This window comes from Protobothrops mucrosquamatus, unplaced genomic scaffold (genome assembly GCF_001527695.2).
Source record: "Protobothrops mucrosquamatus isolate PMUCROS unplaced genomic scaffold, P.Mucros_1.0 scaffold659, whole genome shotgun sequence".
In the NCBI taxonomy this organism is placed as follows: domain Eukaryota; kingdom Metazoa; phylum Chordata; class Lepidosauria; order Squamata; family Viperidae; genus Protobothrops; species Protobothrops mucrosquamatus.
Genome location: NW_015386948.1, coordinates 571,599 through 643,687, shown reverse-complemented (window position 1 = coordinate 643,687; position 72,089 = coordinate 571,599). Strand labels below are relative to the sequence as shown.

General features: G+C 38.9%; 1 protein-coding gene across 1 annotated transcript; it reads right to left on the bottom strand.

The window, feature by feature from the left end:
* Positions 1–24,423: 24,423 nt before the first annotated feature.
* Positions 24,424–50,846, bottom strand: LOC107289237 (phosphatidylethanolamine-binding protein 4-like). The gene is made up of 3 exons (XM_015817962.1): positions 50,803–50,846; positions 43,318–43,434; positions 24,424–25,149 (listed from the first exon to the last, which is right to left on the bottom strand). The coding sequence occupies exons 1-3, from the start codon at positions 50,822–50,824 to the stop codon at positions 25,058–25,060; spliced, it is 231 nt and encodes a 76-aa protein (XP_015673448.1). The 5' UTR covers positions 50,825–50,846; the 3' UTR covers positions 24,424–25,057.
* Between the last annotated feature and the right edge of the window lie 21,243 nt (positions 50,847–72,089).

Here is a 72,089-nt window from a genome sequence, read left to right as displayed (position 1 = left end):
ATTCAGAGACGGAAAAGAGTACTATATGTACTATAACAATTCATTTAGTGGCCATTCAAAGTTACTATGTCACGGGAAAAGTGACTTATGACCATTTTTCACAATTACGACCGTTGCAGCATCCCCACAGTCAGGTGATCAAAATTCAGACGCTTGGCAACTGGCATGTACTTATGCCTGTTGCAGTGTCCTGAGGTCACATGATCACTTTTGCAACCTTCTGATAAGAAAGGCAAGGGAAAAGCCCGAGTTACTTAACAACCTTGTTATTAACTTAACAACTGCAGAGATTCACTTAACCACTGTAGCAAGAAAAGTAGTTAAAATGGGGCAAAATTCACTTAACAACTGTCTCACTTAGCAACAGAAACTTTGGGCTCAATTGTGGTTGTAAGTCGAGGACTATCTGTATTTGACTTGGAGGGTCTAGATCAGGGGTAGGCAACCTTGGCTCTTTTATGACTCGTGGACTTCAACTCCCAGAATTCCTGAGCCAGCCATGCTGAGGGAAAAGGGAGAGGTTTCCAAGTTGAGCCATGCTGGCTCAGGAATTCTGGGAGTTGAAGTCCACGAGTCATGAAGGGGCCAAAGTTTCCCTCATGCTGGCTCAGGAATTCTGGGAGTTGAAGTCCACGAGTCATAAATGAGCCAAGGTTGCCTACCCCTGGTCTAGATGACTTACTTTGCAACTTTTTTTTTATTCATTGTGACTTGTATTTTGATCTGACCATTCTAGGTACAGCTGGAAGGTTCAGACCAGGTTTACTTTCAATACATGAGATGAGTTTGAGAATGATCCAAAATGAAACTTAGATTCAGACACAGAATAGGTTCACTGGACCTTACAGAGGGCTGCCCAGCAATTCTTCAAGTAGAAAGAAAATCGGCCAAAAATTATGATTCAGCTACGTGATGGAGGAACTGAGGGATGTTTATTGCTTGCGGTTAGCAACCATGCTAATTCACATTGCTCCCTTGTGTAGTGTACTGTGCCAATGGTAGAACTACACAGGTTATGGAAATCCCCCAACGACCCAGACATAAAAGATCAGGGGGTCATAGAAACGAAGCTTAAAGTTGCTGGTACAAAAGGGAAAAAAGAGTCAGATGGGTGCTGATCTGGAAAATCCACTGAATGAAAAGTTCCATCTGCAGCTAAAGAAATTCAGCCCTGAAGGGGGCAGCACCAGCAGAGACAACATTAACACACACACACACAGAAAGCACAACGGTGGAAAAAGTCATTCCAAGAAATATCTAGGTGACTTTTGAAAGTTGCCTCGATTCCAAACTCTGGGGAATGTTGTTCTCTTTCAGTTCTGCTTCTCTGATGGATCTATACTGGTTCTATGCCTTTGATTCTCCATTGTAAGGAGCGCTGACTACGTGGCATTCCAGCTGCTGCTCCAGGAGAAACGCTGATTCCCATTATTTTATTTTATTTATTAAATTTACACGCTGCCCATCTCACTATCAATTGACTCTGGGAGGCTTATTATGAACATTATTAAATGTTTCACTGCCAACTGCAGTGTATTTCTTATTGGAAACACATTACGTTATGATAATAGGAAGCGGTTTTTCATTGTTTCCAAACAAGAACATCAGTGTTGTGACAAGAGTATTTAGCAAGTGATCTGGGAATATTTTCTCGATGTGGAATGTCAGTATTCTAAAAAAGAACATAAGCATGTAGGTGTGCAAAGTGCCTGTGGAGGCTCTTAAAACTGTGTAAAGGAAATGAGCAAGGGAAGGAAGAGAAGTTGAGGGAGGCAGATCAAATATGTCAAAGTCAAACTAAACCTTGGGATCTGTCCACTGGGGTGGATAGGATATTTATTTCTATTGCAATAAAACAAGAGAAATAAATTGCCCAGATGCCGTGTTGCAGAAGAAACATGAATGAACTGGAAAAGCAAGAATGCAACAGGAAAGAGGAGGTTTGTCTGAATACAGCTGTCGAGTTATCCACAGAATCACGCAGACCCAATAATATAACAGGAAAACTCCGCGGGAAAGTATGTGGATATAATATACTAATGTGTGAAGCATCCTTTAAAATGTAGTGCTGGCTGGGGTAAAAAGCAACGTTGTTTTGAATTTCAAAGGATTCTAAAAGACTTCAGTGTCAAAAGTAGGACAAAATGGCCAAATATTCTATGTACAATGAGATAGTCCCCTGTCGTCGAGGTGTAACAGCACCACTTGGTGAAATACTTAGGTGTGCGCATTTATTTAGAACATTTCGAATAATAAGAGTTGAAAGAGACCTTGGCGGTCTTGTAATCCAACCCCCTGCTCAAGCAGGAAATCCTGTTCCATTTCAGATAAATGCTTGTCCAATCTCTTCTTAAAAAACTCCAGTTTTGGAGGTTTTTGTTTCGTTAGATGTACGTTCATTAGATGTACGTTGTACCTACCCATTAGGATCTCAGTGCATCATATACATCCCTGAGACTAGACCAGGGGTAGGCAACCTTGGTTCTTTTATGACTGGTGGACTTCAACTCCCAGAATTCCTGAGCCAGTCATGCTGAGGGGAAAGGGAGAGATTTCCAAGCTGAGCCATGCTGGCTCAGGAACTCTGGGAGTTGAAGTCCACGAGTCATGAAGGGGCCATAGTTCCCCCATGCTGGCTCAGGAATTCTGGGAGTTGAAGTCCACGAGTCATAAAAGAGCCAAGGTTGCCTACCCCTGGGCTACAATAACCCTGGGTGAAGATTCAGTGAGTGGACCAAAGACATTCAGGGTGGGATTTGACCCTACATGTCTTTGGTTGCAAACCAGTGCCTTCATCACTATGCCACACTGGCTGTCTTAATATTCAGTCCAGTCTTGGTGACATGGAATGGAGGTTAAAGGGATAACCATAATAGGATGCATTGGACCACTTGCCTATTTAATCCTCTGGGTGAGTTATTATATCTTTTATTGGATCCCACGTGAGATGATTGCAATTTTTTCCAATTTTGCTTGGCTTTGATGTATATCTTCATAGAAAAACAAACAACAAAGGATGAAGCAAATGGAAAGAAACAAACAGATATTCTAACTTCAGAATCTGATTTTTGAAGGGGAAAGAGTAGCCTTTACAGAGTAGCCTTCTGGACTTCCCCATCTCCGTCCCCATCAGCTTTGATGAGTGCGAGAAAAGCCACATAAACAGCCACGGGCAAAGGACCAATGGTCTAATTAAATCTGCTGTGTGAAAAGAGGAAGCCAAGAGGTAGCCAGAGGGGATGAGGTCTGATTCCACTTAAAATCTGGAGAAGATGTGGGCTGCCCCATGAAAGACATTTTGGTTAGATTGTAGTTTTTGATTGGTGTTGTTGAGAGGTTTATGTATTGGCCATAACAGGCTGATGTTTCTCCATCCCAGGCAATTTCCTCTCCCCCTTTTCGCAGACACGATGAGCGGCAATATTTCTCAGACGGAGAGCCATCTCCATAGTGGTAAAAACACGAATCTAGGGATTTTTCACTCATAGGTTTTCCAAAAGAATGACCAGGTAATACAGGTCATCTTCAAGTTATAACCATTCATTTGATGACTATACAAAGTTACAGCATTGCTGAATAAAAGGACTTGTGACTGTCACAGCATCCCCGCAGTCAAGTCAAGTGATCAAAATCGGGCATAATTCACTTAATGGCCGCATTGCTTAGTAATGAATATTCTGGTCCCAACTGTCGTCATAAGTCAAGGATTATCTGTATTCTGGGTCTTCTGCCACAATTTTAAAATCTATATTTTATTATCTAATTTCAACTTGGATGGCTTGCCATGAAAAAAAAAAGAAAAAAAAATACATGTAAAAAGAAGTCAGGGTTTACTGGAACAACAGTATAGCCAGCTATAAAACCAAGAGCTGTGTGTTAAATCTCCAAGATCCAGGAACACAGAAGTAGACTGGGAAGCCACACGGAGTCTCTGATTTGTAGGTTGTCCACCCCGGTGACAGGCAAAATGACCCAAAAGGGAGAGCAGGAATGCCTGCACATTTGATTTGTATGTGCAATACACATAAAATATGGGAAACGTTGATTGCACCACTGTGATGGCTACCGTGATGTTCTTGACTATATCTTCCGAGAACGAGGCAGAAATGATTGCGCAAAGCGTGCATAGCATGTAGTTTAACTTCAGGTAATCTGCCTGCAGATGTGCCACTTATCAGCTCTGCAAGAAGGTTGACTGGCTGAATTTTCCACTTGATACAACGGAGGCCGTTTTTAGAGGAGCCTTGAGAAGCCAAAGGTTTTGGCCTGCTCTTCTGGAAGTTTTTAAGTTTCAAGTTTCAAGTTTCAAGTTTATTGCATTTATATCCCGCCCTTCTCCTAGTGGACTCAGGGCGGCTTACAGCCAATTAAAAACAGAACAATCGATACAAATCTACAAAATTTAAGAAGAGACTGGATAGCCATTTGTCTGAAATGGTGTAGGGTTCCTGCCTGAGCAGGGGGTTGGACTCGATGACCTCCAAGGTCCCTTCCAAGTTTATTATTATTATTATTATTATTATTATTATTATTATTATTATTATTATTATTATTATTATTATTATTATTATTATTATTATTAATACTACTACTACTACTACTACTACTACTACTACTACTACTAAGATAAAAGATCTTTATGTGGATAGGTTTGTGGGAACAGCTTCTAGAGGGCTCCAGGACCTGCTAAACTGACATGTGTGGTGTTATAAATGCCTGCAGGAAACCAATTGGCGTCGTAGGACTGTATTTTCATTTTTAATGTGTTAATGGAAATGACCCAGAGAAAGACCAAAACTGCCTGTAGACCAAATTCAGGGGACTCCCGCCTAGTCTGTACTTTTAAAACCTTATTCTATCGCTTGCTTCCATCAACTGCTCCGATTTCCAATTTGTTTTCAGGCCTAGCAGTTCTTCTCAAAATACATTTTAATGGTTTAGGACCAGATCTCCGAAACATAATCCTGATAGAATTTTTAGATGGGTAGCAAACTTTTTCTCCCCCCAAAAGGGTCAACTTGTGTCCTATATTTTGAGTTCTTATTATCTATTTTGTTTTAATTACTTTTCTCCTTTTGCTACAGTGTCTGAACTTGTCTCGTTTTGAATTTATTGTAAACCACTTTGGGGGTCCTGACTTGTTTAAGATCAAGATGTAATTTAGAAGGGATTTTATAGAAAAAAAGGGGAGTAAATATTGAAAATGAAGTGCATCCGAGCGCCTGCCCTAGACAGTGGCTTTGGGGAAACATGGATGTACACTTCTGCTCTGAAAGCTAATTATAGTGATTATGAGATTCCCAGAGGCATTGAACCTCCATGTGCAAAAAGGCTGCCTGCCCAGCCAGTTCTTCTTCTTTGTGGCTGCTGCCCCATGGGCCACAGTTGGAGGTAAGTGATGTATCATCCCAGATTTTATCTATCGGCTGGATTATGCTCAGGGAACACGCAAACGTCTCCTTGTTTGTTTGTTGCACTCTTCTAAGCATAACACAATCTGAGCCCCGGTGGGCAGATTTCTTCACAAAGCTCTGAAAAAGAGGCGTTTAACTCCGTGCGCCGTAGAAAAAGATGAAGTGGATTCCAGTGGCAGAGTTGAAATAGTTGAAATAGTGCACCTAAAGAAGAACAGCAAAGCAGAACAACAAGAGGCCCACTTCAGCGTACGTTTCAGTACAGGATCTGTATGAGGTGCAGGGGGAGCTTTCTCTTAATATCTGTAATTGTCTCCCCTTCTCTCCTTTTAGAAAAGCCAGATACAGTAGTTACTAACAAACATTTGCTATGTATTTCACAGATATAAAGAAAGCATTTGTACGGACGTTCATGATCCAAGCCCTCTCCATTTGTCAAGGCTCTGCTTTACTTCTATACGGTGAATTCCTTTATATATATATATTGCCTGTTCTGAAAAGTAATAGACAACGTCTGCTTTGTTTGCAGAGGGCTGGGTTCAATCCTAGCATTTCCATTTATAAAAAATAAAATCAGTTGGGTAATAGTGATGGACCAGGCTCTCTCTAACAGGAGGCATTTCAAGCACAGAAGTTGATTAGATAACCTGGTGTGGAAGGCAGCAGGTCTCCATTAGGGCCAAGATTAATCCACCCAACATGCCCCTGTCTAAACTCAGAGATTTAACATTTACATTAGCCATCTTGGAGTACAAATTTGCAATTGGAAGACTGGAAATCCAAGAAGCTACATACCTGAAAGCAAGGATCCTAACACAAAAAAAGTGGGACACCCTGTTTAAGAAGCGATTCAGTAGGGATGAGAAATTGGGGACTGTTGTTGATAAGTAGAATGAGGTTGAGCAAGGGCAGGCTACCAACTAAAGCCACTAGCTCTGTTAGAATTCTAGAAGTGCAGTAGATCATGAGCATGCAGAGAAATATTTAGGATCTGCGTAGTCTCAAAAGCTTTGTGAAGGATGATCAGAAACAATCTTTTACTAGAAAGCAAAAAATAAGGTTGTTCCCTGCTACTCTGTTTAAACTCCCGGGAGGGTCTCTTCTAATCCACTTGACCTTCCTTCATCCCGTCCCCGGAAGAGGGAACTGGGGGAAAAATTCACAAAGAAGCATGAGGCTTCAGCCACACTAAGTATCATTATTGGTTTCGGAAGAGTGCTTCTGGAGTTCAGTAGCATGCTTGAAAATAAAGATGATGCTAGAGGCAAGCAGTTCAATTTGCATCATGCTGGCTTACCATTTATTAACATTTTTAATTAAAATAATTTAAATTTAAGTTAGGTGGAACAGGGAGCCTGATGGGCATTTACGGAGGCATCTGCAGGGACATTATTTGCCTTGTATCTGGATTCATTCTAGCACGGAATATGTTAGCCTATGATATGACATGCCATGTCATGTCTTAAAATAAATAAGCTATGTTTGATCCTAGATTCTTGTGCTACCCCCTGGAGCAGCAAGGAGATAGATAGATAGATAGATAGATAGATAGATAGATAGATAGATAGATAGATAGATAGATAGAGATAGATAGATAGATAGATAGATAGATAGATAGATAGATAGATAGATAGATAGATAGATAGATAGATAGATAGATAGATAGATAGATAGATATTAGAGTTGAGCTTCAGTCTGTCCCTCCCCAATCAGGCCCCAAGGCCTCCAAACACTGAGACAACATTTTAACTGCACTCTTGGTTGAACTGGGTTGAGATATAAACTGGAAAGCCAGTTTGGTCTAGTGCAGGGGTAGGCCACCTTGGCTCTTTTATGACTCGTGGACTTCAACTCCCAGAATTCCTGAGCCAGCCATGCTGAGGGGAAAGAGGTTCCAAGCTGAGCCATGCTGGCTCAGGAATTCTGGGAGTTGAAGTCCACGAGTCATAAAAGAGCCAAGGTTGCCTACCCCTGGTCTAGTGGTTAAGTCACCAGGCTAAAAAGTCCCACCTCAGCCATGAAAGCCAGCTGAGTGACTTCAGGCCAGTCACTATCTCAGCCCAACCCACCTCACAGGGTTGGTGGTGTGAGGAAAATAGAGGAGGAAAATGTGTTAGGTATGTTCTCCGCCTTAAGTTATTTGCAAAACTACAAATACATAAATCCAAAACACATGATGGAGTATCATCAACATACTGAGAGCCATGTCAGCAAACCAGATCCAATGGCGCTTAGATGAGGTTTCAGAAAGGTTCCACACACACACCCCCGAAATAAACCCACCGATTGGTACTAATCGTAAATAAAGAAGAACCTCCACGAGGTTTCATGAGGACAGACCTATAAACAAGAACCTTCTTAGGTAAGTCATCGTACAAGGAGTCACGCACAGATGGGTCTAGCAGAGGAAGATATTGTGCCTAAATTGCCTAAATAACCTCAAGCACTTTCTTCAGATTTTCACGATAGCAATTATTTCAATAATTGTTAAAATAGATAATTATTAGTCTACTGATTTAGACATCCCATTTACACAGGCTCCCCTGAATGAGAACCAGTTTTAGAATGAAATGCCTCCAAGGAAAGGCCTTCAACTACACGACAAACACACCTCATACTTTCTTCACCTCTGGTATATTTTGAAAAGAATGCAACAAATGGTACTATAACATGTTGATTCTCTAGCGTTATTTTTATTTAAACAAAATCATTAGAAGATGACATGGATGACGGGGAGGAAGTGCTCAACACTTGCCCCTGAATCCTTGCTGGACCTCTACACTACACGTGAGAAACTTATTAAAATTTATTTCCAGCTCAGCCATAGAAGCTGTAAGCAAAAGTTAGCAAGTCTAACTTTTTCATTTGAAAAATGAAGAGATGGTTTTTTTCCCCTCAGCTGTAGTGGTACAATGAAAGGCAACCATTTCATTGCTCGCTATTATTTAAGTTTTGATCAGAGCGGAGCCTTCTTGTCATAGAAATGATGGCAATTTCCCCCCCTTCAAATCACAACAAACCCAACATAAAAGAGTGGTAGGGCCATTAAAATGGTGACCTATTCTTTGTCTAGAACAGTGTTTCTCAACCTTGGCCATTTTAAGATGTGTGGACTTCAACTCCCCAAATTCCCCAGCCAGCATGGCTGGCTAGGGAATTCTGGGAGTTGAAGTCCACTTATCTTAAAATGGCCAAGGTTGAGAAACACTGGTCTAGAACAGGGGTAGGCAACCTTGGCTCTTTTTATGACTCGTGGACTTCAACTCCCAGAATTCCTGAGCCAGCCATGCTGAGGGGAAAGGGAGAGGTTTCCAAGCTGAGTCATGCTGGCTCAGGAATTCTGGGAGTTGAAGTCCACGAGTCATAAAAGAGCCAAGGTTGCCAACCCCTGGTCTAGAAGGACATTAACTTGCTATTTTCAGATTGGTGGTAATAAAGAGACCATGGACCACTTGGAAAGAGCTGGGAGGATTTGGGGAATGGCAATGTGAAAATAATTGATGTTCTGGTATTAGCTCGATCAACAAGATCAAAGGATGATCTTGCCAACTCAGTGGTCTTACCATTACCCAATATGTATGTAGCAGATACTGTAGGCCAGAGGTCCTCAACCTTGGCAACTTTAAGACTTGTGGGCTTCAACTCCCAGAATTCCTCAGCTGGCTGAGGAATTCTGGGAGTTGAAGTCCATTAGTCTTAAAGTTGCCAAGGTTGAGGACCCTTACTGAAGGCAGTTATGAAATAAGGGATCATAGCTGTCCTATAAGGAGATATTCAAGATTCATGTAAATCTCCCATTTGGCATGTAAAGTTATGCAGCATTATCACAGTATTCGCTACACGATACTATATTATTGCTGAATATAAAAATGAGCCTTACTGAGTCTCGGCACCATTCTTTTAAAAGAAGATCAGCAACATCCGTTTCATTCAGACTAAGGAGAGATATCTGAGAAACGCTTTCTAAATTCTTATAGGTTAATTTATCTATCAGATTTCACACTTGACGGAATGTTTTGATATACCTATCTGCAGATAAAATATATATATTAGAGGAAGTCCCTAATTTATTCTTACAAAGTGTATTTAACTGCATATCTTGACAGGATTTGTTTTTTTTTTTTAAAAAAGCCTGATCGAATAAAAGCAAAATGAAAACAGCTAATAGGGTACAGATAGAAAATCACCTTATTTTTTATCCATACTAATCAAGAAAGTTCTGCATCAAACCCCCACAAACAAAAATCTACAAAACAAAATAAAAATGCCTTTATAACCTGAATCCTGCAACTTAAGTCAGGCAAAGGTTTCTCTTTTATTTTTGACAACTCCGTTCGGTTGCATCATTTATTCAGGTTTTGCTATGGATGGGGGAAAGCAAGGAGCAGCAGGAATCAGGGATCCTCAGTCTCCAGGCACTCTCTGGTATCCAGCTGGCGTGGCCACTTTCAAGCACTCAGACATATGGGTAAGGCTTGCACTTGAAAACAAACAGCAAAGAAAGTCTGAGCTTCTCCAGATAACCGAACGGTCTGCCCAGCATTATGCCCCGTGCCTCTTCTGATGGCTCGGTGACATATGGAGATGCCTGCCAGCTCTGCATGGCTTAGTTGAAGCGTTTGCATATATTTCACTAAATGCAATATTTTGTCCAACACATGCATTAGGCAGAGTGTGCTGTTCCCACTTTTGCCTTCTTGCTTATGGCAATCTGGACTCTATTGGAATCTGCCCATGGAGAATGTTACTTTGGGACGTGGATTGGTCCAGATGGCAATTCAGCACCCCAGGAGTCTTGCAATCTTTACAGTCATTTTCACAGATCCTGTAAAATCTGCTGTCTGGAATTAGAAACACGGGCAGTTCTTCTTGCAAGTGTATAAGACTTTCTACTGGTATAGGAAAATAAAGTGGGAAGTCTACCTCTTAACTAAATATAGCTGTGTGATTGTCAGTGGGATGCTGTCCTTAAAGTGTCTTGACAGACACCAGAAAGGTCTTTATGGCAGACTGGGTGCCGACACAGGGCATAAATAAATGCAGTTGTTTGCATGCTGCAGTAACATTGAACTTGTAGGTGGCCCATTTCCCTCTTTGCAGGATTTCCTGCTTGACTCTGCCTCCTGTCCCTGGGATGTTTTTGCATACAACCGGTCACATGCGTACAAAGTGAACCCAGGAATTTTACAGAGGGAGAAGAGACGATGGCAAATAATAATTATTTTTTTCTCTCTTTTGCATGGAGTGAGAATGACAGATTTGCAGTCACATGGCAGGGGACCAGATTTTTTACTTTGCAGTGCTCAGAGTTTCAAGGCTGGCAGATTTGAAAAGGACCATGGATGATTTTCAAACTGTTCTGGAGAGAAATGGGAAGTGGAAGGGTTGAGAGGCAATGTTGGAGAAGAGAAGCATAGCAGACTAGGGACTTTTCTCTTTTCTTCTCCTACAGCAAGCACCGCTCCTGAGCAATGCCCTGAAGAAAGTGCTTACCAGCCACTTCCTGGAGTCACTTCCTTGTTCTTATAGTTGGTTTAATTTTTCTTTCCTTTCAAATGAGGGCGATTTTGTTCTAAATTTCATTGCAAAGGCGCTCAGAACTGAAACGAGGAAAGGGCAGAACTACAGTGGGTGAAAAGCAAATACTTCCGGCTCACAGCATGGCGTGAAGGCCTCCAATGTACAGGTAGTCCTTGATTTACAACAATTCGTTTAGTGGCCGTTCAGAGCTACGACGGCACTGTAAAAAGCGACTTATGACCGTTTTCCACACTGAAGCAATTCTGGCATCCCCCTGGTTATGTGATCAAAATTGAGAGGGGCTGGGCAACCGACTCATATTTATGACACGGGGTCACCTTTTGCAACTGCCCGATTCACTTCAAAACGGTGTCACTAATTTAACTGCAGTGATTCATTTAACCACTGTGGCAAGAAAAGTCATAAAACAGGGCAAAGCGTCCTTAATGACTGTCTTGCCTAGCAACAGAAATTTGGGGCTCAGTTGTGGCCATAAGTCAAGGACTACCTGTAGGCACTAACCAAATCAAGGACTCCATGGGAAACCACCTGAAACCCTGCTCGCTACCTTGAGTTCTGCAGAAAAAAAAAGGAAGGATAATAAATGCAAAATGTAAACATGCGGGAATAATCATCCTTCCTTTAGAGCAGGGGTCTTCAAACTTGGCCCTTTTATGACTTGTGGACTTCAACTCCCAGAATTCCTCAGCCAGGCACGCGTGCCTGGCTGAGGAATTCTGGGAGTTGAAGTCCACAAGTCATAAAAGGGCCAAGTTTGAAGACCCCTGCTTTAGAGAATCTCACTCTTCTGGAGCCCAATGTTTTTAAATGGTCAGCTAACAGATGTGGGGATAAATTATTTTGATGCTATGGGTGGGATTCAGATCACTAGAAATGAATAGCTCCAGGTTACAGCATTAGCCATTGAATGAACAATAAGGCATGTAAAGATTGTCCGGGGGAAGATGATTCTGGTGAGTTATGGAGTTGTTAGTGAGTAACCTGACAGTGTCGGCATTATGAAACCATGACTCAAAAGGGTTGGCCAGTTCATCCAGATACGCTATCACGATGTGCAAGTTGCCTCTGAAGGAAATTTGATGTCATAATGCATGTTATGCTCATTGATGGTAATCAGGCTGGCAAAGGGAAGGGAGCAGTGCGATATTTATGTGTTAGATTTATATCCTGTCTTTTCCCAAGGATCTCCAAGCCGCTTATGGAGCATTTCCTTTTCAACATTCTCCCTCAGAACGGTGGCTATGTGAGAAAGATCGGGCTTAGGAGATAGTAATTAGCCACAGGGCTCATCCTCACACACCCTGATCCTGGCACAAATGCCTCCCGTTTATATGGCAGGACCTCAGCCTGTGTCTCGTCTCCAACCCAACTGAAGCAGCTTAGAATTATGTTTAGCTGCTCCTGTTTTAAAGTAGCATTTCCCTTCTTCTTCAAACACCTTTCTGCTGTGGACACAGTCTAGAACAGGGATCCCCAACCTGTGGGCCGCGGCCTGCTGACTAGCGGGCCGCAAAACAGGCTGGCCAGTGTGTGCATGTGTGTGCATGTGGTCGCCCCCACTTGCACTAGTGCTACAGCTGTTACACAAATGGGGCGCCGTGTGGCGAAAACGGGGCAGCATGCGGTGAAAACGGGGCAGTGCTAGCGAGTGTCGCGTGGGTGCTAGCACCGCCCCGTTTGCGTTGCGCATGCTCGCGGCCCCATTTGTGTGTGTGTGCGCATGCGTGCATGCGTAAAATGCTTTTCCCCTCCATTTCCTTTCGGTCCGCCAATCGAGAAAGGTTGGAGACCTCTGGTCTAGAATGTCCATTAGTGATAGGGTTTCTGATGTGGTCAGAGGCTGGGATCTGCCCTCTTGGCTGTTGTGGACCACATCCCTTCCCTTCAGCCGCTGAGAGAGGCTCTCTAGGACCAGTTGGGCTTAGCGCTTTTTGAAAAAGCAGAGATGTTTCATGGAAACTGCTGCTGCACAAAATGTCAATTTAAAGCAGGAAAGAGGAGCAGATTCTGCCAGCTGGATCTTGGTTCTGAGGCCAATCTGCACATGAATATATCATCAAGCAAGGAGTTTTGTGTGATCATAATTGTTATTATTTTAATTACTTCAATGAGAGGAGGCTTACTCCATATACTGTTTTGCTTCCTCCATGGGTTACTGGCCACAGCCACTCCATTACTCTCTTGGAACATTAGTTGGTGACGGCACTACCTGATAGCTGATTGTGCATTCCCAGTTAATACTGCACTTCTCCTTCATGCCTATTAACCTGTCTGCCAGGTCACAGGTGTAAAGGAAGGGTATGAAGGATGAAGGCGTGGTGTCACAGTGGAGAGCTCCTTTCTGCGTTTCCTCACCCTTACAGTCTGTCAGCTGGGCTAATTTTGGTTCTTTCCAAGAACCCTAGACCTATGTTCATAAATCTCTTGGCTAATAGGTTGTAGGCATGGTGCACCTCTACACCAGTGGCCTGTTAGTTGAACAACTTGATCGGTAGTTAAATCTGCTATTCAAAATGTCCATCTTTTACCCCCCCAATTGTGTCCCACCATAGGTAAAATATTGTTGGCTGGTTTCCTGTTGGCAGGTAATATTCAGTGAGAAGAGGAATTAAGCCAAGGGAATCCACTAATCAATTTCCTTGCATTGTCCTACATATTAAAAGGCTATGGACAACTTTATTCAGTGACCTCGTCTTAGAGTTCATTATTGGAATAACATAATTTACAACAGTCATACTTTTCTGTTGGAACAAGGCTCGGTAAGACAGCGCTCAAACCACACTGAACTATGTCACTTGGTTAGATTCTATAGATGAGGTTGATTTGTACCTGGCCTTAGATGTCTCCCTCCCTCCCTCCCTTCCTATCCATCTGTCTACATGTGTCATTAATTTTGCTATATATTTTACAGCCAGTCTCTGAGTAAATGTAATATAAACCAGAGCTATTTTGTGGTCTCAAGGGTTGTAGAATTAATAGGAAGCTAGAGGGGCTAATCCAAGGCATTTCAACATTAGAAGAGCAACAAGGACTTTCAAGATCTTCAAGACAAGTTGTGAACAGTGGTGGGATTCAAACACGTGAACAACCGGTTCTCTGTGTGGGTGCCGCTTCCGGAAGTCCATTCTGGGCCTGGGCAATAAAAAATTAGCTACCGGTTCTGCCGAAGTGGTGCAAACTGGCTGAATCCCACCACTGGTTGTAAAGCATTTCATACTGATCAAGCTATTTTTGCTGGCTGGATGAAAAAGCTTGATGTAAACAAGGTGAAGTGTGTGAGAAAGGAAGCCATGTATTTACAGTAGATGGGGGTGGCAAAAATAGACCGACTTCTGTATTCCTTCATTAAATGTGAGTAGGACAACAAATGAGAACGTACAGATAGGATTGCTTCCATCTCACTTAGTGTATCCCACAGTAACCCGTGTTTTTCTGCGAATACAGAAATCTGCAAGCCACTGCATGCCTGCAGTTTCCCAATATGTAATTTATTTCCTTAATCATTTAAAGTATTTTTAGTGTTTTTCAGGGTTATGTCATCATAAAGCACTGTACCAAGAAGAACCTGGTTGTAGTCAACTCTAAGCAGCAGCCCAGATAGAATTGCAAAATTGGTTTGAATACACGAGCCAAGCTGAAATTCAGTACAGTTGTAAATTGAAAAACTATTCATTTTTTTTTTGCCTACTCATTTATAGAAGAAGGGTGCCTATCTATAGGAAAGTTTACACTCTAATGAGCAAACACTTAAGAAGGCCCTATCATTTCCATTCATCAAACTTCTGTGGGAAATTAATAAGAATCTATGACACAATAGGCAGGCTCTTAAAGGCAACAGACAATTTTAATTATCCTGTTTTAAGCTACTTAAGGCTTAAAGGCTTGGGTGAATTTAAAAGTCAACTCTGAATTGAGATTGGAAGTTGCAGTGGATTAGTCACTCTGATTTCCTAGCCCCTGATCAGCCTAGAAGCCACTGTATTATACATTAATTGGACAATGCAAACTCATCTTTAGAGGCAGCTCCAGGCAATACATACTGAAGTAGTCTAAAGAAAAACTGGGCATAAGTTTCTGAGGCTAGTCAATGGACCCAGATGAACACAGTGGCACTTCACATGCTAAAAGCCAGTTAGTGTGGTGCAATGTAAAGGTAATGGACTAGGAGCAGGGAGATCTTGGTTCAGGGAAACTTAGATTCAAGTCAATACGCAGCTTTGGAAGCTCCAAAAACACTGAAGGAGGATTTCATTTACTGCCTTGTAATCTCAGGCCTCACAAACAATATTAAATGACACAGAAAACCCCAAATAATCAAAGGATTGTTGTTGTTTTAAGCCCAGTTTTCCCCCCATTTTTTTAAAACAGGAAAAAAACATTAAGTGTGTCTACTATGTGTACGATGGTAATACAAGTAATCAAGCAGTTAGAAGCACTGATGGAAGGTTTCGCCATTCCAGTTACTAAATACGTGTGGAGAAAATCTTTTAGGAAGCAAGCCTCATACAGATCTTGCACATTTCAGGGCTAAATTTATTATTGCCTGTTCACTGCCCTGAGTCCCGTAAGGGAGATAGGGCGGTATATAAATTTAAATAATAAATAAATAAAATAAATAAATCAACCAAAGTCTGAAGCCAAGTCTGGGAGACCAGACTCATCCATTACAATGACAAATGGGCAAGAATGTGATCCATACTTCCTGCTAGAAAGAAATGACTTTTGCCCCACTATGACAAAAAGGAGAAAGAGGCATTTGATTTGAATTTTGCATCTGCCATATATATGGTTTCTTACAACTTGCAATTGCTGATCTCCTTTGTAGTACAGATAGGCCTCAGGTTACAGCCACGGTAGAGCCCAAAATTTATGTTGCAAAGTGAAACACTTGTTCAGTGAGTTTGGCCCCATTTTACAACTTTTCTGGCCACAGTGGTTAAGTGAATCATTGCATTGGTTCAGTTAGTAACATGGTTGTTAAGTGAAATCAGGATTTCCCAATGACTTTGCTTGTCAGAAGTTCACAAAAGCTGATCACATGACCCTTGGACACTGCGACCGTCATAAATATGAACCAGTTGCCAAGCGTCTGAATTTTGATCATGTGACCGTTCACTCTGAAATTCTGACCGTTGCAGGGGATGCTGCAACGGTCGTAGTAAGTATGGAAAAATGGTGGTAAGTCACTTTTTCAGTGCTGTTGAACAGTCACTAAATGAACTGTTGTAAGTCGAGGTCTAACTGTAATGGCCTTTCTAATTTCTGTTATAAAACCATCTTATCAAGATATGGGTCCTTGAATCTCTGCCTGGAAGACTTTTAGTTCCAGTATCCATCCATCCTTCCTTCCTTCCTTCCTTCCTTCCTTCCTTCCTTCCTTCCTTCCTTCCTTCCTTCCTTCCTTCCTTCCATCCATCCATCCATCCATCCATCCATCCAATTTGTAAGCCATTTAATTCCCAATGATTCTGGTTTAGATGAAGCCTAATGGCATGAATCCAGTAATAGCACCAAAGGACACCTTCTCTGGCACCCCAGCAAATCCTGGATGTTTGGCAGCATTTAAGCCGCATCTAAAAAGTAATGAGCATTGCAGGCAAAGCAGTTCCACTTGGCAGTTTAGAAAACTTTTTGACACTGGGCACAGGAACTAGCTAGATGCAAGAAACCTAAGTGACAATATTTTAGGAGTGCTCACAGTTACAAAATTCAACACTGACATTCAAAAACGGGTAAAGAGAAACTTCCCAAAGTGTACTAAGTTTGGAAAATAATGTGAGAAATAAACAGTAATTTTTGTATGTGGATTGTATCATTGACACATTTTTCTGTCTAAAAACACTAAATATTTTATCTCCGGAGACTTTTCAAGCGAGGGAGCAGGGCAGAAACTTTGGAGAGAACATGCAGGTGAAGGATAAAAGCTTTCCTGGAAAACTCCTCTCGCTTAAAAAACTATCCCTAATGGCAAGAAATTGAATGACAAGTATAAATGCAGTCCAGCGTATAATGAAGTATGTAGTTAGTAAACCTATGGAAAATGATAGACTTAACGGTGTGTTATATTTTGCCTTTTAGACCCAAATCGAACATATGAGAAATAATAGTCTGTTTTGCAAATGCTGTCAAATCGCAAGTATCTTCATTTCTCATAACTGACCGTGCTGGTTAAGGATGATACAAATTAGGGGCTTTGGTAGCAATTGGGGAACCAGTGATGTTGTCCATTTTGGTTTGGATAAACTTGGAAATCTGGACTTCAGACAGAATTTGTTAGGGTTTCAGAGTTAATAAGGTTTCTATGGATCTTGATGATGTTTCATACCTGTGGAACATTAGCAATAGGGTAATTTGAGAATTGTTTTGACGATAGAATCTTCATCTATGACCAGTTACGGATACATTTACATTTATATACATTTACTGCATATAGCCTGAGAGATTTTACACAGGCTATATACAGTAAATGTATATAAATGTAAATGCATCAGTAACTGGTCATAGATGAATATTCTATTGTCAAAACAGCCCCGAGTAAATACTTTTTTGCTTAGTCCAAAATCAGAAAATAAATGATATTGGATTTACCTAGTTTGTACAATTCAAAGTAAACTTATTCAAAACCAAACACTATCTGGGAAATTACTCTCTTTAAAAATTGGGTTTCTAAGTAATTTGTTCCAATTTCACTGATATGCCTAATTTGGTTTACGGTATATTATTTCTTCATTCTTTTCTTATTCTACAGAAAAAAAAAAGCCACCACAAAAACCTGTAATGGAAACTCAGACTAACAACTACAAACAGTACCTCTTCTGGATGCTAAAAATGATAACTATATAAAGGGAGAAGTAAATATTCTGGAAGGAATAAATTTAAATCTATTTCAGTGCTGACCTGTTCCATTACAACACTGCTGAAAATTTGTGTCGAAGTCTGGTCCCTTCCTCCAGGATGTGACGTATTTCCTTTCCATCACCGACTGATTTAGAAACAAAACTTTCTACATTTAGCCACAGAGAATTTTAGCTTCTCTTTTTCCCCCCCTTTGCAGCAAATGAAAGAGTGGAAGAGGGCTGGGCCGGGCCAGTGACTACATCCTTCTCTCCCTCTCTCTGATTTTAGTGTAAATTAAGTAACAAAACCCACAATTAATATTTTCCACGTAATGCAATTCTTGCAAACACTGAAGTGAGAGTTGGTGGTTATGATCAAGTCAATGTTTCTACTGTGTAACATATATTAATAAGATCCATACTGTATGCAGTATGTAAAGCAAAGCCTTAATGATAATTGGAAAATTAATGAAGAACAGGTTTATCAAGGACTATTATTCCTGAAGAATCAAAGTTATCTCCAAGTCAGCATGTTTCCTGATACCAGTCACAAGGGGACAGCAACAAAAAAAAGGATTGTCTTCTCCTCCTGATTTTGAATACCTCAAAGACATCTTGTTGTCCATTGTGAGGAACAAAATGACTGTTTTTGAAAACTGGAGTTATTCTACAACATTTTTGTTGGGGGTCCAAATTGTTCACCATAGTAGTACAGATGGTCCTTGACTTACAACCATTTTTCATGACCATTCAGAGTTACAGCACTGAAAAAGTGACTCACAACTGGTCCTCGCACTTATAACGGTTAGAGCAGCCCTACAGTCACGTGATCATAATTTGGGCACTTGGCAACCAGCGTGTATTTACAATGGTTGCAGGATCCCAGTGCATGTGTGATCGCTGTTTGCGACCAGCCAGCTTCTAACAAGCAAGATTCGCTTAAGAATTTTAGTGATTTCCTCAACAGCATTCAGAAAAAAGGTCGTAACATCTGGTGGGACTCACTTAACAACTGCCTTGCTTAGCAGATATAATTCTGGTATCAATTGTGGTTGTAATTTGAGGACTACCTGTATTATCAGCCTGGGTTAAATTGGTCATGGTGCCTTATTCGCCTCTATTTGACTTCCAGTGGAAGAGCCTTTCCTTGTTAACAGCATTTAGTGGAATACAACCCGTGGCTCTGGAGTTATCAAGAACTGTTGATATAATCAAACACTTTATTGTCATGACTATCTTAGCTGGCCTTTATGTTTTGTGACTAGTATTTGTGGTCTGGAAAATACAGACAAAGGTTGCATAGACTATTTTCTTGAATGGGGCAAGGTAGTGTTCAAGAATATAGATAAAATGGGGGTATTTAGGCCAATCTAGAATTGCCGCAAAAACTGAATGCAAAATGTCTCAAAGCTTTTATCAAGCCGTTGCTCACCTTTACGGTCAGTTATTCAGGTAAGGAACATGATTGTGCTGCTTACTTGTTTGATTCTATGTGGCTAACAAAAACAACAATAAAGTTCTTTTTCAAGTGCTATAGGTTTCCTCTACTGACATAGTATCTTGTAATGTCATCTAGCCATTATTGAGATGAAGCCATTCTTATTATGACTGGATCATTCTACAAGTTGCCATCTGTAGGTCGTGACTGAGGATTCTTCCAACATGTCCATCCATACAAAACAATGCAGGCGTAACAAGTTGCCAAACCTTTTCCTATCTTGGTTGTATCTGATTTGAGTCACCATCAAATGGCATCTTGTCTTGTGAGAACACCACTCCTTGTAAGATCGTTTCTTCTGGTTTTTCTGCCACACCCTCTCAACTTGTAAAACCCAGTGGAGAAAACGTCCACCAAGCAGAAACAAAGAGAGCCTGAATTTGGGACTCTACCGGGATTTCTCTGGTTTGTCAGCTTCTCCATTCAACCCATGTGGACATCTCTCCACCCTCAACAAAAGGGCACTGCCCTCCAATGTGTTGAAAGCCTGGGCAGAAGTGGTCAAATTAGAAGGTATCAAAGCTAACGGGGCAGGAGATGTCAGGTATGTAAGGAGCTCAGGAAACGTAGTAGCAATTGAGAGAGCAGGTGCTATAGTAATGGTGATCATAGAGGTGGCTTGTCCAGTCACAGGAAGTGGCAGATACATTCCAAAATGTATCTCTGATCTCACACAAAACCTCCAAAATAATGACCAACACAACATTACAGATGTACTTCTTAAAGCTTGCAGTGAGATAGCATTGTCTTCGGAGAGAAATATTATTTCCTCATTATTAAAACCGATGCATCTAAAGATACCTTATGATGTTTCACTCATGGGCTGAAAGGAGATGAGCACAATGCTGAGTGACCAAAAGGAAGGATTTTCAACAGCTGGTTCCAGTTGTAAGCAATGTCAACCCTCCCTTCCTTGATTTTATAAGACAGGATTGGCTTTACTTTTAACCACAATTTCTCAATCCTGTCCTTGCCTTGCTACAATGGCATAATGTATTCAGAATCAAAATAGGATGTGATTACAGGTCTCTCCGTTTTAGCTCAATAAGTCATGTGATATGCTACTACACAAAAACTCCCTCTTCTACGCAGGCTTTACTAGTAAACACATTCAGGCTTGAAAAACTTCACGATGAAGGACTAATTGTTTAAATTTTAATTCAGAACGTTTTCGTTCTAATGGGATAAATAAAATAGAAGAAATCATGCATAATATAAGGATAAACAAGTGGAAAATTTGATGTGCTGTATGACTGAAACATCTACTACTTAAGGGGCAGGCTTTGGACATGAACTTGGAGATACAGAAGGTCCGGAATATGCTAGCTAGGCTGCATTGGAAGCCAACACCATGATTAAATTCACTACACCAGTAGGCTTTCAGATCAAATGCTGGTGCTGGTCATGGAAAATATGAAGCTCCATTGTAGGAGAAAGAGTGGCAGAGTCAAAAGAGGAATCAATCTAGAATCCCTACATAGCTACAAATGGACTAAATAGTGTGGGCTACATCAGTGTGGGCAGCAGGAGTGTATATGTCTATCTAGTAATATCATAAGAAGGCCTTCTAAGAATCCTTCAGATGAGGTTAGGAGTAGCTGGATCAGGTAGCAGGTTTTTCTGGTGAGGCCCCATACTCTTTCTGTTTACTGCCCCCAGAAGTAGATGCAGACTCCCCTCAGCACCTCTTGGTATTTTGTAAAGCTATCAGAACAATCCTGTTCATCTGAGCTTTTAATCCATGTTGATTGTTTAGCAGCAACCATGTTGGAGTAGTTATTAATTTGATGTCTGTTTATGTTTGCTCTGCTGCACATCACCACTTAACATCTGCAGATTGGGATAGCTTGCAAACATTGTAAGATAAATGCATAAAACCTAATTTATTTATGGAGAATATTGAAGGAATTCTTATGCTTGCCCCATGCGCAAATGGCAAGTCTAGGGAGCTAACATAGGATTACAAACACAGCAGATGTAGATAAAAATCCCAGGAAAAGAAAAAATGAAGACTTGCTGATGACAACACATCAGAGGTTTACCTAAGAGTAAGTCTAATTGAATGAAAGGAGATTTTTCCCAAGCAAGGAACCATAAAGTTGCAACCTCAAAAATTACAAATAAGCCACAAATGGAATTTATACATTAACGAAAGAGTCTGATACTGTCTTTTGCAAACATGGTATGTGATGAAAACCTAAGATTTGTTCTTTGAAGGTTAACGACACTTGCCAAATCTGAACTTGGCATGGACATTTAGTTCTTCTCTACATTTTCTGAAGGAATACTTTAATTGCTTGGTGCCTTCTGGTGGACTTCAGATACCACAACACTGCCCTCTCCCGTCTCCACTTCTGGTCTTTCTGGATGAGGCCACACCAAAATGTGAGTCAATACTCCTAATATAATTTGAGAATTCTAGTATTTCTACATAAAACCCTGCCACCCAACTAGACTTTCAGTTTGAACTCAACTGATAGTTCAGACCTAGCTATAAAATAAACACCAGTGTGGTTTCCGTACCATTTTCTCCTCTTATATTTCAATTAAAAGAAAAAAAGGAGGGGAAAAACTATGGCGACAATTTCCTAGAGAGGTAAACATCCGACTCTCTGCTCCTTTTCTCCTGAAAGTAAACATGTTCACCACAAGGAATTAAAGACAGAGAGGAAAGGATGACTACAATCTGATGTTGGGATGTCAACAAAGTGTGACCTTTCATTTCTACTGGTTCCTTGGCCTTAATCTGAAACACCAATTACACCCTGGGCCAATGATAAATATAAAAAAAGGAGAGAACCCACTTTAGCTGACTCCCATGACATGCTAAATTGTCATTTCCTCTTGCTTCTAATTTTAACTCACACAGTTAAAGTAGAGTTATGTGTTTTGGACCTTCTTCCTCTTTACTTGTGGTAAGCTACACCCCTAACACAAGCTTCCTCTCTATTTCAAACTTTTTTCTTCTGCCTCATGGAGAAGAATATAATTGGCTCTTATGAAGCTTACATCACACTGGAAATGGAACTGTGATAGACACTCATGTGATTTATGAATAGAACGGGTCAAGAATATATGAAACTGGTTGACGGCTTTGTTCCTTTTTCTCACAATGCACCTTAAAATTTGGGTGATAGCCAGATTTCACTGAAACTTAAGAATGATTGGCATCAGTTATTCTCATTGAATGAACCAAGACCATTCTAGACTGGAAATTACTTCTCCCAAGTAGAAACATTTTAGGATGTATTTGAATATAAATGTGTTGTTTGAGAAGGAATCATGCAGTTGGGTCCACACATTCAGTAGCTGCTTTCTAACACTTTCTTACACTTACATAAAAAGGCCAAACTCATGTTAAGCCTTCTTTCTTCTCTTAGTAACATTCTGGGAAAAGGAACTGCTGCTTTGCAGATGCACAATTCCTTTTAAAGGAAAGCAAAGTGCTAATTTCATTGTCCAATAATAGGTTGGGAGAGTAAAAATGAAAAAAAAAGAAAAAAGAATACCCATGCGTGTGTGTGTGTGTGACAGGGAAGAAAGTAAAAGAACTGAGGAGGTGGGACAACAGGAGTGATGATAAAGTATCTAGTGGCGTGAACAATGATATAGCGATCCTTATTAAGGTGGGTAACTTGAAATGGCTGAGTAAATACAAGCGTACTTTTCAAGTAGACAGCTATTTGAAGTTACAACTGCCAAAACACCTTAGGGAGGTATTTACGCGAGCAAGATTCGAACAGCTTGACACAATGGTCAGATATGGGAGATTCCATTCTATACCTTACAATGAGCATCTCTACATTTGCGGAGCGGCAGAGGTAGAAGACCTGGCTCACATACTATTTGATTGTTGCCTGTACAAGAGGGTGAGAGACAGGTACCTCAGTCTATATACCAAACAAATGACTCATTGGGATCCCCATATCAAAACAACTTACCTTATGTGCGGCCAGAACTTGAAAATAACATTTAACGCAGCACAGTATTTAAACAAAATGGTTCGGTTGAGAACTGCATATGTGGGACCGATTGGGGTAGATTGCAAGGGTGACTCCAAGATATAATTTTATCATATTTTATCTATGTTTTAAATTACTGTACTCTATTTTAATTTCATTTTAGACTGTATTTTACTCCAATTTCATCTTAAGTCATATTTTACTCTAGTTCCATTGTAAACTGTATTTTATCAAATTTTATTTTAAATTGCTTTTATCAGACTTTGATAATGATTTGTTGCTGGAACTTTGCACTTTGATATGGCCCAAGGGCTAATCAATAAAGATTTATTATTAGTGGTGGGAACGCAGGCACAAAGCATTTTGCCAAAGGGTGTCCTCTAAGGTGATAATATCATTGACTAGGAAGCATATCAATCTGATAAATAAAGTCAATTTTGGGGGCTTCTGTAATCAAAACACAGTAACTTGATTATTTCAAGTTGGAAATTATATAGAATAACTTATTTCGCCCAAGCACTGTAACATAGTAAATGAGAGTATTAAATGTTTGAGGGAACTAGGCGTGTCTAACGAAGAGGCTTAGGGGAGACATGATAACAGTCTTCCAGTCCTTGAGGGGTGTCACAGAGAAGAGGGGGTCAACCTGTTCTCCAAAGCACTTGAGGCCAAGACAAAAAGTAATGGATGAAAGCTTGTTAAAGAGAAATCCAGCCAAGAATTAAGGAGAAATTTCCTGATAGTGAGAACAATTAATCAGTGGAAAAGCTTATCTCCAGAGGTTGTGGGTGTTCCACTACTGGAGGTCTTTAAGAAGAGATTGGGCAGCCATTTATCTGGAACGATATAGGGTCTCCTGCTTGAGCAAGAGGCTGGATTAGAAGACCTCCAAGGTCCCTTCCAATTCTACTGTTCTATGTTCTATTTTAAAGTTATTTCTAATCGGCACATTTCCAACTTTGCAGTTGCCTGTTGTTGATTTATCCATTTGTGTTGCATGCTACCCTGGAGGGTTTGTAGAATCATATACAGGGACAGTATTCCCTTCAAAGAAAAAATACCGATACCAGAAAAAAAATATTACAATATTTTGTAATATTTTATGAAGCTTATGTCCAATTTCAGTGAGATTCCATATTCCAGCTGTGCAATAAAAAAACTTGAGAAAGGAAGAGTGAAACGCTATTTTTAATTGAATGCTGCAATAAATGGCAGATATTAGTTCAAGGGTGAAACATGGATGCGTACTTGCAAAGAATATGTAGCCTGGGAAGGGAAATCATGAATGGAAGTGCCACAAAAGAGTATTTGATGTCAATTAACTATCTAAAACAAAAGGCTGGTTGTAGTTGTTGGTCATGAGTAGGCTATGGATCTTTCAATAGTTAAAAATTCCTTGGGGAGAATATTCTGAGCTGGTAAGGGGCAATGTTTCATTGTTTAAGGTACGATTATAGATTGGTGGCTATATTGTCACTTTGCTTCCAAGCTAATATGAGAGGAATTTAGAATACATATTTAATTTTAAGGCCATACAAGCTCTGCAGTGAATGCACTACATTTTCTGTGATATGTGTGGTAGAATGCTGGGGATGACTATGCTATTGTATTAATGCCAGTCAAAAAGTATAATGAATCCTAAAAGAAATATCATAGCCAGCTCTATAAAGCCTGTTGGTCATGCAAAAATCCAACCCATGCTTGCTGAATGAAGAGAAAGATTTGGAGCGCTCGTCTGCTCCATAGGGAAGAAAGCAAGATAAATCATTGAGAGCAATGGTGCTTGTACTCCAGGTGCTTCTATTGCTAGTCATGGTAATCCTTAGTGATAAACTGGGTTGAAGCCACAGGTGTTCCAAGATGAAACCGATCCACAAAGTTGTTTATGTTCCAGGAACCTGGAAAGGAAAGAGAAAGATCTAAAAACCTTTTACTCTTAGAAGTGAGATGGCCCGTGATGCAGTTACTCAATGGGAAATTAGGTGAATCTTTCCCATGTGCTGTTTGTTTGCTGGTAAAAATTTTCCATGTATGGAGCTTGGTTGAAAAGAAACGTACATTGGAAAAGAGGCAAACCCACTGTGTGAAGATATAGCTGAGATAACATTTTGGCTTCTTCTAACCACAACTTTTATCTCTAAAATCAGAATCTTGTTCTCCTATGCATTCTAAATGTTGAAGTTTCAAATCACTGGGTCTGTTTGAAAAGTAGTATTGATTTGTGGCCATTAATTGCATTTTCACCTAGATAGGTGTGTAGTATGTTTCAACATACATATCCTTGGACTGTGCATGCCAGTCTTTCTGGTCTGACACTATAAAATGTTCACATTTTGGCCTATATGCCTTGATTACATCAGGCCCAACAGAATTATGAAGAGGAAAGCAAACAAATTTCCCACTAGATTATTTAGATGCTGGCCTTTAACTTCAGTTGTCATTCACTCTGCTTTTAGGATGTGAGAGGATGTATGGGTCTATGAATGAGATATTATGTGCCACCAAGTCACTATTGACTCCAAACGACCAGATATATTTTCCCCGTGACAAATGAATGAGATCTATGAAAAAGAATTCTCAGCATTCTTGTCCAGTTATTTTCCAAGGACATCTGTATACTGCATATGTATCAAGGGATTTTTACAATACACCATATCTATGTAGTGTTCACAGTCATTGGGAATTGGGTGGCATAAAAATTTAACCAATTATTGTTCATTGCACAGACAGATGTTCAGACTGGGCTTGGCATTTTTATCCACCTATCCAGTCCCTTCCAAAGACCTGGGGCAGGCAGACACCGATTCCCGATGGTGTTAAAGATATTGTTGCAGAATGCAAACTGTTCTGAGTAAGGCTGCCTTTTGCAATTGACAGATGGTGATGTATTATTATTATGTATTATTATTAGTGCATTTTATTTTATTTTAATTATCTATAAACTGACTTAATAATGTTTTGCTTAAAGCATGAATAAAAACAGATTCAACTGGGCTTTGTTTGAAGCAAGGATAACAAACTCCTTAGAGATGCCTGCTTGCTACTACCAACATAGCAAACGAGAGCTTCCCAGCTCCCTGAAAATGAAGGTGGAATAAATGTCAATTCAAAGCCATCCAAATCCACGGATCCATTCAATATTACAAGATGTTTAATTTTATCCTATTTTAAATCCTATGACTTAAAACGTGAATTCTGAAGAAAAGTTTCTTGTAGTTTTCCACAGTCCATTTCGAGCAGTTCAGGAAATCCCTGCAGATCCATAGGACTGTGTTGGTGGAGAAAATAAGAAGAGAGACTTCTTTCTGCAACCGTCAATTTCGTGTGATTAAACTCTCGATGCTCACTGTTTCTTATTGTTCCAAAGCCTATTTGTTGATGATTAGTTCCTCCCTTTTGATAACTCTTCTCTATGTTAGAATCTAAACTTACATCCTTACGTACAGCATATTTCGTTACTGTTCTAAAACTCAGTTGAGCCCACACATCCGTGTGTGTCCAGTTGTTTCCACAGCAATATTTTTCTGCTAGATTTCAAACTGCTGGTTTTTTTTGACTGGCTATGAGAAAAGAGGACAAACATAAATTTTTAAAAGGAAGAATTTCTGCAAACTTTGAATGCTGTGGCCTGAGAACCAAAGGAAAACAAGAATTTACAGCCCTAAGAAACAAGAATGAGTTTCATGTCTCTTAACCTGCAACAGGAAATCTTTGCTGCTACATGCTGTGGAGAATTTATACTGTGGTGGCAGCATGAATACATATGCGTGTGTCCACATGTGTTTCTAAGTCAAAAGTAAATGGAACAGAAGCACTAACAATGGCATCTTCCTTCCAGTCCAGGTCTGGTACTACAGACACAAGGGCTTCTCTTCTAACTTCTGCAGAGAATTATACTTTCTGAGTTTGACATGCTAGCCATTCATAACAAGACACAGATATATTATAGGTTGTTTTTTTTTACTGAGGTTATGTTTTTATTCTGACTATATACTCCATCTTTGGCTGTTCATGAATATGTAAGCAGAGCCAGAAGGATCACACCAAAGTACATTTAGGGTAACAGTTTTCCCAAACTTGCTGTCCTTTTGTGCTTCTTGGGAGTTCTGAAAGTACTCTATCAATTGTGGAGCAAAATAGATTCCTTGTTGATCAAGCAGTGTTTGACCCAAGAAGCTATAGCTGTGAGCAGTTCTGATACATCTCTTTACTACTGGATGGGAAATGTTGTGTCAAGACAACGAACGACGCTTTGGAAACACAACAGATCACTGTTTTGTGTTTGAAGCTGTGCTCTTACTGGAGGGAGTTCTTGATTTGCCCTATTTTCTAACTTTTAGTAGTGTGCTTTCTTTCTTTCTTTCTTTCTTTCTTTCTTTCTTTCTTTCTTTCTTTCTTTCTTTCTTTCTTTCTTTCTTTCTTTCTTTATTTATTTATTTATTTATTTATTTATTTATATTATGACCGCCCGCTCCAATAGACCCTGAGTGGTTTATAGTATAATACTGAAATGTACAATTAAAATAGTTAAAAATAAATGCTGTCCTAAATAGAACTGAAAACAGTCAAAACATCCTTACTCAATCTCAGAAGTATTTTACACAATTTCTTTTGCTACAGAAGTAATAAATAAAGAGTAAATGGATTCAGCATTAGAGTCTAAACGTAAGAGGCCCATTAACTAATATCACACAGGCTTCTTCCTACCAAAAGCCTATCTCATGAATCTGATGCAAAAACAAATTTAATTCTACATTTTCTACATAAAATGGCTCACACTGGAGTTTTTTTTCTCCTCACTCCCCCAGCACCCATGTCCAGAGTGCTTCTGTTTAATATAATTTGTAGGCGAAGAAGAACTTTACAAAGTTTACTGTATATTCTGTAGCTTCTCGATTAGTCCCCGTAAAGGTGTTACTTTACCTAAGACACCATGTGCTAGAAATTAGTGGCGTGATTCCTCCACCCTCTGGCTGTTTCTGTTTCTCTGCTAAACAATACACAGAGTCTGCTAGTGGCTTTTCCCAGGCTTCCTAAACTAGCTTGCTGTCTCAGATCTAAGGACAATGGGACAGAAACTGCCATCAAAGCAATGTATGTATTCTGGGAATGAAAGAGATTTGATCCAACCATGACACAGGATTAAGATGGAAACGGAGGATCAGTTTGGTAGGGAACTGTTGGATTGCTAGGGCCCCACCTGGACTCGCCCATGTTGCCTTGTAATGCTGCAATTGTCATTTAGCTGGGAAGGCTACCCGTTTTATCTAAATTCAAATCTTAGGGTTTAATAAACAGCACAAAGTGACCCTGCAGCTCTTGCAAAAGCATTAGCAAACTGCAGTTGCTTCATCAGCTGCCTCCAAGGCAATAGATCCATTAGAGAACAAGGGGTGATGCAGCCGACTTAAAGGAAGAACCAGCTGAAGAGCAAGTTCATACATGCTTAGAGGCTTGGGAGTCAACAGTCTTCAAGAGCAAAGAAGCTGACGATTGAGGTGCTGCTGCAGTTTCACTATTGTAAAGGAGAGCAAAGCTCCTGCTCTACAGCTGATTGTGCTTCCTGACCCCTGCATGCACAAAGTGAAGTGCAATCATGGAACTTGAGAGGCCGCTTTGATTGGGAGAGTACAAGTTATGCAATGCCAGGTCATTCAGGAATTCTGGGAGTTGAAGTCCACGAGTCATAAAAGAGCCAAGGTTGCCTACCCCTGGTCTAGCCCATACACTGTGCAGATGTTCATGCACACAATACCAGCTACTTGATTGTGCTGTCCAATGTATGTTGTTCCTGCCTGCATCTTATACCCTGCCATTATACACACACACACACATGCATACACATATACATACACACACACTTTATATATACACATTCACATTCTCTCTTCCCAACAATTCCCAATGATTGCAGTGCTGTTTATAACAATAACGCCTTGTTATTTTTGAGACTCTAATCCTATTTTGTGAGTGCAAATGACTTACAGAATGAGGAATAATGTGGGCCGGTGTAGTCACTACACTCCTCTTTATAACTATTGCTTCTCACCATGAGCTGGAGGCCTCTTTCTATAGCAGAGAACTATATGTACTTACAGAATCTACTGGAATGATTTAGAAAAAAATCCTGGGAAATCTAAATCTAAATCAGAAAGCCTATCCAAAGAGAGGAGGCTCCAAGTTGCAATGACTACCTTCAACTTGTGAGAGAAGAAAAGGTGATAGTGGAGGGATGTGGCTCTTTCATGATCTTCTTCACTTTCCACTCTGGGAGAAGTTTGAATGGCTGAATATGTCAGAATCTTCAGAGGACAAGCTAATGGTTTGGCATACCCCTCTGCTCTGCCAGGGAGAAGCAACAGGATATGAGTGTGGAATGTGTATGTCAGCACATGGGACTTGAATAAGGTTTACAGTCCTGCCCCAATCCAGTTGCATTCCGTTAGTTCATGTTGCATCAACTTTCTCCTATGAGTTTGATATTCCAGTTCAGTATGGACCTAATTGTAGGAGATGACTAGACTGAGCCTGAGGGAGGGGTCAAGCACGTCATTAGTCTCAAGTCCCTTCACACCCACAAGAGGTCTAAGCCCAGTCCACCTTCAGTTCCATTGACTCTTATATACAACCAATTTACCTTGACCATTAGTAGTTCAGATTTTTGTAGACAGCATTAGCATGCAATAAACCTGAAGTCATTTGAACCACCTTGCTCCCTGATTTACTGCATCTGACTGCCTAAATTCAAGGCCACTTTATTAAGCCTGAAGGCTGGCTTTGCAGGCCATGATATTCTAATTTAAGATATGGCAGAAAGACTGAGAAAAATTAGAGCCATCTTTTTGCACTGATATCAGCACAGTTTGTATCTTATAATTCATCTGCCTTATTAACTGGGGCTCTTCTTGGTGAAAGGGGTCCTAAAGGTTTTCTGCCAAGATTAATGATGTCCCAGTGGCAGTAGGCGGGAATCCTTTTTGCTGTTAACAATAGCCACAGAGTCTTAGGGACTTTTGATTATGTTGCTAAACACACTCATCTTGCAGTTCCATTCATTTAATTCAAAAGACAAGACCGGCCAACTGGTAACCCCTACTGAGAAGGCAGCTGGTAAGTTTAGGCAAAGACTAATTTTGGAGGGATGCTTGGACAATCAATGCATTTCTTCTCAATGCCTAGGAACCTTTAAAGTCTCCACACCTTATTGGACTGGCAGAAATATCGGGTTATATAGAAGAACTACCTGCAGGCATCCCAAAATTAGGATGAAATAAGCTTTACAGTTATAGTTTGTGGTGAACTGCATTTTTATTGAACTTTAATAGCCAATCGTAAACTGCTCAAAGCACTATGCTTGTACAGCAAGAAAGTCTGCTTTATATTAAATTCATACAGCATTTCACATTTAGTATAATAATAAGATGCTAATAATAAGAAAGTGACTATGTCTGACCCTAAGAACTAAACATAAGAGAAAAATATAATTTCTTTTTGATTATAACATTTTACACTCCCCCCCCCCCAAGATTCTCCTGGGGAATCTTAAATGCTGGAATCTTAAACATCTGAGAACTTTGTATATTTCTGTGCTAATTAGGGAGTGTCTAATATGATGCTAATGAATTTTAGCACGTACCAGGTTTTCTCCCCTTTTAGTGCATGGCTTTATGTGTATATATACTTCTTGAACTGGTAATGCAGCTTGATGCAAAGTAAAAATCCAGCTTAAAACACCAGCCATTAAGCAGCTGCAGTTTACCATGTCATTCGAAGTGCACCCAGCCATCTGCAGAAAATTAAAAAGTAATCTGTGAGTAGTATCTGCCTACAACTTGAGGATTAATGGGGGTGGTGAGGAGCTTGGCCTGTCTGCAATTATCTGTTACTTCTCTTTATTAATTATATATTTATTTTGTGCAGCTGTATATGTACGTGTAAGCTGTTGGCTTTGGTGAGTGGATATTTTGTCAACGCATATTTGTATGGAAATCAAAAATTTTCTTTGGTAAAATGTGTTTATTGTTGGGCTTCATAGTGCCAACGTGTGATTTGATTATTTCATCTCATTCTTCTAGTCAAATTCTTGGCCTAATTACTTGTCTCTACACCTCATCAATTAATCTGTGTCATGGATGTTGGAAGGGAGAACGGCAAAATTTTAAAAAGTGGTTTGGAAATCAAACTTCAACTCTGCAATTCAAATTAGATTCCTGGATAAGTTATTTTTCTTTGCTTCACCCAATTTCCAGCTGGGAAGGAGGAATCTGGTCATAGTACTTTGGCAGTCATTTGGGGGAGAATACCCATGATTTTTCTCAAAATTCTAAATATGCCCATTAGGCTCAAGAGTCTGAAGGTTTGAAATAGTCCCATAAAAGTAGCAGGTTCTCATACTGATAGTGTTATTATCAAATTTTCTCACTGAGCAAAATTAACAAATAGGTCTATGCATATGTCATACTTGAGCATATCCTAATTTTCAAAGTAGTGGTTTCAATTTACAGGGTATTTCCTAATATTTCCTGGGTTTGCTTTTGAAGCAATCCTACCATAGAGCTCCCATTTTTCCAGTCTGGAAACTGCTATTGTAATACATTTAGCACATATATACAGCACCTAGTGCATTTAAAGCTAAGCTATGAAGTCAGGTCAAGCAGTATCTGAAGCAATCACTTCAAATGAAGATGACCCTCAAACTGTAGATATAAATTATATTCTTTGTCAATATATACATGCCATCATAGCTTCAGCAATCTATTCATATTCATACAATTATGTTGTTATTAGCAGGCTTGGGGTTGATATCAAAAGGAGTATTAATGTGATTCTGGTAACTAGATTTTTAAAATCCTTTCTCTTATCAGCTGATGTCACTTCAACTGATATTCATTTATTTGATTTACTCCCAGCTGCTGAGTGTGCCAACTCACATTATCAAAAAATAGATACAAATGCATATAGATGCTCCTGCTCCAGAAAATAAAACTCACAGGATTTCTTATTAAGAGGTTTATGAAAGATAATTGCTGTAATTCTTCAAGTATTTTTTTTTTTTTGCCTTTAAACTTCCTTAACTGTCACTTTCCTCTTTCCATTTGCCACTGATTTAACCAAGTATTTAAATTAAAAAACCAACACAGTCCAGAGTTGAGTGCCCTCTTCTGGTCATTTGAATTTTAGTTTAAGGAAGGCTTTCTGAGACTACCCTTGAGAGATCCGGTTTATTTTGTATAAAATGGGATTCCTAAGCTCTGGTGAATGCTAAAAACACGAAAAGAACTTAGCCTTAATTTCATATTCTCTAGAAGGAATGGAAGGAAAGCATAGAAATGCATACATTTATGAATTTTAGAAGAAGCCAGATAGTATTATATGTTAGTAGCTGGACATACTCGGCTCAAAATGAATATGAATGCCTAAATTCCAACCATGTTCAGACAGCATAACGGAGCACTAAATTAGGAAAAAAAAAAACCTATACTAAACATTCATCACAATATAATTTATATTGGCAAGATTGCACAATTATGGCTACCTACTTGTACAATCAGGCAAGATCGGCATTACTTTTGAGGGGGGATTCTTTCTTGAAAAATGCCCAGAGATGCAACACCCACAACTCTGGGAGGCGAACTGTTCCACTGATTAATTGTTCTCACCATTAGGACGTTTCTCCTTAGTTCTAGGTTGTTTCTCTCCTTAATGATTTACCACCTGTTACTTCTTGTTTAATGCTCGAGGGCTTCTCTGTGAGAGCCCCTCAAATACTGGAAGACATGATAAAGAAGGGAGGGGGCTGAAACCAGGGGGTTCAACTAAAAATCAGGGAGAGTCTGATTCAAGTCCATCCTCAGCCATGGAAGCTGTTTTGGTAATTCTGGAATCCATTTATAATAATAATAATAAAGTTGGAAGAAACCTTGGAGGTCATCTAGTCCAACCCCCTGCTCAGGCAGGTAACCCTATAGCATTTCGGACAAATGGCTGTCCAGTCTCTTCTTAAAAACTTCCAGTGTTGGAGCATTCACCACTTCTGGAGGCAGGTTGTTCCACTGGTTAATTGTTCTGTCAGGAAGTTTCTCCTTAGTTCTAGGTTGCTTCTCTCCTTGGTTAGTTTCCACCCGTTGCTTCTTGTCCTGCCTTCAGGGGCTTTGGAGAATAGCTTGACTCCCTCTTCTTTGTGGCAGCCCCTGAGATATTGGAACACTGCTATCATGTCCCCCCTCGTCCTTCTCTTCGTTAAACTAAACATACCCAATTCCAGCAGCCGTTCCTTATATGTTTTAGCCTCCAGTCCCCTAATCATCTTTGTTGCTCTTCTCTGTACTCCTTCTAAAGTCTCAACATCTTTTTTACATCGTGGTGACCAAAATTGGATGCCGTATTCCAAGTGGATGCCGTATTCCAAAATTGGATGCTGTATTCCAAGTGTGGCCTTACCAAGGCACTGCATTAACAGAGGGATAGATAAATTCTATCCCTCTGTTAATGCAGCCTAGCACTGTGTTTGCTTTTTTGGCAGCTGCAGCACACTGCTGGCTCATATTTAAGTGATTGTCCATTAGGACTCCGAGATCCCTCTCACAGTTACTACTATTGAGCAAGGTACCCCTTATACTATACCTGTAACATTTGGTTTTTCTTGCCTAAATGTAGAACCTTACTTTTTTCACTGCTGAATTTCATTTTGTTAGATAGCGCCCAGTGTTCAAGTCTGTCCAGATCCTCCTGTATCCTAAGCCTGTCTTCTGGAGTGTTGGCTATTCCTACCAGCTTGGTGTCGTCTGTTTCTCTCTCAAGTCAATCTACTTGATAGGAAGATGGCTCTAGGGGAAAACCGAGGAGGGAATACCTTGTGTTCTGAATGGAAAGAAAGGATATCAATCTAGCCAATAAATAAATGGCATCACTTCTTCAAATGTTGCTTTCGTGATGGAGGTTTTTTTTTTTTTTTTTAAAAAAAAAAGGTAATTCAGAATAACAGAGTTGGGAGGGACCTGCAGTCTGTAGGTTGCCCTATGAGGGATTAAAGTAACAAGAATGGCTCAAAAGTCTTGATAAACCTTCACGTTATTGAACCACGTGCGTCTCTTTAATACCACTATCAGTTCTTCCATGACTGGAATGAAAGAATTGAGGATTTCAGGTTGCTGCTGCTTCTGCTTCTTCTAGACTGATCTCATAAATTATTAACTTCATGCAGCATTTGTGTGTGTGTGTGTGTGTGTGTGTGTATGTAAGATTACATACAACTTGCAGTGCAATGTTGAGTACATGTCCCTCCCATCTAGTAAATTTGACTGTTTCCTGAATGTGACAAATGAAGAAAGGACTTTAGGTTCCTTCTTTTAAGCAGGAATCATGTCTTCTCTGTCGCAGCAGGATTTTTCAACCAGGGGTTCCAATACTTTTTGATTTTTCTATTTACGGTGGAAGAGCCAGCCTAGGATTTTTACCTCCTGCCTTTGCTGATATACAAATAATAAGAGATATGGAAGAGTAAAATGCTTCTTTACAGATTGAATGGTGTGAATCAACATTCATCTGAAATCCAAGGGATGAGCCATATGGTGGATGATCAGGTCAACTAGGAAACAACAAACTCTCATAAAACTGCTTTGAGAATTTGGCATAAAATTCTCAGAAGAGCTGTATGATTCAGCAGCAAAACAGCTAAAAATAATCTTCCATCAAGTGTTTTAGCAGCAGGGCCTCTTTGTTGAAGGTCAGAATCCTGACCCTGCTTTAGAAATTCACAATACAGGTAGATTCTGTTTTTCCAGAGTTCTAGAAAAGAGCTCCAAAGGTAACAGCTCGCAGTTTGCAAATGATACACAAGAAGAGCAACATCTTGTGATAATGCCACCTAAAATACAAAACCTGAATACTGCATTACTCTTTGGGTTGCCTTTTCCAAAAGTTTGATCTTGAAATTTCTGATATCTGAAATTTGCATCTGAACTTATAGCAGTCTCTTAATAATGATCACAGCTGCCTACCCCCCCAGCACATAAAAAGGTGTCATATAGATTCCATTCTTTTTGATTGACTGGGAGCTATACAGAGTTTGATATAAGATGGGTGGATATATATAAATAATTTGAATAAAATAAATAAATTCTTGAAAAAATTTTCTGGATGATAACAGATTTTTATTTTTATTTAATTGTGTATTTGTGAGTATATGTATGATGTTTTTCCTATTCCTTGTCTTCAGGGTATATAGAGTAGAGTAGAGTAGAGTAGAGTAGAGTAGAGTAGAGTAGAGTAGAGTAGAGTAGAGTAGAATTCTTTATTGGCCAAGTGTGATCGGACGCACAAGGAATTTGTCTCCAGTGCATAAGCTCACACTGTACACATAAACAGCAAGTAATAGGTCATAGGTCATCATCATAGTTACAATCATTATTCATAAGTTACAAACAACAACTGATAAATCATAAAAGATGGGAAAAGAAGAGAAATGAGAGTGTGCTGTGGGAATTAAGTGTTCAGCAATGGCATGAGGGGAAAAAAACTATATGTCTCGTTGTTTTGGCATGGAAGGCTTTATACGGGCGCCTGAGGAGAGGAGTTGAAGAAGGATGTGAGGGATCTGTAGATATTTTCTCAGCCCTCTTTCTGGTTTGTGCAGTATACAGATCCTCAATGGAAGGCAGGCTGGTTGTGTTTGTTTTTTTTCTGCAGTCCTAACTATCTGTTGAAGTCTGTCCCTCTCCTGTTTGGCTGCTGTGCCAATAAGGGCGTACATGGAGGTGACACTATGCTTTAGCCAACTAGCACACTACAAAGTGATTTTTTTTTTCAAAATTCCTAGCCACATTGCAACAAAATGTGGTGCACTGTCTTATAGTGTAAGTGGCCAATTATCTGAAATTTTTCAGATCTATCTAGGAAAATAAAGAGTATCACAATCCGCTGAAGTTAGCTGGCAAGGAGTTGGTAGAAGCATAATAAGCTACAGATGGAATAATTAAATAACAATTGTGCCCTAATTATGGGACAACTTTTTCAAGCAGCATAGGTCTTCCTCTTCATTAATTAGCGAGATCTAGGATTCATGTGGTTAATCCAACGTATATTTTATGTCTAAAAAGCAACAATGAAATATGTAAAGTTTGATCTGTGTTTCTGTAGCATTTTGGGGGAGATGCTGCTCCTAATATACAGTAGATCAAATCAGTTTGATTATGCTTATTTATGTTTAAAGTCTGGCTGAGTTATGGAGAGCCCTAAGAAAGGTTTAATTGCTATTTAAATATATTTTGGATGGGTGATTGAAATGTTATAATGGATTGCCAGTAACGTTAGCAAAGTATGCAAGTTTGGGATTTAGGTTTGGGCACAAGGTTGTGAAGCAAATGTTTTTTGGATCGGTTGAAGTCTAAATGGCCATTGTGTGGTCATTTTTATTTAAATGGTTTGTTTTGCCACTATTAATGTTTTTGTGTCAGTATTAAACAATATTTCATACCAGCTGAAATGTGCTGCTGAACGAACAAATTATACAAAAAGATATAGAATGTGTGAATCTGCTTATTTATTTGTTGAGCATTTTTTCTTTTTCAGATTTTGGATTCCCTGGGTGACTTCATGCTAACCCAATATTTACAGAAACTTAATGATGGTTTAACAATGGAATGTGTGAACTGATGAATCATGGACCACTCGTATTTAAGACACTTACTGTAGAGGAGATCACTTCAGTAAAATAGTGAGCTGACGTGAAAATGATAGCAGAGAACAATCAGCCATAAAATATAATTGACCCATATGCCTGGAAGCTGAAACGATGTCATAATTTTAAATAAGACTTAAATGTAGCTAAAAGAAAGCTAAATGATAAAATTGTTGAAGTAGCTTTTCTGTAAGAAAATGGTATAGTACTTGTTTGAATTTTTTTTTTGTTTTAAATAGGGGAGAATTCAAGGACAAACCCAATATAGGTCTGTATGCAAGGCCTGGAGAGAGAAAAAAAGAATATTTCTTTTTTTCTCATAATGTTTTTGGAGCCACTGACGTTGACCTGCACAGAACTGAGCACTTTCCAAATCAGATTGTCACAAAGACAGATGTATAGGTAGGATTGAAAGAAAAGGAAATTGCACAGAAGTCACCTGAAACTTGTTGAATTTTAGTGAGGTAATTAACAATACACTATGTTAAGATTCATGATTTCCTTTAAATTGGATTGCTGGGTGGTTGCACAATTTTAGACCAAGAGAAAATAGAAGGACTGTTGGAATCAGTCATTCTGCTTTCAGAAACCTCGCTAATACTAAGGAAAGGGTTCTAAACTAAAAAGCATTGTTGTGGTAAGTAATCCTAATGTGGAACACCTCTTCCTAAATACATGGGATTGAACTAGGATATCAAGTTCAACTCTCTTAACTTGAATGCACTTTTGTTTCTTGTTCTAGGACCACATCATCATTGAATACATCAGAAGTGCAAAAATCAGACCTTTGTCTGAAGCTCCCAACTGAATTAATTTAAAGTTGTTTATATCTAATAGCACTGTGCTCTACGGAAAGCTATCTTTGAAGCTATGTTCATAAGAAGACTAGACATAGAATGCTTTAGAAACTATGGAAGAAAAAGAATACTATATGGAATTCATGATACTTTTATCCTACCCTTCCCTCTTGGAACCTCAGGCTATCTACATTTTAGCTGCAATTTTATCTTTACAGTAGATATAATTGTGCTTCTGGCTAATGATCAGTTTTGCTAGTGCAACTCAATACTCTACTTATATCAGATTGGATTTCAGCATGAACTTAAGTCAATACACTGACTGCCTACTCCACATTCTGGGCATTGCTCCGAAAACTTTAACTCTTAGATTCCTCCGTGGCCTTGAACTGTTACAATTTAAAATATCCTATTCCTCATCCCCATTAAATCAGGTAACTTAAATTTTCCTTTGATTTTACCCCTGAAACAATTTAGATCTTTGGCTGTGTACAGCAAGGTGGTAGTTTGTCAGAGACTTGATCCCAGTGTATTATTTAATTCTGCTCTCACAGTATTTTAATCAGACGTGTTAAATTTTCCTTTGAAAATAAGCTTCTGTTTCAGTTGTTAATGTCATATTTTCAGGAAATGTCTGAATTGGATAAAAATTGTTTCACTGAATTTGTTTTTAATTAAAGTTTCTAGAATGGCAGCCAAGTTAGAGTTCTTTTTTTCCCTGCCAGAAAAAGCAACAAAGAGTTTTATGGCATTTTGCATATTAATTATGGAACACTTCATCAGATATTGAAATTGGTTACTGATCAAGATAGCACAAAAACTATTGATCAGATTGTTTAAACCTGGACATTTCAAACTGTGTTCTGTAGAACCCCAGGGTTCCAGAGAACTTGATCAGGTACCCTGAGAGACTAAGAGCAAAAGTAATACAAAAACAACAGCAACACTCAAACACACCCAGTTTGTTTTACCACTATCGCTTTGCCTTTGACCAGAGTTCTGGAATATTTTTTTTTAAAAAACCCATGAATAGAACAAATAGAAAAATATGAGATCCCTGATGCAAAAGCGTAATCTAGCTTTGTTTGGCCAGCACATCTGGACACTGTGAAGTGGGGAGACTCTTCTTTCAAAACTTCCTGTTCTTCCCTATCCCTCCACTGCCATATTTTCCTGAAGATTTATCCCACTGAAAGAACCATCAAAGTGGTCATATAGAAGCACATCCCTTACCTTCTACAGAATCATTTGTGCAGAACATCCCTTTCCTGATTGGAGTACTATTGGGACTTATTCCATGGCTTCCCTAAGGAAAAGGACACACTGGGACCAAACTTCAACTAAATCTGGAGACCCCACCCTTGTTTTATAATAACTCCCACAAATCAGTAGGAAATTCTCCCATGGATCTACATAGAAGCCAGTAGTCATTGGTCTTGAACTCGTGATAACTTAAAGACAAAATTGGTTATGCAAGAATCACTTGTGTTTATGAAAGAACATAGGCTCATTTAAGATTTTTTTTTAAATGTTAAGCTCTGTACAAACAATTTTAACAATATTTTAAATATTTACTTCGGTGATTCTGAACGAGGGATCGAGGCAAACGTAGTCATATTTAGAATACATCCTCTTTTTTTTTTTGATTGAGACCTTTCCTGCATGCAGCTAACTGCTACTGTACCTATATACTTATCTTTTCAGTCCTGTGCTAAGGAATTCCTCTTTTTCTAAGGATTTGAGATTTTAACACATTAATTTTGGAATTTTAACTATGGAATCTATTCAGAAATGCTTGTAATTGCATGGGTTAATTTTTTATTATATAAATTTGGAGCTAGTTATATAAATACATGTATAAGTAAACAAATTTCCAACAGCTACTTATTTTAATAAAGTTGAAGCATCTGAGAATCATAACCAGGAAATCATAATCCAAGGTTGTTACCTGTCAAGATGAGAAATAATGAATTCTGTCCAATTGCCAGAATGGGAAACTTATTTTTCCCCTCTCTTGTTATATACTTATTACATATGTCTTGCACACATTCTTCTCATTTACTATACACTTTGTGCTTTGACAGTTAATACAGCGTTAACGTTTGTATAGAAAGCATATGCAACAATCCTGCCACAAAGCACACAAATTCATACTTGGAAAATACTACAATCCTTTCCTCAGATAGCACACCTGCTGGTGTGATAACCAATATGTTGTGTGGAATGTGGTTGTGTGAGTCTCACAGAAACCTATTGGATATTTCCTCTGGTGCACCTGATAAAGACTGACTCCTCCTCCTTTATCTGTGTACCATTTTTGCAATTTTTCTATCAATAACTTAATATTTTGCTTTGATGTTTGGCATCATTTTTGTTTGTGTAGCCCAGCATATCTATCTATTTGTCCATTAGTCTCTCTATCTTTATCTGCATTTCGCTGCTCAACTGCAAAGGACTCTGGGTAGCCTACAAAACTAGCAAAAACATAAAAACAGATAAAAACTTCAAATCAGTCAGCCCATACTAAAGTAATTTTATACAATTTTTTTTATAAATAAAACAAAATGAAACAGGGGCCCTAACAAATAATAAAACACCACCCCAGGCCTGAGACCAAACACAGGTTCTCAAAGCACAAGAATCCTCCTCTTTCATGTGTATCTGTTTATACATGCACACATTAAGAACAATGAAGCAATTGTCTCCTCGTATACTACACTACAGTATATACCAGGGGTGTCAAACTGCCGGCCCATGGGCCGGATGAGTCATGCCGAAATCGCGCCCACCCCATTGTCGGCAATGGAAAAAAAGTTGTGATACATCACGATACGTCACGTGACGTTGCGAGTTTGACACCCCTGGTATATACTATCATAGTACTGTAGTCAGTTGAATAGGTCACTCATTGAGGCCCAAACTTAGTGACCTCTTTGAGGATACGTCTTCTGCACACCCCATAACTATGTAGTTGGGGACAGAGCTGCAGACTCCTGACTATATTTTATCTACCCCCAGCAGACCTTAGAAAGGGGCTCTTGTCATCATCTAATCCAATTTGCATTGTGTCATCATCATCGTTTGGAGGACTTGTCAGCTGTAATATATACCATTGGTTTACAAACAGGCAAAGAAGGACAAATTCATTTGGGAAATTTCATTCCTCTCTCACTGCTTTCAACTGCTTTCAAAGAGCGTGCTCAGTTTTTTTACAGCCATAATGTGAATTATACTTCTTAAAGCAGAATGTTGTGCACCTGTTGTTTCTTTGACTCCATAAACTGATTTCAATAGGTGCTTGGTACTTCTTGTGTAGTGTCATGTCGCCATGGGCGAGGCATTCTTATTCCTGAATCTCTCTTTTGACATTCCACTTGAGCAAATAATTCTTAAAGCAGCATTTACCTCTGGGAGACTAGTTGTCCCTCCATGCTAAGAACGTGCCTGGCTCAGCAGAGCTGTTATTTTATTAACATTGTTTGAAGACTGTTTGTGCAACTCAGTTGCCAAATCTTATTATTCCTGATTTTTATCTCATTGCCTGACATGCATGATAGCTCTGAGGTGTCACCAATGAAACTCCTAACGCTCTTGGATACAGGAGCAAAGACTATTCTCAGTTTCACAGTATCTGAGATCTTCCTCACCTTTACATCTGCTGCCACCATAATCTGTCTTTCAGCCTGGCTGTTTCTTTTCCACCCATTCTCAATTGACATGCAAATGGAAAGTAAATATGTACCCTAAATAGGTTTGCCACGCAGCTGGATTACTAATAGTGTTCTCCTACATAACCCAGTGATTGAGTCCACTGATGCTCAAAGGCTCGGTCATACTAAGCCATAAGGGGAAGAGTGATTTTTTTATTTGTTTAATATGAAGCTTGAATGCAGTCAATGTGGCTGCTTAAAAAATTGTGGCTGGAAGAAACCAAGGCTTACTACACTATGGAAACTTAATCAAATAATCACAGGTAGGCTTTGATTCTGAACACAGCAGAATCAGCAGAGCTGGAAAACTTGATTCTGTATTGCCAGGCATGCGGTATACTTTCTGCTTAGCATGTCTGCTTGAATTTATCACGTCAGTTCTGGTGCCAACTTTAAAGAACCTTTTGTTTCCTCATTGCTCTATCATCTGGTGCTGACTGGGGCAGTAGCTAGGGTGGAGGAAAGGAATCTGGCACATATCTGCTAGCCTGGACATCCCATCATTTCAGAAGCTTCCCTCCCTCTTCCTCTTTTCAACCTCTACCTTCTAGTCCTGCCCAGTTCCTTGATCTTCCCAGCCTCAACTCTGCTGCTCAACTCAACCACCCACCAATCTTCCTGATGCCTTTCCACCTTCCTTTCCCAGGAATTCAAAGAAGGGTGTTCATATCCCTCAGGTCCATTCATTTTTTCTAACACCTTTCCTCCTTTACTCAGACATTAAAACATAAGCATGTATGCCAGCATGCCTACTTTTAGGGTAGTGTTTCTCAAACTTGGCAACAAACGTATGTGGACTTCAACTCGCAGAGTCGGCCAGCTGCCCTACACATTTTGGATGCTTTTTCTTTTGAGGTCCCCAAATCCTGAATACACTTTACCAGTGAAGTATAGCAACAAACCTTTGGCAATGTTATTTCCTAACTTTTTCCACCATATATAAAATAAAATAATAAAATAAAATAAAATAAAATAAAATAAAATAAAATAAAATAAAATAAAATAAAATAAAATAAAATAAAATAATAAAATAAAATAAAATAAAATAAAATAAAATAAAATAAAAAAATAAAATAAAATAAATAAAATAAAATAAAATAAAATAATAAAATAAAATAAAATAAAATAAAATAATAAAATAAAATAAAATAAAATAATAAAATAAATAAAATAAAATAAAATAAAATAAATTAAATAAAATAAAATAAAATAATAAAATAATAAAATAATAAAATAAAATAAAATAAAATAAAATAATAAAATAAAATAAAATAAAATAAAATACCAGCTAAGTCTTTAATTAGGCTTAGCACACCCAAGAAGCTTAGCATCTCTGTACCTTCTACCCATGCCATCCACAGAAATACAGGCCTTCCTTACTCATTTCATGCAGTCACAGTATCGTGTCCCTTTTGATTGTGTCCCTCAAAGAATAACCGTAACAACAACAGCACATGCCCACTGGCCACCAAAGCTTTGCCACCTCAGCTCTGATCACCATTCTCCACTGAAAAGCATCCCTATCTGTATAGGTCCACCTTATCTGGGGACCGGTGTGCTTTATATATTCTAAACAAAGCACCTTGAGCTGTTTGTTTCTGAGACTCATCCAACTCTATGATTGCTTGGTCACCTTTACAGAGTCGACATGCGAATTTACTTTGGTAATAGCAGCAGCAACAAATATTTCCCACACTGTCAAGTAAATATCCATCCTGCTTGAAGCAAAGCCATGCCCCCTGCTGGGGCATTTTTCATCATATTCACAAACAGATACCTATGGGGAATTCTAACTACGCTGAAGCAGACTGGAAAAAAAAAATCAACCCAAAAGAACTAAGGACACCTTTGAACTGCCAAACCGGCAAAGGAGTTTCTCACCGGAAGATGCAATTTCATCTGGATTCAAGGATACCGCTTCACGAGCTGGTTGTTCATAGAGGAGGAACTGGTAGCGGTGGTAACCACTTTCGGGGGGTGGTGTGGGCCGGAGGTAGTCTGGATACCAGAAATAAAAGTAAAATAAAATGCTGGTTGTATATGTGCGTATACGCCCCCTTAAAACATTTATCTAAGATCGAGACACAGCCACTTTGGAAAAGGAATGAGCCTATTGTTTTTTTCTTAATAACCATTTTATTTGTTGAATTTATCTATACCGGGCCTCTTTGACTTATAGTTTTGCTGAGACTTTTTTTTTTCTTCTATTTCTCAGAGGGATATTTTTTTTTTACAGCTCTATAATTCTTAGTTTGTTTGCATTTATACACTACACCAGACGTAGGGACTAGAATTCTTTATTTTCTTCAACTGCGATCCCTATTTAGAGAGGCATTATTAAACGTTCCTAATAAGGAATATAATGATGGAAGCAAATGAGGATTGATGGTATAGATTTCAATCTTTCTTTAGAGCACCTGGTGTGTGTGTAAATCTCTGAACACGTTGCCACCCTTTCTCTTTATCTGGCTGTTTGCCATCAAGTTGCGAGAATGTGCTTGTCTTGTCTTTGTTGGAAAGAAACTCCCTTTAAACTCACCTGGTTTCCCCAACCACTCAAGCTTAGATTAGTTCCTTTTCTTTCCAAATCCACCTCTTGTTACCTCTCCTAACCCATCTTCCAGATGGATGACACGCAAGCCCCAAAGCACTACCTAATTTTAGACTTATTCCAGTTTGTCTGCCTCTCGCTATCATGCTCACATGATATTTCTTGCAATAAAATAACTCACAATATGGGATTCTGTGTGGCTAATATAGGATTAAAAACAAAACAAGATAAACAATAAAGGCAAAACACACAATGCGATAAAAACAGGCTAAATAATAAATAGTAAAACGAGATTGAAAAACATGACGTATTCTAAATTATAAGTGAAGGATTCTCAGTGCCCTAACCCAGTTCACAGGGGAAAACCCAAGTTTTAAAAACTTAAGGAGGGCTGATTGGATTGGGTCACCAGAATCTTGGGAGGCAGGAGAGGGTGGGACATGCTTTGTCAAAAAGCAGGCACCAGGACACACAAAAAAAGGATGTTTTCTGGATCCCACTGATGGCATTCTTACACAGAGAGGACCTGGAGTGTCAACCTATCAGCTCTTGTAGTAGAGGCAGATAATAATTGGAGATAGGTAGTCTCACAACTAACCCAGCTGAGCCGTGCTAGGTTTTATAGGTGATAATCATTGTCTTGAATTGCAATCTGAAACCTATAAGGCAGTACAACTCACAAGATCCTTTATCTCCTACCAATACTGACTGGAACTGGCCCCAGAAGGAGAACAATCTTCACAACATTATATCTTGCACACGACATCCCTGATCCTGATCCAGAAATATATATAATCAATAGTATGACATTTTCTGACTCTTGATTTTGTATTTTTAATTTTTATTGTTTTAAATGTTGAAAGTCTATATGTAATTGTGGAGGGGAAGGTATAAATGTGAATCTAAATAAACGAATAAAGAATACTGTAACTTAGTTACGTTGGATTGAGACCCCAACTGAAGAATTCCAGGCAAACCTTGGGTGTGTGTAGTGGGTTGGCTGCTGACCTGTATAAGTGCAATCCTCTGTTTTAATGATGCTTCAATAATGTTTTCATTTGTGTTGGCCTTTTATTTTACTCTTGTTAGCCACCTTAAACACTGTCCTTTAATGAAAAAGCAGATAATTAATGCATTGATGTTCTTATCACCATAATTCTCTGACCTGTGGGGAATTATTTTAATATCTTTCTTCCCATCATTTTTTCATTACTAACCCGAACTCTCCAAGTTTCAACTTTGGGCCAAAGTAGCCTTGCAAAAGAATAATTTGGAGGTGAGAAATGAATATTTTTTCCCCATCTTGCTTCTCTTCAATTGGATTAGAGAGAAAAATATATTGGGAAAAATAGGCCATTTTTACATTAATTTCTCCCTGGGGAATGTAATCTGGTTTAATTAATTAACCCAGTAATCCAATATACTCAGCATTCAGCTAATCATATAGGCTGAGTTTGTATTTCATCCTAGGTTATAATGTGGTTGCCAATTTGTGCCTCAATATGATTTGAATACAGCTATAGAAATGCTAACGTTTAAAGCTATCCATATATCATAGAGTTACATGAGTCTGACCTTTGTGAATAGTGCTGCATTATATAGAGACGGCTTTTAAAAAGGAAAATGATTACTTATTACTAGGAGGCAATGACTATTAGCAAAAGAGACTGAATGGCCAATTAACTATCTACACATTTTGGTCTAGTGTGTTGTGTGAATAAAAATGTCATGCAAACATATCCTCTGACTGCATCAGGAGAGTGGCTTTTTTGTACAGTACATTGATATATGGTTAAAGAAATCATGGTTTATGGAATTAACTATGCTGGGTGGATTCAGATAGCAACAGCACTTAGATTTATATACCACTTCACAGTGCTTGTTAGTTCTCTCTAAGCTGTTTACAAAGTCAGCATCTTGCCCCTAACAATCTCGGTCCTCATTTTACCAACCTCAACTCAATGAGCCATACACCCGTTTGCGATCCATATAATACCAACTAGTTCAATTTTAGCCCATGAACACAGCCAGTAGCTATATTAATTGTACCTTTTATTATTTTTATTATTAACTCTTATAAGTTCATAACATTTTAAAGATTCATAAGAAGATAAAAGGAAACATTCTAAATAGATTGTACAAATTAAGAAAGATAAAATTAAAATAGGATATAAATGCAGCTACTAGAATACCAAAGAATTAAAACTAAAAAAACTGCTAAGCTGATAAGATACCCAAACATAGGATATGGAAATACTGTATGAAGCTACTAAGCTATTGATATACTTAAATATTAAATTAACTGATGAGTTTTTATTATAGATAACACAAATCTTAAAAGTGCTCCACTAACAATTTAGATGAGGAAAAAAAAATTAAGTTAATACTTTTCATTAAGCTAACAAATTTCCTTGAAAGAGCAGGATAAGATATGTCAAATATTTATTTTTCCCCAGCATTGATTATTTTTTACATTTTTATCATACTTTTGACCCAGGTCCTTTCTCATAACATCCCTGTAGAGTAGAGTAAGCTGAGAGAGAGTGATTGGCCTAAACTTGGTAAGATCCATGGCTGGATGGGTATTGGGAATTGGATCTTCTAAGCCTGTAACTAATTAAAGATAAAGTCACAACACTACCATAATGTTTGAGTTTAGGATAGCAACTGGTTGCTGTAGGGTTCATAAAAGCACTATTTTCTGTTTTTGCAGAACTGGCAAACTATACAATAGCTTCCCTCTGATAGCATCCATTTGACCATGACAGGGGCTTAAAACATACATTCCTGCCTGACAAGATGTTAGTTAGAAAGCAGGAATCCAGACCTCCCCGTCAAGTTCCAACTTCAATCATCTCAACATTTCTAGCTAGTTTAGCTTCCATATGCTCTATCAATTGCATAGGTTGCCATAAGAACCAGCAAGAGGAAACTACACTTAATTTCTGAAGAGCTCAGATGTAAATGAAATCAGGGTATTACTTGCTGTCAATCTTTAATGCCTCACCAGTGGGTTGATGGCTTCCCCTCCCTCTGTGTTGTGAAAAAAAAGAATCAAATATCAAGCAGAGCTATTATGTATGCAGATGCTCCTTAATGGTTTAAAACCCCAATCTTAGCTCAAAGGGCATTTCAGATTGGATTCAAGAAGACAAGATGATGTAAAGAAATTGAAGAGATAAAATTCTTCACAGCCTAATCAAAAGGGGTGGGTGGGAGGTGGTACTCTTTCTTCTCGAATGTAACTATCACAGATTCACTTCCTGATGCACTTTTTTCACTTCAAAATTTTATGAGCCAAAAAACCTTAGCTTTCTTATGATTGTCCAGTCCTGCAAATCCACCAGCTGATGTAAAAGCCTTGCAGGTGGGGCCAGTGACACTGGAATTTTAAGAATATATTTTCAGCACTCCCACAATAAAATGGTTGACATGATGGATATGGCCTATCACACCGTATCCATGCAGCAGAAAACAAAGCAGGAGGCTATGGCCAGTTTAAATCGTATTTTCTAAGAGTTTATCTGGGGCTCATATGAGACCCAAAGATATTGTTGAAGGTTAAGGATATGCTATCTCGCATTGCAGTATGAATAAGCAGGAGGCACTAAACATCAAAGAATGCATTGATGGACTCATTATTACCTGGACGTTTTGAGGACCTCAAGTATAATCTATGTCTACTTTACAGAGTAACAGGATTGGAAGGGACCTTGGAGTTCTTCTATACCAGGGGTAGGCAACCTTGGCTCTTTTATGACTGGTGGACTTCAACTCCCAGAATTCCTGAGCCAGCCACGCTGAGGGGAAAGGGAGAGGTTTCCAAGCTGAGCATGCTGGCTCAGGAATTCTGGGAGTTGAAGTCCACCAGTCATAAAAGAGCCAAGGTTGCCTACCCCTGGTCTAGACCAACCCCTTGCCATGGCAGTAGATCCTATACCATCCAGGATAAATGGTTGTGCAATACTTTCTTGAAAACCTCCAATGAGGGAGCATCCACAATTCCAGGAGACAAGCTATTTCACTGATTAACTGTTCTCACTCTCAGGAAATTCCTCCTTCATTCCAGATTGGGTTTCTCTTTAATGTAGAAACCACCTTTCTGCTTTTCACTTTATGTGTGTGAACTTAGAAAAAAATAGTCTTTGGGAAGCAGAATTAGATGCGGAAGATTATAGGAGGTAAGAGTAGGAAATACTTTGCTTTTTCTGTGATAGAAAAGTATACCTATTGCATAATGATGGCTCTTTTTTTGTGTAAGATAAAGAAGAAGTCACAATCTGCTGTCCAGCTTGAGTGTGAAATGATTCTTCTGATTTGCTGGTCCGACGCTGAAATTTCCTGGATTTTCTGAGCCTGTAGTCCTAGGAATCTTTCCTGTTATTATCTTCCCTCTCTGGAAATCTTGGAACCTGAACTGTCACACAGAGCCTAACCATACTATTCTGCACAGGACATTTCAAAGCTATTCTCTCTGCCATCTTTCAGAGAACCCATAGGTTGGTTCTCAGTTTATTGGGGTCTCATTTTTACAAGGAGGTCAATGGTATCTATGCAGTAGTGTTTTTGAAAGCTAAGGCAGCATCTTCTAAAGTTGAATTTAAAAAAATAGAGTAAAAACTTGCAGAATTTTGTTATGCTACCTTAAGAAGGGACATATTTATTAAAATTCAACACCCTGCTTGTTTAAACAAGCTCAGAATCTATTGCTACTACATTATAAAATGCCATCAGCAAATCTGTTTTGAATAGGCAAAACAAGTTCATAAAATACAGTGCAAGCTTTCAAAGTTTCTTGGGTTTTTTTTGTTTTCTTGGACCAGATGGAAAATACTTTAAAAATGGGGGTGGGAGTAGGGAAGAAAAAAAAAACCCCTGATGTTTAAGCTTTGAATCTACATTTAGTTACAGTCTTGATGAAATACAGGAGAAAGTTGCAGCCCTTCAAATCAGATTTGGAGCTGAACTGCACTTAAGACTCACTTAAGGACTGATGGCATGAACAAGCAAATAAACAATGGCTGAACCTCCAATCCTTTACGTCAATACAAAATCCACTTGTTTTACTCAGACCAATCTCCATGGTTAGGCAAAGTGTACAAGTTCCTTGCTAGCTGGAAAAACCAGGCTGTTTTTACATTAAGCAAGATGTAAATTTAGATGGTGCACTCTGTTCAAGCAAATTAGGACAAATATACAGACCATGCCTCTTGAGTTTTTTCCAGTCCCTTTATTAGCAGTGGCCATAATAGGCACAGTATTTGTATTTTACTCTGCAATGTATTGCATCTATGGCTAAATTGAGATTATCTTTTGATGAGGGTGGTGGTTTTAATTTTACTTCACAAATTTTCAAATGTATCACTGGACTTCCTTCTTATTGGCTATATTTATGTGGAATGAAAATTTTGTATGCTACCAATACCCGTGGGCCTCGTTAGAAAGATTACTTATTTCCACAAAGATCTTGGCAATTACATGGATCAATGCATAATAAAAAGGATTTTTTTATTTCTGGGATTGAAAAGAGCTAGACATATTTGGACCTTTTGGGTTGTAGATTAGATTTTGATACTGAGGTTCACTAATGTTTATCTTTATGGAAGAATCAGGCATGAGGAATTATTAAGAGAATTATTTTGAAAAAATTGGAAAAAGTTTTATATGAAGGATTACATACAAGACATTTTTGAAAAGGCAATCTACTAATCAGCATGTTTACCTTTTACACAGATTTTGTTATTTATTCAACAATAGTTTTTCTTTTTTAATTTGAAATGATCATATATTGTTTAATACTTGATATTGCTCTAATATTGAGTTAGATGTTTACCTTACTGAATGTTACCTGCATTTTTAAAAGCAAAACAAATTCCTAAGGTATTTGTAATGTAAGGTAAAGAAAGCAGAAGCAGACAGAAAAGTATAATGAGGGGAAAATATGCAAAATACTGTTATTCATACTTAGGAGTTTTTTAAATGTATTATTGAAAATCAGGGCAGACATTGGCTATGTAAAATAGATGGGTTTTGTTGGAAAATTACTGCGGGTAATTTCCAGGTTAGTGTGCATCCAGCACATTCCCAGTCACACTACATCAAGAACAGAGCAAACACACCCATCCTTCAGTACAAATAGCCAGAATATAGTTTAATGTTTATTTATCAAACATAGAAATGGGGTTTCCCCATCTCCTGCCTGCCTGCAGCAGTGTTTTTATATGGAAATTGCTCTAATGACCATACCTACTTCATTTCTATTGGAGAAGTAGCTTTTTGGACATTATAAATCCTGTGAAATGCGTAAGTGTCTCTTTCCAATCTGTTACCATGTGGAGATAAATACTTCCTTTTCTATAGGAGATGCTCTTTCATGAAATCAGTTGAAAGAGGTGGAATTTGGGAATGGCTTTTGTGCTGGTGGTGTCACACCTCAGCATGAACTTCAGTTAGGTTGCACAAGAGACTAAAATAATTTGCAGCAGCATCACAATTACCTGATGCTTTAAAAAAAAGATTCAGGTGGGGGAAAATGAGGTGTTTTGGGATCATTCCTATGTAAGAGAATAGTTTTACAATTTCCCTGTTTCTTAAAAGACCCAAAAAAAATCTAGCTGTTGAATGACAGTGAGCAATGGGATTCATCTTGATGTGCTTTGAGTGGATCTGGCCTTCACTGACTTGCAGGCAATCAAGATCACACAATCACACACATGAACAGGGATCCATACTTCCTATACAACTATAGAGGCCTCTGCAACAGATACCGAACGATACACAGAAGTTCTTAGGAAGTATTGAGGGCTCCTGCTTACCTGCTAATACATGACCTTGCATGTTCCCCGTCTTCAAATCAGCACCCTGAAAAGAGATAAATTGTGTTAAATGGAACCAGCTCTTTTCCAAGATTTCATAAACGTACATATTGTGTAGATTTTGTTTAGAAGAATATGAATAGGCGGGCAGAAAAAAGGAAACAGGGTTCGCATTCACAGCTATTGCTACCTGAAACAAACCATCCATGAGCAGCAAATTCACAGCCAAGGTAAAGTCCTGATCCAGGGGACTTCAAACTTGACCCTTTTATGAGTTGCATTGTGGCCTCAACATTACTAATGAAAGGGGTGACCCAGTTGAAGGGTTTCAGTTGAGTATGGAGCTAGTGAGGATGCGCCCAACATATTTCAAAGCTGGTGTTGCATGCATGAAATCACACCTAACTATTTTTTTTTTTTTGCACCATTTTGAACTCCCAGAACCAAGACGGGATTGATATGAAATAAATGAATTATCTCCCCACGGCGGACGAAGAAGGCGGTTCGACTAAAAAACAGGAATCTTACTTTGTCCTTATCAACTTGGAATACTGCATCCAGTTTTGGTCACCGCAATGTAAAAAAGATGTTGAGACTTTAGAAAGAGTACAGAGAAGAGCAACAAAGATGATTAGGGGACTGAAGGCTAAAACATATAAGGAACGGTTGCTGGAATTGGGTATGTCTAGTTTAATGAAGAGAAGGACGAGGGGGGACATGATAGCAGTGTGCCAATATCTCAGGGGCTGCCCCAAAGAAGAGGGAGTCAAGCTATTCTCCAAAGCGCCTGAAGGCAGGACAAGAAGCAACGGATGGAAACTAATCAAGGAGAGAAGCAACTTAGAACTAAGGAGAAACTTCTTGACAGTGAGAACAATTAACCAGTGGAACAACCTGCCTCCAGAAGTGGTGAATGCTCCAACACTGGAAGTTTTTAAGAAGAGACTGGACAGCCATTTGTCCGAAATGGTATAGGGTTTCCTGCCTGAGCAGGGGGTTGGACTAGATGATCTTCAAGGTCCCTTCCAACTTTACTATTATTATTATTATTATTATTATTATTATTATTATTATTATTATTATTATTATTATTATTATTATTATTATTATTATTATTATTATTATTATAACTTAAGTACAATTTGTAACAACTTCCCATACTAAGAGATTAAAATGTCCTTTTCGATGATCTTGTTAGGGGGAAAAAAAATGCAACGATATTTCGCCCGATTAAAGTTGTCCCAAGTTTGCTTCACTTCACTTTACTTGGTTTTTTTTCTTCTTCTAAAAATTGCCTGACACTTTGTTTTGTGCCTAATCAATACAGCAAAAGATGGGGAGGGGAAACTTGCTGGTGGGAGCTATAGTTTGCTTGCTAATTTATATTTAAAGCGTCAGTGGCTTTATAGATGGCAGCACAGCACCCTGTGGAATTCTCCTGAATCACAGGCTGTGCTGTTACCATGTCACAGAGGGAGTGACAGACTGGTAGCACTGGACCTGTTGTCTGGGCTCCAGGTTGCTAGGAGGGCTGCAAATGTTTTGCTTCCAACCTGCGAGGCCATTGTATGCACAGGAATTCAGGCAGTAGCTTAATTATTGTCTTTGCCATGGTAAAAAGGTCGCCGTGGTTTTAAAAACAAGTAAGCTAGTACACCAGAAAGGAGTAAAGTATGAGGAAAGAAAAAGGGAAATATGCAAGGACAACGCACATATTTCTCAGCTGTATCCCGAAGAGGTATTCATTGAAAACATTTCAGCTCCATCAAAGACCATTTAGGTATTTAACACATGATGCTGAAAAGTGCATTTAACTTTTTCTCATGGTTTTTTTCCCCCCTGTTAGATGTGCATGCCTTTAAGGGAAAAATTGTTTAAAAGTGATCAAATGGGCTCTAAAGCCAAACTCATCTCGATCTGAATAGAAGTTAATTTAAACTGTAAAAAGCACTTTGCAGATCTGTTTTCAGAATTATAGGCTTGAATTTAATCATCATTAAAACAGTGATGATAGGCGTTTGATTTCAGTGTTTTGAAAATATATTAAATTGTAATCAAGATAATAGATTATAGGTGGCATAAAATCATCGTTTGAAACATTTACAAACAAAAAGGTAGGAACAATGAACTAGCACCGAATTTATTACTGTATTAGCATTAAGCCTACTATGGCCAAACAGGAAAGATTAATGGGAGGATGCAGACTTATCTTGATCTTCTGGAGGGTTGCAGAAGGTTATCTAGTGATGCTTTGAAAGGGGCAGGGGTAACTTTTTAAAGTCAATTTTTAAAGTTTTGGAGAGGGGATTAAAATGGGAATTGGGTGCCGAAGCCTTTAAGTGGTAAGCTGATCTCAGGTTAACGTTATACTTCCTAGTCTTCTCAACACATTCTGAAATCATGCCATCAAAATTCAACTGACTTGCTGCTAAATTTCAGAGGCATATCCAGGAGATGTACATGACTCTACCCTTTCTACAAAAGAAAAGAAGCAATTATGTTGTTACAGAGATTATGAATTACACATCCATACACGATGTAGAGTGTATACTCCTCTCAGCTCAGTTATGGAGTCCAAATAAAATGGTTAAACATAGGGCAGGGGTAGTCAACCTTGGCTCTTTTATGACTCGTGGACTTCAACTCCCAGCTAAGCTGGCTCAGGAATTCTGGGAATTGAAGTCCACGAGTCATAAAAGAGCCAAGGTTGACTACCCCTTACATAGGGTTATTTCATATATTACCCTGATTCTCTCTGATTGTTATTCATTCAGTAAAGTTATTCTCAGTTCTGGAACAGATAAACTCTTCCTATTCTTCTTGCTTCTCCTCCTCTTATTCTAGTTCTAATTCCCCCACATATGTTCTTGTAGTAGATGTTACCTCTGCTTCCAAGCAGGTGTTTGTTGTATGAACACTTGTGGCTGTTATATGTATGAGGGGTTGGGGTTTTTTTTGCAGTCTCTGTCTCTCAGCCTAATCATACATTTGTTGTAAGGATAACAATGAGGGTGAGAGGGAACCATGTACATTGGTTGAATGCCCATTAAAAATGCAGAACATGTAAAGTTAATAATAATTTCACAAGTCAACACAGCCATGAAGATTTATATCATCTACTTCTAGCAGCAGAATAAAATCATAACGTTGGAGGAGACACCAAACGGGTCTGTTCAGTGATGTAAACAAATTAAACCATCCACAATAGATACTGTAGTTGTCCAGCTTCTGCTTACATGCATCTTATAAAGAGAATGAGGGATATTTAAGTAGCTTAGCACAGTATACATCTTGATATTCAGTTTCTGACTGAAAGCCTGTGGTCACTTTGAATTCAGTATGAGTGCAAAGCATATCCCATTAATATACAGTGGCAAATTCCCAGCTGATTTTAGTAGTTATGGATTATTTGTTAAGTGACAGTGCATTCCTACGTAGGGCTAGAAATACCTTAAGCACTTAAGTGTTTGTTGCATTCTCAGAGGATTGTCAGTGCTTTTTCAGTTCTATACAGGGATGCTATCTAAAAAGCTTGGGCCAGCCCACAGCTTTGTAAATACTCTTCACAGCAGATTACAATGAGGTGGATGCATTTTTTTTTTTAGACCAGATATATTATCTTTGCACTTCATCTTAATCATACAATTTTAGCAGCCGTCAAAATTCCTTCTGCATGAAAAATATGCCGCAAGTGTAGGTGAATGTTAGTTCTAATGTTTTGTTCAGTCTGCAAGCAAAGTGTTCCATATATTGGCATTAAGGTACCATAAAGGTTGGGACATTGTGCTTAAATTAGGTATGATGGTGGCAGAGCCAACTTTGATCTCTTTCCTCTTTTATAAACATACAGGTTTCTGATACTGTACTATTTTGAATGGGAAGAAACCTGATAACACTTTTTTTTTTTTTTACTTTTATTTTTAACTTATATGCCGCCCTTCTCCCCATGGGACTCAGGGCGGCTCACAGCATATTAAAAACAATACAAAACATTTCCCCTGTAAAAGCCAATTAAAAACCAAATATTTATAGCTGTGTCTTATTAAAATCATTAAAATCGTCCCTATTTAAAAATTCACCCTAGGTCAGGCCCGCTTGCTGAAAAAGCCATGTCTTGAGGGCGCGGCGGAAGGTTAGGAGATCCGGAATCGTCCGGATCTCGGGGGGTAGTTCGTTCCAGAGGGTGGGGGCACCCACAGAGAAGGCCCTCCCCCTGGGGGTCGCCAGCCGACATTGCTTGGCCGACGGCACCCTGAGGAGGCCCGCTCTGTGGGAGCGTACCGGTCTGTGGGAGGGAATCTGTGGCAGAAGGCGGTCTCGGAGGTATCCAGGTCCGATGCCATGGAGCGCTTTAAAGGTGGTAACTAACACCTTAAAGCGTACCCGGAAGGCCACTGGCAACCAGTGCAGCTAGCGCAGCAGCGGCGTTACATGGGAGCGACGCGTCGCTCCCAACACCGCCCGCGCGGCCGCATTCTGGACCAGTTGAAGCCTCCGGATGCTCCTCATAGGGAGCCCCATGTATAGAGCAAGTCAGTTTAGCAAAAGAAAAAAAAGATTCTTATGATTAAAAAAAAATCCTCAATCTACCAGAAGTAGATAATTTATTTATCTCCTACTGATAGGCTGAAATAATTATAAAACAAAAATATAGCAGAAAACATTACAGCAGGATTAGCAGTATTAAAGAATAAGGAATTCATACGGCATGATATAATATAATTTAATAATATATGGTGTTTGTTGCACTAAATGCACCTGTCCTGTGGAACTTCCTGCCACACCTATTGCTACTTTAAAGTCTTCCCTCCCATCCAGCTCTGATAAACCATATCAGTTTTGATTTGCAACATCCCTTATTAATCCTGTAGTGTGGACACACCTTTTTTCTACCAAAAAGATTCAAGTCTGACTTGATCCAGTAAGTTATCATCAGAAATAGTAAGATGATAATCACTTCAGATAACTAGCCCAATTTTTCAAAATATACTGAATAAAAAAAGAAAGTAGTATGAATTATGGTTTTTGAACTATTATGCCTTATTAAAAGTACCCACTTTTCGGCATCGTTCCAATGCTTTTAATATTTTTACAATAGCAATTAAACAGGAAAGGTCCACCACCAAACACCTAAAAAAGTTTCAATTAATTTCTGCCTGTCACAAAAGTACTGAAATCATAACAACAAAAAATGGCAATAGTGTTTATCAGAATGAGATGCTATTTTAATGTTGTGTTCTAGATTGGCATGTAGCTACGCAAAAAAGATCTCATGTAGAATATCAAATCTATTAGTTACCAATCTGATGGTGGAATCACCATTTTATGGAGAGAATGGCATAGGAAAATAAAACAAAATGATTGGCAAAATAGTTGTTTATTTATTTATTTCAAATACTGCATTATAGTATAAATTTTGAATAAGTAAATAAAAAGTTCAATAGTCTTTATCTTACTGTGCCTTTTTCATATATAGAATTAAAATGAATAATATGCTTCTGATGCATACCTGCTATTGTATTAAATCAGAACTGTGGGCAACAAGGTCCTATCTTGATAGTATACATAAAACAAAACAAGCAAAACAAAATCCTGGCATTCTTATGATAATAATCTCATGAAACCCAGAACCTTTACACAGAGAAGTCTTTACACAGAGTATTGCACAGTGGTAGTCTAGTTGCTTGCCCAAACTTCACATATTAGACAAGATAATCATTTGTCTACTATACACAGCACAGCTGGTTGCATCTTAGGGTCTTTCAAATGTGGTTATGACTACAACTTAGTCAATATAATCTAACAAAGGCCCAGCAGAACCAACTGACCTGGAATAGTGTAGCTCTAACTAAACAATATACTTACCTCTACGTTGTTCTAATAATCTGGAACTAAATTATTTGGGAAGTATCACACTACCAGCCAATTTTGCAAGCTTATCACCATATAATAATAGAAAAGAGAATGATTTGTGGCACAGAAACACATTTTAAACACCATCAAAGACTAAGTGAATATGACTGCTTCGTGACAACAATACATTTGCCTTGTTTTGCAAATTAGCATTAGATGCTCAATTGTACTGAAGTATTTTGTGGGCTGCATTTTAACTGCTCCCATCAATACCTTTCTAATTTTGAAAAGAGCGACATAGTTGACTAGTCTGTCTTGAAATCTTAAGAGCCAAATTAAAAGGCATGCTGCTTTGAAAACTGTATTTTTTTGCAGTGAGTTATGCTACAGTACTGTTCAATTAGGCATACCATTTGGGCTATATAAATCAAGATAACCATCTCATGGACTCATCTTCAGTCCAGTTCAAAATGCCTAAGCTTCATAAGCAAATACAATTCCTGGGAAAAATAGTTTTATTCTGAAGGTTAATTCAAATACGGTAGTCTGCTGCTAAGAAACATTTAACCTATGGCAACTCCACAATGGGGTCATACTATGGGTAACTAACTAGGTCATATGGAGTGATTTAAAGAGATGCCAGTGCATAGCATAAAGGAAGGCATTTGCTTGAGTTCAACTCAGCTCCTGGTGACTTCATAGGCACAGCCATGTAACTTTCTTGGCAACAGTAAGGAAGTGGTTTGGCACTATCTTCTTATCTTCTTCTGGAATATTTCTATCAACTTCCTTGTCTAGTTCTGGGAATTCTAAATGGTCTCCCATCCAAGTATTACATGGATCTGACTCAGCTTAACCTTTGAAGGTAAGCTGAGGCCATCTATAAAGAAAGGATGAGCAAACAGATTAAATCATGCTAATAATAATTGTGCCATGCCAAATCATTTCAAAACTAGTTAAGTGGCAGCTTCAGTTGACACCGAATCATTCACTATATATTTAGAATTAATGGATCTAGGTCAATAGAGCAGGCTGATCTGAAATGGGACCCTTCTTGTGAGGGAGGGGGTGGGATAAAGTATTACTAATTCTTGTTTCTTTTATTTCAATTGAGTTTGTAACTAACATACTTATAACAGCTGTATGTTCTTCAAGCAAAATTTATTTCATTTGATGATAGCTTGAATGAGTCATATCTACTTCTGTACTTTTCTGGTTTTATGGCAGGGTCAGGGATTTTATCTGAGCATCCCTATAATATATTTATTACAAATCTTTATTGTATTGTCAAATAATTTAGCAATATACTCCTAGACCCACAAAGAGGTACATTTCCTTCAGTGATGTTTGATGCCTTGCCTTACCCTTGAAGATGATGGAAGAGAGATTTCACAAAATCCTACAAAGCCCTTAGGAACAGCAGTAGCAGTTAGACTTATATACTGCTCCATCGTGCTTTACAGAACGCTCTGAGTGGTTTACAGTGTCAGCATATTATCCCCAACAATCTGGGTCCTCATCTTAACCAAACTCAGAAGGACAGAAAGCTGAGTCAACCTTGAGCTCGTCAGGATTGAACTCCAGACTGAGGGCAGTGTTGGCCTGCAATACTGCATTCCAACCACTGGGCCACCGCTTCTATCACGCATATGTATGCATATGCTTGGACTCAAGAGATTGAATCAATGATATGTGCTCTTCTCAGATGCACTTGGCACCTAGTCTTAATTTCCCCACTTATTAAAAAATGCTCTGGCTGTGTGCAGTAAGATATAGTTCTTTTTCTATGAAAGGAAAAGGCTAGAGAAATCTCCTAAAAATGCACATATTTTTCCCTAGCAATTACAATTAGGTGTGACTAGTTGGATCATCAATTTTGATATTGGTTTGTGAAGCTCTAGAGACCCTTTGTTAATGTTTACTATTATTATTACCATTATTGTTGCTATTTGTTTTAGGTGATTTCTTATTGTTCTTTTGATCTATAACTGTACATTTAACAACTAAATAAATAAACATCTGTTACTTTGCATGTTCAACCATCAGAAGATAAAACTCCTGATCGTTTGTTTTTTTTTGCCGGTTTCTTAGAACAATAGTTATCTCCAGGGGCCATGACAATTACCATCAGCGTTCGGATCTTACATTAGTCATATTGCCTTTATTAAGAATGCTAAGGCAAAAATCCTTTCATTTTTATCTGTGTGTAAACTACATTAACATGCAAGTGGTTAATAGGCTGATGTAAATAAGATCACTAACTCCTTGTAAGTCTCAAGGAGTTTGAAATTACTCTCCTCCCCTCCTTGATAAGAAAACGAAAAAAGTTTCATAGCTTCAATTCATTCACTACAGAAAGTGGATGCCCTCCTCCTATTTTGGACACCCAGGGTCCTGGCAGTGGCGTAAAGCATTTCCTCATTTCACTTCAATTACTAACTGCAAACTGCCCGCCCACTGTGGAGCATCCACGTCCCTCACTGCGGCCTCCTCTTGACCCCTGCCTCCATCGAGGGTCAGCGGCATATTTCTGTGAGTGCAGCAAGAGATGGTTTAATCTTTTCATCCACTTCTTCCCATTTATCGGGAGGAATAAATCATTTTTCTTTAGCTGCCAAGGGCAGGAGGGAAGAGTGAAAGATGGAGTCAAGCTTTCTGTCTGGAGTTTGTCTCATCTGAAAACAACTTCCTGGTTATTTGTTCCCGGCTTTAGGATGGGATGGCGAGCTATCCATTCTCATGAACGCGCACCTGAACTTCTCGGAACAACAATAAACAGCGCCAGCATATAGAGGAATATTTCAATAAGAGAAATCATGAACTTTCTCTGGTGTTAGAGAAGCCTTCTGCTCCAGAACATCCAGAGCTTATGGGTGTTGATTTAACTTAATGCGTCTAAACCGTGGAGTTTGTCTTGCAGAAATAAAAGCATCACTTGGTTAAAGGACCTTAACTATCCTAATGCCTGATTAAGTCTACTACTGAGGCAACAGTTTAAAGATGATAATGAAAGAAATGTATTGGAAAGTCTTTAATTAGTACAAAGCTAGCACCTATTGAACCTAAAGGGCATCTTTCTCAAAACAATATCTTCAACAACAGCTCAATTTTATATGATTCTTGTTATAAGCTCTTGTTATAAGCTTTTTATTCTATACTGTCATTTGCATTTTCACATTGCTTTTTGCAATTTTTTTTTCATATAAGAAAGGTAGAATATTAATCTCTTACACAATGAACTGTATTTAATACATAAGTACAGTTCTTTGGAAATACCTAACAGCATCAATATCAGAGTGATCTGATTCCTACTAATTACTTCTTGGGATAAATATTTCAGGATACTACACCAACAAGATTTATATTCAAAGGACTTCTTTCAAAGGTTGTTGATGTATATAATATCTTGAATTTTTTCATTAAGTATCATTAGAGGTGAATCCAGTGGAACCAGTCTTTTAGGAAATATGTTGAGGGCTGTACTGTTTGATTGTGTATTTCATGTGATCCACAACGTGTTGGGAGCATCTGCATTTTAAAATTCTCTCTCATGCAATCAGAAATTCTGAATGAAGTAGCCTAAGCCCTTTTAGGTCCTTCTGAATGAGACACCACTTATATGCTTGATAATTTTTGTTCTCTAATCCTCTTGTCCTCTAAGTCCCCAAGGGAATTTGGAAGTGTCCTTTAAAAAAGTAAAAGGAATGGTTGGAGAGGGAGAGGGAGAAGGGATGGATGGATAAGTGTGTTCCAGGCTTCAATCACTGGCATTAAACAAGTGTTGACTCTTCTTCCAAGGAGCTCCATAGGCCTCTGGTAATTTCACAAAGACACATACATACACTCATAGAATTTGTATTAAATGGGTTTCAGTTGACAATTTTTTTTGCTGTTGATAAAATTAATTAAATAATTACATTTAAATAAATAGGTATATTATCAAAACCTTATGGTATAATAATAATAATGGTAAAGTTGGAAGGCACCTTGGAGGTCATCTAGTCCAACCCCCTGCTCAGGCAGGAAACCCTATACCATTTTGGACAAATGGCTGTCCAGTTTCTTCTTAAAAACTTCCAGTGTGGGAACATTCACCGCTTCTGGAGGCAGGTTGTTCCACTGGTGAATTGTTCTGTCAGGAAGTTTCTCCTTAGTTCTAGGTTGCTTCTCTCTTTGGTTAGTTTCCACCTGTTGCTTCTTGTCCTGCCTTCAGGCGCTTTGGAAAATAGCTTGACTCCCTCTTCTTTGTGGCAGCCCCTGAGATATTGGAACACTGCTATCATGTCCCCCCCTCGTCCTTCTCTTCGTATATGATGACTTATTGTTATATCAAAATGTAATAAAACTAAAACTAAAGCTGCAAGCCAGTGAAAGAAGGAAAGTCTATATTAATAATTACAACCATTTGTCTGAAATGATATAGGGTTTCCTGCCTAAGCCGGGGGTTGGACAAGAAGACCTCCAAGATTCCTTCTAACTCTACTATTCTATTCCCAATGTCTCTACTGACTCTTGTCTCTAGAAAAGTGCAGAGAAGAGCCACAAAGATGATTAGGGGGCTGGAGGCTAAAACATATGAAGAACGGTTGCAGGAACTGGATATGTCTACTCTAGTCTAACAAAGAGAAGGACTAGTATTTGAGGGGCTGCCACAAAGAAGAGGGGGTCAACCTGTTCTCCAAAGCATCTGAAGGCAGGACAAGAAGCAACGGATGGAAACTAATCAAGGAGAGAAGCAACGTAGAAGTAAAGAAAATTTTCCTAACAGTGAGAACAATTAACCAGTGGAACGGCTTGCCTTCAGAAGTTGTGGGTGCTCCAACATTGGAGGCTTTTAAAAAGAGATTGAACAGCCATTTGCCTGAAATGGTATAGGATCTCCTGCTCAAGAGGGGGTTGGACTAGATGACTTCCAAGGTCCCTTCCAACTCGATTAGTCTACGTTCTATGTTCTAACTTCATTTTCTAGTACTTATACGTTCCAGAATTAGAAAAACAAAACTTCAAAAGAACAGTCTTAAATTCAAATATAGCTTTAAACATATCTTTTTATATTGCAAGGCAAAAAGCAAACAAACTGAAAAACTCAAACCTAAATCTTACAATGTGTCAAATGGATAAAGCATCTCAGTTAAGCAGATGTATAGAACAATCCTCTGCCTGCTATGAAAAAAAAGCCCCATTGTGTTCACAACAGCTTCCTCCCAGCTAAAAATAAAGAATTTCAGCCTGAGATTGCAGTTCTAGTAATTGAACACAGGTCCAATCAGCAGAATGGTAAATTCTTTTGTATTATTTATTTTTACTGCTGTAAAGTATGAAGAATAGAGAAGAAAGAATCCCACTGAATTTTCAAAAGTCCCAAAACAATGCTAAAGCATCACCACCAACATATTAATTTAAGGAATCTCTTTGTAATACCAGATACTCTCGCATGACTCATAGCTGCTTAACTATCACTGATGATAAATTAAAACTAATAAAAAAGTTATGTTGACCAGAGGTTTCCACTAGTTTATGTACCTCCCAACAAAGCTGAGCAGTTCACAACATATCTATCTATCTATCTATCTATCTATCTATCTATCTATCTATCTATCTATCTATCTATCTATCTATCTATCTATCTATCTATCTATCTATCTATCTATCTATCTATCTATCTATCTATCATAGAATCATAAAACCATAGGGCTGGAACTCGCAGCTCAAGGCAGGAAACCTTATACCAGTGGTGGCGAACCTATGGCATGCGTGCCAGAGGTGGCACTCAGAGCCCTCTCTGTGGGCACGGGTGCTGTCACCCCAGCCCCTTCTTCCCCACGGCCTTCTCCTCACCAGCAGCCCCTCCGGAGAGTCACCCTGGGTGTGGCCCATGCGAAGCAGCACAGCCAAGGACATGGCAGCCGGGCAGCGGGGACAAGACTCCGCCCTCGAGCCCCATCGCATGTAGACGATGCTGCAGGGCGTGGGGCGTGGCCGCCATGGTGCTGCTGGGCCACCTGGGCGATCTGCGGCAGGCCGTGGAGGCAGTGGGTGGCCCCGCGGGCAGGGTAGGGTCAGGGTGGTTTTGGGGCACTCAGTCTCTAAAAGGTTCACCATCACTGCCTTATACCATTCTGGACAAATGGCTGCCCAATCTCTTCTTAAAAACCTCCAGTGATGGAGCACCTACAACTCCCGGATGATTAGTTGGTCTCAGTGTCAGAAAGTTTCTTCTTACTTCTAAGGTTGGATCTCTCTTCAACATTATTTCTTGTCGTGCCTTCTGATTCCATGGAGAATAAGTCAATCCCCTTGTCTGTCTTCTGTCTGTCTGTCTGTCTGTCTGTCTAGCTATCCACGGTGTGAAAAAAGCTTGGGGTGGGCTATTCAGAGCAGGGTCCATGAATAAAAGTCACCTTGCCCCCATTTCTCCGCAAGGGATCATTTCCAAAAGAACAAGACTGTTCTTGCTACTGTTGCAAGCAAGTAGGGAAGAGAGAATTAGGCAAAAGGATGATGGCTTTGTACAAGGCAATGATTCAGGATGAAGGAAAGTGGGTGTGGGAATTGACACAATCATTGGCAGCAGCCCAGGACAAACAGTTTATTTATTTATTTATTATTTATTATTTTAATTTGTATACCGCCCTTCTCCCATAGGACTCAGGGCGGTTCACAGCATATTAAAAACAAATAATAAACACAAAATACAAAAAATTACAAAATACAAAAATACAGAAAATAAACCCCGATAAAAGCCGAATTAAAACCAAATATTACAAGCTGTGTTTCCAATTAAAATNATCGTCCGGATCTCGGGGGGTAGTTCGTTCCAGAGGGTGGGGGCACCCACAGAGAAGGCCCTCCCCCTGGGGGTCGCCAGCCTACATTGCTTGGCCGACGGCACCCTGAGGAGGCCCGCTCTGTGGGAGCGTACCGGTCTGTGGGAGGGAATCTGTGGCAGAAGGCGGTCTCGGAGGTAGCCAGGTCCGATGCCATGGATCGCTTTAAAGGTGGTAACTAACAGTGACTGATTGATTGGACTGTGAATCAAAAGAGAGTTTGTGTGTTATCTCTCCCCCCCCACCCCCAAAATCACGTAGCACTGGAAAACCAAGAGAATGAGTAATACACGAAGCGGCCCAAAATGTAGTACAGCACCTCATTTCGTGGACTGCTAATTCTCGGTTGGGCTTCATTCCATCGTACGGTTGCATTGCACACTGATGTGATTAAGTGTCTGGCAATATTAATTGCAAAATAAGATGGTGCAGCTCCATTATCTGTCTAGGTTATGGTAGATTACTACCGGAAAACATTTTACATATTTATCTGTAAATCATTACTTTTCCTTTTTGTTTGGTCACTTCCTCACAACTCCCTCACCATGAATTTGTTTAACTATATTTAGAAGATTCATGACACAACCTTTGTCTCACTGCCAGCCCACTGTGAAAGCAGCTTAAGTTTGTTCTCAACTGTTCCAGATTGAAAGTAGATTTTCAACCTCTCCTGACACGGCTCTTGGTGTATGTACAACTTACGATACCTCATTCAAAATTTGGTAATTACACGGTCAGGGGATGCCCCGACTCCTCCCCATGACTAGGCACTTGACCACCACAGAGGCATCTGTCTGTGCAGTGCCTTACCCATTCTTAAAGCTCTCTTCAGATAGTATATGGGGTCCTTATATATATGCTACTATGCCGGTCTTGCAGAAACTACTATAGTATAATAACAGTATAATAATGATACAGAATAAAACAATAATTTATAGTTTTAATGTTTCAGTATTTTATACTGGTGTTTCATCAATTGTAAGCCACCTAGAATTACCTCCAGGTGGGATGGGTGGCCATTTAAGTTTAATAAATAAATAATAGTGTTATTAAAATGTGTTCAATGATCTCCCAAAAGACTAGTAGATCCAAAGAATGGGCACCAGCACAAATCTGGCTGGGCACCAGCACAAATCTGAAAGCTTGCAAGGCTAAACCTCTAGTCCTGGTGACTGACTCAGATTGGGTCCAGCAACAGTATCCTGAAACACATATATTTGCCTTCATTCATATATCTAGTCATTGTTCTAGATGCTTATGAAATTTGACTGGTTTTTGAATGTGGGATGCTCCTGATGCTAGAGATGGAGAGCATATTGATGTGCTTATTGACTTATGGAACAAGGGATTATGGTCTGATTATGGTCACTGTAATTGCACTTTCCAGTCCAATGGAACCGAGGACTCTTTTTGTTTTTGGTCCTCTGAAGGATGAAGCTAGCCAGGAGATAGCCAGAGCATAAATTATGTAAGCTCTGTCTTGAAAATGATTGCACACATAATATATAATTATGCCCAACATATGGGATGGAGACCAAAAATTGTTTTGCAGCTTCCACTGCATTGTCAAGTAGCCATCCAACCAAATATTTTAAGATGGTCAAAGCATTCAGCCCTGCTGTGACAAATCAGTGAGGCAATATGAGGATAAAACTGCTCATCTTCATAACAATTTGACTTCTGCTTTTGACACAAATCATACTGAGTTGTTCAGCGCACCATCTGGGTTAGCCGCATGGGATCACTTTCAGTTTATAAGGCCTGGGATGTGGACAAGATGCTTGTAGCTATCAGGACTTCCACAAGCTCTGTTGACCCTTTCCCATGTTGCCTTATTACTTCTAACTGAAGCAGTGAACATATGTTGGAAGGGTGCTAGTGGACTTAAAAGAAACAGTAGCCCATCTGCTTGAAGAAACTCTCCTTGGCTTCAGAGAGAAACCCACCAACTATTGCTCAAATATCCTTTTACCATTTTTATCAGTTGCGGAATAGGGGCATTTTGTGTAAAATTCCTAGGGAAATTTGCTAAACTATCCGGTTGAATAGTTGTCCAAGCCATATCTTTAATCATCTGTTACACATATGAGTTCTACAGTAGATGTTTAGAATCCTTCACAAAACAATTTTAAGATAAATTATTTCCTGAATTTGGAAAACTCTCATCCTAGAAATTTTCAACATATCCCTATTTTAAAAGTATATAATTCAATTTGAACTATTCTCATGTTAACATATGAATAGATCCAATCAAAAAAACAATGTTTTAATGTGAGATACAATGCTCAACAGCATTTGATGAACTTTGAATTTGAATTCTGTGGGAACTGGAAGCATTTGATTATTCTTAAGATTATGGAACCATGTAGGAGGGCTACATGTACAGTTCACACTTTAATGGTATGCACATGTAACACTCCTCTACCTACTCTCAGAACTCTTTTGTACCGTCTATATTTTGTTTTCTATGTACTATGGAGTGCTAATTTTCCCATTGTTTACTGATGAGTACTAAGATTACATATCCTACCCATTTGAGGATCTAATTAAATGAGCCTGTCTGGAAAACATTGAGCAGTGGAATCCCACACAGATAGTTCTGTCCTTTGGATGACTCAGATCTAGCTGGATTCTAACATAGGACAGGAGAATTGCTTGGTGAGGGAGGGGAAAGAAAATCCTGTGGAGGTTGAGACTGCCCTACAGGCCCCGGGAATAGTTTGGTGAATCTAGCAATACTTGTAATTTTCCCTTATTCAGAGGCAGGTCATAGTGGTTATGGTTTCCTGATGTTTACAATTATCTGCAACTTTCCTGTACTCGGGAACATGCTAAGGTTTAATCACACCTCATTCCCAGTCAAACAAAGATTTCAGACATTTACTATTGAAAATGAAATAAAGCAGATCCTTCTGATTGGGTATTGTTTGCTGCGGGCTGTAATTATATTTTATGATGTGATGATCATCATACACATTATTAGATTCTTCCTTAACTTCTAGCTTTTAATTCTCCCAACTAGAAGAGTTCTCAGTGACCAAGTCCTGTATATGTGGAGCAGAATTCACCCCACGGTAACTTGACGAGCGAAGGTTCTCTAGCAATCCTGTTGCAATTAAGGAAGGTTAGAACTTATAAACTGTAGAATATGCTTAAGGATATTGTGGAATTCCACTTCCTGGTATCTTTACAGGTAGACTTCAATGTGTAACCATTTGCTTAATGACTTACAATTGGTCCTCGCTTGACAACCGCTGCAGCATCCCCATGATCATGCAATCAAAATTCTGGTGCTTGGCAACTGGCATGTGTTTATGAGAGTTGCAGCATCCCAGGTTCGTATGATTGCCATTTGTGGCATCCCTACGGGGGCTTCTAACAAGCCAAGTCAATGTGGGAAGCAGGATTCACTTAATGACTACGGCAAAAAAGGTCATAAAATTGGGCACAACTCAGTTAACAGATGCATCATTTCGTGATGGAAGTACCTGTTCCAATTGGGGCCGTAAGCTGAGGATTACTGAATTCAGATCACGAGAAACACACAAGAGATCATTAGAAATAAACTCAGAGTAGGTCAAGTTACATTCCAGATATTGAGTCTTTACAATAAAGTGGGCAGTTAAATTACAGCCAGTTGAGGAGCGATCCTTATTTGATATGTTTTCACAAGCACTACAAGTCGCAGAATCCCTTGTTGTCAGGCTCCAAGAAAGACACGATGAGATTCTTCTAAGCAGTTTCTTTTATTGTTTCTTATCTATAGATAGAAATCTTGCCAAACTTAAGCAGATTTCTTGTCCCATAAATCATATACTCTAGGAACTATTAGGGAGGAACTGTCTTCACTCTCTTTCTCCCACAGAAACTAATCTAAACAGGTCTGTCTTTTGCTCTTCTGGAATGCATTCCTTCCCTCCTGGCAATCCAGACAACATTCCATCATATTTGTACAAAAACAAAAACAAAGGGCACTTCACAGGAAAGACAAAGCAACAATAATCACGAGCACTAAACTCAAGTGGGAGCTAGAATTGCTGCCAATTCAAAATAATCAGCAAAATCTATAGAATTTCCACAAAACTGTGGAGAGAAGCAGGGATTGCTTTAAGGTGTGATAGAAAGTTTTCATTATGGACCATGCTGCAATTTCAACCATGCAAAAAAAAAAAATACAACTCAGAATTAAAACCGAAAATGTTTATTTCATAACGTACCATATATAATGGCACAGGTCTACGATAATTGCATGCTAGGGAGGCCATGTTAAAAGTTTCTACTAGTCCTCCAAAAATTATGATGGAGCTCTTAATGGTTTTGTTTTGGTTTGGGCACTGGGTTTTCTTGTTTCAAAATGCTTAGAAAAACACCATCTCAAGAACTAGATCCTCTTTCTTCTCTAATGTGTACCATTATTTTAATTACTACATTAAGTGAACGGTACTGCTCAAATTATTGAAACCTCACAGAAATGTAATTATCGTATAATTATGATAAACAAAGCAAACACGAGAGGTAAGATCCCTCCGTACTATGTCAAGAGGTTATACAACAGAAGACCAGAATGGCTATAATGCCAAAGATGTGTTCAAGGGAGAAGTGAAATTACTTCTCCAGAATGCAATATCTTAATGATTTTTTTAAAACAAATACCTGTCTTTATTGAGTTAATAAGAGTGGCAGTGATAAGAGAAAGACCCATAATCTGAATAGGGTGCATGACAACATACGACATTCCCAAATCATTCTGACATGTAAAGAATCTGTAATAAAAACTTTTGTTGATTTTGTTTTTATTATAGATTTTTTTTTTACATGTCAGAATGATTGGGGAATGTCACATGTTGTCATTCAGCCTCTTCAGATTGTAGGTCTTTCTCTCATCACTGCCTTTATGATCAATGTTGATTATAGTCAGTGTTGAATACTAAGAGCAGTTCTACAGAACAACCAGGGTCCGCCATGTAGACCTTACAAGAATTGTTATGGTGTCCAGTGTCCTCACAATTGTCTCCTCAGAAGCTGCTCAGCACAATGCCACTCTCTTCATATTTGTTCTTGGTTTCTTGTGGCTTAAAAACCTGGTGCACTGATGGATCAAAGGAAATGCCACATTTCCTTAATATATTCAGAGACACACAGTCCCATTTTGTGGAGGTGGGGAGGGGGATTTCCCATTTTTAGATGGTTGGCCCAGGATTCAAAGAACTGTACCTACATCCTTATATATCAGGTAAAGATGTGTTTTAGTAAGTTGTGAGTTCTCTGTGCTGTATAATACACCACAACTGAATTCACAGCAATTTTAAGGTAGATGTTTAAAACAGAACAACAGCATCAACCATAGGTATCCTAGATATGACAATTCCATGGTATACCAAAGTAGCTTTGTGGATCCTTGGACTTGACTTAATAAATTTCTGATAAACTTAATTTTGAAATAGTATTTAGTAGTACTAAATCTGCTCTTACAGCAAACATACTGGTCAGGTAAGCATTTTTCACGAATAAATCATGTGAGATTATAAAAACATTTCTGAAATGTGAGCGTCTTATACAGAAACTGCAACCAGGAATCATTGGAGAAAGCATTACTGCATTACCGATATATCTACCGATAGGCATAATCCACAATAATTGCTGCAGCTGACATGTATCTCAGCAACTATTGAGCACCATATATGATAGGAGATGATGCCACTGAGAGATGAAATGCTAGTGTTGAGATTGTTAATATATTGTCATGACTTGTTGCCTGGAAGCTGTGAAAAATTGGATGGGAAGGGGAAAAAAAACCCCTGAAACTAAATTCTGGTAAGATGGCAATACCATCTGTCCAGAAACTGTCTGAATTTTCTTTTGGCTCCAGTTACTATTCTGGACAACAAAGCACGCTCCCTGAAGGAACAGTTTTGCTATTTGGGAAATTGTCCTGAACCCATAGTTATTGTTAAATAGGCAGGTGGGTCCTGTGGCTGGTGGGGGGCTTTTGCTCAACTTTTCTGGTGCACTATTCTGGCTCTATCTGGAGCAGGAGGCCATGGAAATCTCTACACTACTACTACTACTACTACTACTACTACTACTACTACTACTACTTCTTCTTCTTCTTCTTCTTCTTCTTCTTCTTCTTCTTCTTCTTCTTCTTCTTCTTCTTCTTCTTCTTCTTCTTCTTCTTCTTCTTCTTCTTCTTCTTCTTCTTCTTCTTCTTCTTCTTCTTCTTCTTCTTCTTCTTCTTCTTCTTCTTCTGCCATATCCGTTATCGGACATTGGCGATCATGTTGGGGATCCTGTTTTTATCAGCAGCCGCACAAAAAAGTGCTGCTGAGTTTTGTCCAAACCAGTCCCTTAGATTTTGAAGCCACGATGTTCTTCTTCTGCCTGGACCTCATTTGCCTTCAATCTTTCCCTGGAGGATTAAATGGAGTATGCCGTATTTTTCTGGCTGTCGCATCACATGTCCGAAATATTCTAATTTTTGTTTTTTAATTGTTTTGATGATTTCCCTGGGCTTTCCCAGGCGGTTTATCACCTCCTCATTTCTGATCTTGTCAACCCAGCTTATACGGAACAGCCGCCTATAAATCCACATTTCAAATGCTTCTAGTCTCTTCAGGTGGCCTTCTGTCAGAGACCAACTCTCTACTCTACTGTAATACTTTCTAGAAAGGGCTGCTTTTCAAGACTAGCCAAAATCTGAATTAGAACAGAATGCCGCAATCAATCTTCCGGCTGTATGGGTATGTTGGAATGACCTGGGAGATTGGGTCTAGAGACGCTGCCTAGGGAATAGTCAGGTAAGAGACAGCATAGTCCACAGCTGGATTAGTGGGTGGAGCAATAGGCTCATAAAGGCCCTCCTTAATTTCTTGGGATATAAAGGAGATGGGGGATTGGTACCTTCAGACTTGCAAGCTTTTGTTTGAGTAGCCTTACAATAAAGTAGGATTAGTTCATCGGGTTGTGTTTCCTGTCTAGTCCCTAACCCTAAAACTAAAGTGCCTGAGTAGAAGTTAGACCATTTCTCCAAATTGATGGAGATTCCCAGATTGGCAAGATAATTTTAAAATGATGTCCACTTTAAAATGAAAGCTAATATTCAAAATAGGTGCAACTGAATGTAGTAGCAATATAACAATAGCTGTTACTTTGTCTTTTATATTAGAAATGAAGCCAAAATTTGGATTGTTAGTTATTATTTCTCTGGTTTTATGACCATTTGCTAAATGAATACATCTTCAGAGATCCTGTGAAAAAAAGGATAAATGAAAGCTGTAGAACTTGAGAGCTTAGCTATCATGAATGATTATAAGAAGCCAGGCTGGAAGATATAACCACAGATGATCGGAATAATTTATGTCAATAAATTGTCAATACAAAGAAATGTCAATACAAAGAAAAATAAGAGTCCAGCCAAGTTATTTCTAATTATGGTTTCTTGAGCATCTCCTGACCAGAGGCTACAGGTTTGAATGAAATCAAAACACAGAAGAAACTGTCTGGTAGACTACGTCTGTTGATGCATTGAGAACTGCAGATTTCCCAACCAACGTTAGCAAAATAAATTCATCCCATCTTTACAGATTTAAGCTCTCTACGGTTAATCAAGAGGCCTAGAATTCCACATGCTGTACTATTTATTTTGCAATTTCTAAATCTCAAGCTTTTGTGATGACTTGAAACCATCTTTCACCCTTAATCATAAATCACGCATTGATCCATATTCAGGCTGACGGAACACAACTAAACATGTTGCCACCAACTGGTCATAATGTGAGATGAACCACTGGAATTAGCTCCCTACCAAATCTAATTTCCTCCTCTCGCATAAGGCTCACTATTATCATGAAACATATATGAGTCACAAACAGTTTGAGGCATGCAACTTGAGGAAATAAGAAGCATTTGGATTTCTAAAAGATCTTTAGTGCTAGTAGGTATTATAACATAATTTTGAAGCCTGCCAGAGTAATTCTCCAGCTCAGCTTAAAAGTAGCATAATTAAGGCAAGCTATTGAGTCTCGTTCCTATGCTTTTACCCTCTCCTGGACCAAGAAAGTTTTCTATAATGACCCTGCTATCAATTGGGCTCCCTTCTCCATGTTCTGGTTACATATTCCATTACAAAAATTTACAATGCAAAATGACAGGCACTGCTGAGAGTTTCTACCAATGCTAGTTTTATTTCTCCCACTTTCTGAAAACAAATTATTTTTACATAAGGAGAAATATCCTATCCAAAATCCCCTTGATATACTTTTGATTAAAATACTCTTTCAACAGGGCTCAAGCCTGGGCCCAACTTAGTGATTTTAGTTTGAGAATGAGTAGTAGCCCTTATGACATAAACTAAAATTATAACATAACTGCAACCTTCAAACCACAATGCCAACTGCCTTGTCTGTGGACAATGTAAGCCACAATTACTGAAATAATAGAAAATATTCCAGGAACATAATATTTTCCTCTGGAGACTAATTCACATGGTCTTCTGAGAATTTTCATTAAAGCACAGGGTACTGTACATCATATTCCTATAATGGAGAAAATAAAATGTAGACTTTTGAACTCTAAACAATCAGACTCCCAAATTGCATAAAGTAACTC

Coding starts and splice junctions, on each gene's coding strand:
- LOC107289237 (XM_015817962.1), bottom strand. CDS start 50,824: ATGCAAGGTCATGTATTAGCAG. Junction 43,435..50,802: donor GCAAGGTCATGTATTAGCAG/GTAAGCAGGAGC, acceptor TCTGGTATCCAG/ACTACCTCCGGCCCACACCA. Junction 25,150..43,317: donor AGATGAAATTGCATCTTCCG/GTGAGAAACTCC, acceptor TTTCCTTTCCAG/GTTCCTGGAACATAAACAAC.